Source organism: Hemiscyllium ocellatum, chromosome 26, assembly GCF_020745735.1.
Source record: "Hemiscyllium ocellatum isolate sHemOce1 chromosome 26, sHemOce1.pat.X.cur, whole genome shotgun sequence".
In the NCBI taxonomy this organism is placed as follows: Eukaryota; Metazoa; Chordata; class Chondrichthyes; order Orectolobiformes; family Hemiscylliidae; genus Hemiscyllium; species Hemiscyllium ocellatum.
Window position 1 is genome coordinate 55,233,610 of NC_083426.1, and position 72,089 is coordinate 55,305,698.

Below are 72,089 nucleotides of genomic sequence, written 5' to 3' on the forward strand. Positions count from 1 at the left end.
CACAATAGACTAGATTGAACAAAATACAGATGAACCGCTAATTCACCTGAAAGAAATGTCTGGATCCTTGGAAAGTGAGGAGGGAGGAAGTCAACGGGCTGGTGTTACAGCTTCTGCAATTGCATTGGAATATTCCATCGGGGTGTGAGGAGATCTTAGGTATGGAGGGAAAGTGGACCAGAAAGTCCCAGTGGGAATGGCCTCTGCGGAGTGTTGACAAGGAAGGGCAGGGGAAAATGAGTCCGTTTGTGGCATCACACAGGAGGTGACAGAAATGGCAGCTTATAATCCTTTGGATGGGAAGGCTGGTGGGGTGGTAAATGAGACAACTGGAAGCAAACTTGATACACTTTTCCAGTTCAGAACAAGACAGGGAACAGCACTGATGATGTCAATTATGTCCCAAAGAAAAGGTTGTGGGGAGGAACCCGGGTAGGATTGGAACAAGGAATGTTCCACATGACCCACAAAGACACAGGCATAACTGTGGATACCCATGGCCACCACTTTGACCTGAATAAAGTACAAGGAGTTGAAGGAGAAGTTGTTCAGAGTAAGGACAATCTTGGCCATGGAGAGGCGGGTGGTGATGAATGGGGATCGTTCAGGCCTTTTGTCCAGGAAGAAGTAGAGAGGCCTGACACCGTGCTGATTGTATGTCCATGGTGAAGAGGAGGCTGGAGCCCATGAACTGGAAATTCACAAACTGAAGTAAAGTGTCACAGTGCCCTCCCAACTCCACCAGTACTCTCACCCCACTGGCCACTCCTTATGTTCATCATCAATCCTTTCCTCTCCCCAAATGTCATCACATTTGTCAGTCTTAATGTGCATTATCACTTGCCCTGCTACCACACCACTGCTGCTATCCCATTGGCCAGTCTCCATGTTCATCACTGAAAGAACTGTGGATGCTGTCAAACAGAAACAAAAACAGAAGTTGCTGGTAAAGCTCAGCCAGTCTGGTAGCATCTGTGAAGGGAACTTGGAGTTAACATTTTGGGTCACTGGTCTGATTTTTCTTGACAGATGCTGCCAGACCTGCTGAGTCTTTCCAGCAATTTCTATATTTATGTCACGTCTATCATCCATCTGTTTGCTCACTCCTCAACCCTTCAACGCCATTAGCCAGTCACCATTTCCAACATCACTCTCCTCACCCTAACAAAACAAATTCCTCCCATCCGAGTGTCCAGTCTCTATCACTAACACCACACTCTCATCCCACCCTGTATCCCTCTCAATCTAATGGCCAATCACAATATCCATCAACATTTTGTTCCTCCATCAAAATCATCACTCCTATTCTATTGCCCAGCTCCATGTCTTTCACCTAGCTCCCCTCCAACCCTCCTAATACTTTCATCCCACTGAACAGAATAGAAGTTATTCATCACTCTAAGCAGCTTGGTCTGTTGGTAAGGCCCAGTATGGCCCATTTGAAAGACGATGGTTCTGAAATGTTTACTTCTTTATTTTTCTAATTTAGTCCTCAGTTTTGTACCTAGATACCTTGTATCTAATATGCTATGCCAATTTTCTTTTTTGTTTATCTAATTTATTCCTCAGATCGTGTACCTAGGTACCTTTGTACTTAAGATGCTTCCCTGCACTTACGTGAGTTCCTGTGACAAAAACACCCCCATTCCATTCCACTATCTTTGCCACTCCATTGGCCAGACCCTATATCAATCATTATTATTGCTCATACCCCATTATAACTCCATCCTATTGACCATTTCTATCACCCCTGAGCCAAAGATCACAGCCAACCAATTTCCCAGTCTCCATGTGTTTTATTCATTCGGCCTCTTTCTTGACCATCTATCCTGTCCCACTGACTGGTCTTCTCCTTGGCTGTCATCACTCTCTCCACCCATCACTACTATCTCATTTCCTAATTTCCATGTCCATCATCACTCTGTTATACCAACAAACTTAACACTAGGTTATAGTCCAACAGGTTTATTTCGAAGTAAAAGCTTTTGCAGTGCTGCTTCATCAGATTTTGGGTACCGACATAAAATCACTTCCATCCAATTGGCCTTTGCTCATGTCCACCATGACTATATCCACTCACCTTCATTCCAACCCCAATGGCCAGTCTCGAGGACAATGAATCATCAATCAGCCCACCACACCGATGCTCTTAATCAATTGGCTAATCTCTATGTCCACCATCACACCATCCTACAACACATATCCACCAGTGCTCTCATCCCATTGCTCAGTATCCATGTCTATTACTCAGTCCGCCAATCCCACCATTTGCCCCATTCCATTGACCTTGTCCATCATTACTCTCCTAGTCTCCTAACAATGACACATGTCCCAATGGGCAGTCTCATATATTCATCACCACGCTGCTCGCTCTTCACACCATCACTTCCTGTCTAACCATTATCCCCACCTCATTGTACAGTCTCCATTTTCACCACCCTCCATCTTGCTAACCGCACCATTACTCCCATCTCATGGACAGTCTCCATAGTCAGTTATCATGTCTATCAGGGCTTTGTTTTTCCTCTGTGCATTCACTCACTCACACAGTGTCTCAAACATGCAACTTTCACAGATACCTCACACTCGCGCACACTCTCAAACACACAGACACACTATCTCTCCCTCACACACAAACTTTCCGCCTCGCAACATACACTCTCTCCCCACCCTGAGACACACACACATGTGTGCCCTGTGGGGTGAATTTACATCTGTAGATTTGTATTTGCAGATACATTCCATTTTGCTCCAAAATCAAACAATTTGTGGACAGTCAGTCAATTAGGCATTTTATGAACTAGATGTAGGTTTGCTCGCTGAGCTAGAAGGTTCATTTCCAGATCTGCACAGTTACTGCCTTTGCTGTTTGAATTCACGTATCGCTGGACATCAGAGTGCATCTGGGAAAATTAACAAACAGTGAAATTCACAACTGATCTTGGAAGAACTGTTTTGGTGAGGTTCACAGCACAGAAACAGATAAGTGAATTGTTTTAAGTGTTTGGGTTCTTTCTTGATTATATGTTTTTTTTAGATATGTCTCGTGATTAAACTTTAAGTACAAGCCATAACTATTAATTTAACCTGGGGTAGTGTTTTGTAGAGGAATAAGAGGGTGTTATTTTGTGGGTCTGTAGATTGTGAAGGAGCAAAACTGGCTTTTAGAAGAATGATATGCGCTTCTTGTCAGATGTGGGAGTTTAAAGAGAGTTTGTGGGTTACTGTGGATTATATCTGCAATAAATGTTGTTGGTTGTGAATCCTGTCAGATCGAATGGATCAGTTGGACAGACAGTTACGAGCAATGAGGAATTTGCAACAGCAACAGTATGTGATGGATGGCAGTTATAGGAAGGGGGAAAAGTCGCAGATACAGTCACATAGGTGGGTTAACTCCAGGAAAGGTAAGAGAGGTTGGCAGCTCGTGCAGGAATCTCATGTGGTTATCCCCATTTCAATCAAGCATGCTGTTTTGGAAAATGTAGAGGGTGATGGATTCACAGGGGAACATAGCACGAACAGCAAAATTTGTTGTATTGAGACTGGCTCTAATGTAATGAAGGGTTCATCAGGTTCCAGGAGATCAATTGTGTTAGGGGACTCTCTTGTCCGAGGTACAGACAGACATTTCTGTCGCCAGCAGTGAAAAATCAGAACGGTGTGTTGCTTCCGTGGTGTCAGGATCAAGGATGTCTCAGTGAGGGTGCAGAATGTTCTCAAGGGGGAGAGAGGACAGCAAGAGGTCATTGTCCACATTGGAACCAACGACATAGGAAGGGAAAAGGTTGAGATTCTGAAGGGAGATTACAGAGAGTTAGACGGGAATTTAAAAAGGAGGTCCTTGAGAGTAGTAATATCTGGTTAACTCCTGGTGCTACAAGCTAGTGAGGGCAGGAATAGGAGGATAGAGCAGATGAATGTATGGCTCAGGAGGTGGTGTATGGGAGAAGCATTCACATTTTTGGATCATTGGAATCTCTTTTGGGGTAGAAGTGACCTGTATAAGAAGGATGGATTACACCAAAATTGGAAGGGGACTAATATACTGTCAGGGAGATTTGCTGGAGCTGATCTGGAGGATTTAAACTAATAAGGTGGGGGTGGGAGATAGGGAGGAAAGAGATCAATCTGAGACTGGTACAGTTGAGAACAGAAGTGAGTCAAACAATCAGGGCAGGCAGGGACATGGTAGGACAAATAAATTAAATGCATTTATTTCAATGCAAGGGGCCTAACAGGGAAAGCAGACAAACTCAGGGCATGGTTAGGAACATGGGACTGATATGATAGCAATGACAGAAACATGGCTTAGGGATGGGCAGGACTGGTAGCTTAATGTTCCAGGATACAAATGCTACAGGAAGGACAGAAAGGGAGGCAAGAAGGGAGGGGGAGTGGAGTTTTTGATAAGGGGTAGCATTACAGCTGTACTTAGGGAGGATATTCCTGGAAATACATCCAGGGAATTTATTTGGGTGGAACTGAGAAATAGGAAAGGGATGATCACCTTATTGGGATTGTATTATAGACCCCCTAATAGTCAGAGGGAAATTGAGAAACAAACTTGTAAGGAGATCTCAGCTACTTGTAAGAATAATAAAGTGGTTATGGTAGGGGATTTTAACTTTCCAAACATAGACTTGGACTGCCATAGTGTTAAGAGTTTAGATGGAGATGAATTTGTTAAGTGTGTACAAGAAAATTTTCTGATTCAGTATGTGGATGCAACAACTAGAGAAGGCGCAAGACTTGATCTGCTCTTCGGAAATAAGAAAGGGCAGTTGACTGAGGTGTCAGTGGCGGAGCACTTTGGGGCCAGCGACCAAAATTCTATTAGATTTAAAATAATGATGGAAAAGGATAGACCAGATCTAAAAATTGAAGTTCTAAATGGGAGAAAGGCCAATTTTGATGCTATTAAGCAAGAACTTTCAAAAGCCGATTGAGGGCAGATGTTCGCAGATAAACGGACGGCTGGAAAATTAGAAGCCTTCAGACATGAGATAACAAGAGTCCAGAGAAAGTATATTCCTGTAAGGGTGAAAGTAAAGGCTGGTAGGTACAGGGAATGCTGGATGACTAAAGAAAATGAGGATTTGGTTAAGAAAAAGAAGGAAGTATATGTAAGGTATAGACAGGATGGATTGAGTGAATCTTTAGAAGAGTATAAAGGTAGTAGGAATATACTCTAGAGGGAAATCAAGAGGGCAATAAGAAGAATTGAGATAGTTTTGGCTAATAGAATTAAGTAGAATCCAGAGGGTTTTTACAAATACAATAAGGACAAAGGGTAACTAGGATAGAATAGGGCCCCTCAAAAATCAACAAGGTGGCCTTTGTGTGGAGCCACAGAAAATGGGGGAGATACTAAATGAGTATTTTGCATCAGTATTTACTGTGGAAAAGGATATGAAAGATATAGAATGTAGGGAAACAGATGGTGACACCTTCAAAAATGTCCATATTACAGAGGAGGAAATACTGGATATCTTGAAACGCATGAAGATAGATAAATCCCCAGGACCTGATCATGCGTACCGTAGAACTCTGTGGGAAGCTAGAGAAGTGATTGCTGGGCCTCTTGCTGAGATATTTGTATCATTGGCGAGGTGCCGGAAGACTTGAGGTTGGCAAATGTGGTGCCACTGTTTAAGAAGAGTGGTGAGGACAAGCCAGGGAACTATAAACCAGTGAGCCTTATGTCAGTGGTGGGCAAGTTGTTGGAGGGAATCCTGAGGGGTAGGATGTACATGTATTTGGAAGGGCAAGTCTGATTGGGGATAGTCAACATGTCTTTGCGCGTAGGAAATCATGCCTCACAAACTTGATTGAGTTTTTTGAAAAAGTACAAAGAGGATTGATGAGGGCAGAATGGAAGATGTTGATCTATATGGACTTCAGTAAGGCGTTCGACAAGGTTCCCCATGGAAGACTGGTCAGCAAGGGTTAGATCTCTCAGAATACAGAGAACTAGCCATTTGGATACAGAACTGGCTCAAAGACAGTGGGTGGTGGTGGAGGATTGATTTTCAGACTGGAGGTCTGTGACCAGTGGAGTGCCACAAGGATTGGTGCTGGGTCCTCTACTTTTTGTCATTTATATAAATGATTTGGATGCGAGCATAAGGGGTATGGTTAATAAGTTTGCAGATGACACCAAAATTGGAGGTGTGGTGGACAGCAAAGAAGGTTACTTCAGATTATAACAGGATCTTGATCAAATGGGCCAATGGGCTGAAGAGTGGCAGATGGAGTTTAATTCAGATAAATTCGAGGTGCTGCATTTTGGGAAAGCAAATTTTAGCAGGACTTATACACTTTAAGGTCCTAGGGAGTGTAGCTGAACAAAGAGACCTTGGAGTACAAGTTCATAGCTCCTTGAAAGTGGAGTCGCAGGTAGATAGGATAGTCAAGAAGGTGTTTGGTATGCTTTCCTTTATTGGTCAGAGTATCAAGGATGTTGCCAGGGTTGGAGGATTTGGGCTATAAGGAGAGGCTGAACAGGGTGGGACTGTTTTCCCTGGAGTGTCGGAGGCTGAAAGGTGACTTTATAGAGGTTTAAAAAATTATGACGGGTATGGATAGGATAGATAGACAAAGTCTTTTCCCTGGGCTGGGGGAGTCCAGAACTAGAGGGCATAGGTTTAGGTTGAGAGGGGAAAGATAGAAAAGAGACCTAAGGGGCAACTTTTTCATACAGGGGGTGGTGCATGTATTGAATGAGCTGCCAGAGGATGTGTTGGAGGCTGGTACAATTGCAAAATTTAAAAGGCATTTGGATGAGTATATGAATAGGAAGGGTTTGGAGGGATATGGGCCGGGTGCTGGCAGGTGGTACTAGATTGGGTTGGGATATCTAGTCGTCATGGACGGGTTGGACTGAATGGTCTGTTTCCATGCTGCACATCTCTATGACTCTATGTTTCGTCACCCTACTAGGTATCATCTTCAGTGGGCCTCCAGGCAAAGCACTGCTGCTGATTCCTGCCTTCTATTAATATGTTTGGGCTTCTTTGAGTTGGTGATGTCATTTCCTGTTCTTTTTCTCAGGGTGTGGTAGATGGGGTCTAACTCAATGTGCTTGTTCTTAGAGTTTCAGGTGGAATGACATACTTCTAGGAATTCTCGTGCGTGTCTCTGTTTGGCTTGTCCTCGGATGGATGTGTTGTCCCAGTCAAAGTGGTGTCCTTCCTTATCTGTATGTGAGGATACTAGTGAAAGAGGGTCATGTCATTTTGTGGCTAGTTGATGTTCATGTATCCTGGTGGCTAGTTTTCTGCCTGTTTGTCCAATGTAGTGTTTGTTACAGTCCTTGCATGGTATTTTGTAAATTACATTTGTTTTGCTTGTTGTCTGTATAGGGTCTTTCAAGTTCATTAGCTGCTGTTTTAGTGAGTTGGTGGGTTTGTGGGTCAGATTTTATGAACTCCTACTTTGGAAATAAAATCTGTCTGATTCTGGGTTAAGACACAGATAGACACCAAACAAGACCTCATGCCTAAAATGTCTGACCTGAGGTGTCACCTCCTTTATATTGACAACAGCTTAAGTTTTCTCTGGGTTGTGACTTGACAGAAATTCTGGGATTTGCATATTAGTCAATTGAAATCTGCGCCCTCCATTGTGGAATTATGCTCAATTTTTGCTTGAGTAGTATGACCCTTTGATCTTTTCCTCGTGAATTCTGTGTCTAAAGTCTTCCTCTCTCACTAGCACCTGATGAAGGAGCAGCACTCCAAAAGCTAGTGTTTTCAAATAAATCCGTTGGACAATAACCTGGCATCATGTGATTTTTGACCTTGTTTGACCCAAGTTCAACACCAGCACCTCCACATCTTCAAGCACATTGGATTGATGACACTCCATGTCCTTCATTCACTCACACTCCCACAGGTTTCCATGTACATCAACAAAGACATCACCCACCACAACATCTATGCCATTGCATTGTCCAGTCGCCGTCTCCACCATCACTCTCACACAACCCAGCATGACGGCCACACAAATTCAGTCTCAGAGAGGGTTGACCGAAGACAACTCCAAGACAGAGAGACAGAGAAGGGGACAACGAGAGAAGGAGACAGAGAGAAACACAGTATTATAGAGAAAGAGATAGATCAACAAACAGAAAGAAAGTAAGAAAAAGAGACAGATGATGAAACAGCAGTTAGATAGATACACTATGAGACAGAGGAGCAGGAGGAACAAAACACAGTACACCCCAATTTCTCAGTTACAAATGTACCATTAACTATTGGATAGAAGCAAAATAATGCAGATGCTGGAAATCTAAATCAAATATAGAGTCTGTGGGAGAAACTCAGGAGGTTTGGCAGTGTCTGTGGTGAGAGAAACAGAGTTAATGTTTAGAGTCTGACATGAGTCTTCTTCAGAACAATTCACAATTGGGTTGTTCCGCAGTCACAACCACCTCTCGAGGAAGAGAAAAAGAGAGAAAGTGAAATAGAGAGATGAGGGCAGAGACATAAAGGGAAGGGACAGAGAGAGAGAGAGAGAAAGAGATGGTCAGAGAGAGGGACAGAGAGAATGAGCAAAAGGCAGGGAAATGAAATGATTGAGGTCCAGACAGTAAAGGCAGAGTAAGGAAGATGGTCAGAGGCATAGATAGAGGGAAGGGTGGAGGGGATGGCTGAGAAGAGAACAATGGAGAGAGAGAGAGAGGGTTAGGATCATAAGACATAGGAGGAGAAGTCGGCCTTTCAGTTCATTGAGTCTGCAATGCCATTTCATGAGATCATGATGGTCCTGAACTCGGCACTCTTGCCTTCTGCCCATAACATCTTGATTCCCTTCCTGGTGAAAAATCTGTCTATCTCAACCTTGAATAAACTTAATGAGCCAGCCTCAACAACCCTCTGGATAAATAATTCAATAATTTTATGCACTACTGTCTAAGAAGTGTATACAATGGCAAACAGTATTGTTCAGAGACTGTTAATCCAGAAACTCAGTGAATGTTCCGGGGACCCAGGTTAAAATCCTGCCCCAGCATTTGAATTTGAGTTGGTTAAAAAATATTTGGAATTAAGAATCTGCTGATGACAATGGCCATGAAACCATTGCTAACTGTCAGAAAACCCTGTCTCATTTAGGGAAGGAAATCTGCCATCCTCACCTGGTCTGGCGTGTATGTGATTTCAGATCCACGGTAATGGGTTGACATTGAACTGCCCTCTCAAATAGCCTAGCGATCCATTCAGTTGTATCAATTGCTACAAAGTCCAATAAAGAAATGGACCACCCGGAATCGACCTCAGCACCAGAAAAGACAACATTGGAACAGTCCTTTGACACTGCAAAGTCCTCCACATTTGACATTTGGGGCTAATATCAAAATTGTAGAGCTCTCTCACAGACTAGTCAAGCAACAGCCTGACATAGATGTACTGATGAAAATGTGTTGCTGGTCAAAGCACAGCAGGTCAGGCAGCATCCAAGAAACAGGAAATTTGACGTTTCGGGCCAGAGCCCTTCATCAGGATGGAATCATACCTTAAAACAATGTCCCAGACACGACCATTGCCATCTCTGGATATGCCCTGTCCCACTGCCAGCACAGAACCAGCAGAGGTGGAGACACAGTGGTACACAATCAGGTGGGAGTTGGTTTGGGATTCATTAGCATTGAATCTGGACCCCAGGAAGCCCATTGACATAATTTCAAACATGGGCGAGTATACCTCCTGCTGGATGCCATGAGCCATCCTCCCTTGGCTGATGAATCTGTACTCCTTCTTGTTGAACAACGTTTGAAGGAACGATTGAAGGTGGCTAGGGTGCAAAATGTACTCTGGGAGGGGAATTGCGATGCACACAATGGCTCGGCAACATCATTACTGATAGAGCTAATCGGATCCTAAAAGACAAGGCTGCGATACAGAATCTGCAGTAGGTGCTGACGGAAACAACAAAGGGAAAAGCAGACTTCACCTTATCCATACTCTATGTCCTTGTTTGTTAAGATCTGTCCTGTACTGCTCACAAAACAAAGCTTTTCACTGTATTTGGGTACATGTGACTACAACAAATCAAATCAAAGGGCAGCATAGTGGCTCACTGTTTAGCACTGCTGCCTCACCTTGTGGTTTCACTGTTGCTTTTTTGCTGCCAAGTCTGCTTCCTGATTGCCCTTAGCTATTATTGTATCAGTTTTATCATGTCCTCTACACTTAATCACCGCCACTTGTGCAGGTTTCATTAGGGTCACTACTAATCTTCTCACCTCTTTTTCATGTTTAATTGGGGTTTTTGCTGCTGTTAAGAATCCTGCTCTGATCCATTGACTGAGTTCTACCTGTATGGCCCCTGCCACATATGCAGAGTCGGTGTAAATATTTACTCTTTTTCCTTCTGACCATTCTAACGCAGTTATCATTGCCTGTAGTTCAGCCAATTGGGCTGATTCTTTGCCTGTCACTTTTCCTATCAACACTTCTTCAAATCCCTCACTTGTCTGTCGCACCACTGCCTAGGCTGCTTTAAGTCCTTCAGTTGGATGTCTGTAACAGCAACCATCTATGAACAGCACTTCTTCTGGGTCTACTAATGGAATTGCCTGTAAATCTGGCCTAACTTTGGTGTCTCTCTGTGCCCTTTCCTCACACATATGTGGCTCTCCTTCTCCCATGTTATCAGCCATGTTAATTCCTTCATGTGTAAAAATTATATGTGGTGCACTCAGGATTTTCTCTAACTGATCTGCCGCAGTGGCGTCATTGTAAAGGCTGTTGAGTTCACATAGGTCCTGTACTATGTGTCGTCAGTACTGTTAGTGAATGTCCCATGACTCTATGTGCTACCTTTTGGAGAATCTTTGCTACCCCTGCTGCATGACTTGTACATGGCGGGTGTCTGTCCTCTATTGGGTCAAGGGTAACACTTACATACATCAGCACCTGCAGAATGAGGTGCAGTGAGTGTGTGCCTTGGTACACATGACAATAAATTCAATTCAATTCAGTTCATTCACAACTTCTCAGACAACTGAAGCAATCCACAATCAAATGCAACAAGAGCTGGAAAATATCCAGACTTCGGCTGAAAAATGGTAAGTGACATTCGTGCCACACAAATACCAGGCAATGGTAATAAGAGACAATCTAACTACCACCCTTTGATATTTAATGGTGTTACTATCACTGAATTCCCCACTACCTACATCAACAGAAATTCAACTGGACTCACCACATAAACACAGTGGCTACAAGAGCAGGTTAGAGGTTAAGAATATCATAGTGAATATCACTTAATACAGAGAAGTGTGTGATGATACATTTGCAGGAGTTAAATGAGGCCAGCGAATGGGTGATAAACACACTCACTTGCACCTCGCTCCCCAGAGCCTGATCCTGCAATCTCTCCTTTCTTCTGGGTCCCTTTCTGTTTGTGATATTCATAAATCGAATCTGTGCTGATGTATCTTCACTTGTCCTACTTTCCTGCATTGGGCCTATTGCCTTGAACTACTCTCCCAAGCATTCCAGACTCACACCACTTTCTGGGTGAAAAGGCTTTTCCTCCAAGCCCCTCCATTATTCCAGCCCTTCACTTTAAAGTTATGTTTCCTGTTGTTATTGCCCCCTTGAAGAAGGGGCACAGCCACTTTCTATTCACCCTGTCAGCGCATCTTATAATCTTGTACACCTCTATCAGGTTCTCCCTCAACCTCAATTGCTCGAAAAAAACAACCTGAGCTTGTCCAGCCTCTCTTCATAGTTGAAGTACTCCAGGTCAGGCAACATCCTGGTGATTCTCCTCTGCAACCCCTCCAGTGCAATCACATCCTTCTCATTGTTTGGGGACCAGGACTGTCCACAGTATTCCAGCTGTAGCCTAACAAAAATCCTGTACAGCTCTAACATAACCTCCCTACTATTATTATCAATGGCACGACTGATAAAGGCAAGTGTCCCATCTTAACAACTCCATTAACCTGCCCTCCACCTTCAGAGATCTGAAAACCAGCTGCCGATTAATCCTCTGTTCCTTTGGGCTTCCCAGTGTCTTGCCATCCATTGAATATTTCCTTGTCTTGTTCCTTTTTCCAAAATGCATAAGCTCACATGTATCAGGATTCATTTTCATCCACAGATTCCTCGCCCCCACCCCCAAGAACCTACAGCACTTTTTAAAATGTTTAAGTCAAATCCACAGCTTCAGGCAGGGGATCTGTGCGAGGCAACAATTGCACATGCAGCACAGCTTCCAGTCACTGTGGCTGTGTAAGTGCAGTGAGTATTGCGGTTCCCATTCTCTCTCTCAGCACAGCTGCCATGTTCCTTGCAGTGTGTTCCAGCTTCTGTTTGCAGTCTCTGTGTCGGTTCCCTGAGCTCTGGCTGCATTCCTGCTAGGTATCTCCGTGGATATATATGCGGGAGCCCTTTGTACTGAGTGTCGACTGGAGGAAGAGCAAGGGGGTTGGAAATAAACAGAAAATGCTCGAGGATTGAAGGTGAGGGTGTCGCCCCTCTGTAACTAATGGGATGGCAGCAGCGTTTTATTTTGTTGTTGGTTTTCTGTCGTGAGAAAATTTCAGCTCTAAACAGGGGAGCTGTTATTGTGCAGTGAAAGCACGGATTTCAATGGAGACTGGGGACAGGCACACACGGACAGCTGGAGAGTGTCCCTGCTTATAATTCGGATTTTTATACAAATTGAGATTGTTTTTAACTGCGGGCGGGCGTTCACATTCTCTGGTCGTGTTCGGTTTTCAAGACAATTGCAGTTTGGCGCCTTTTGTAAGGAGACAATGATTCAGACCGTCTCCCTCATACATACAGGGTAACTGAAGACTTAATGGGGTCAGCAAGGCCGGTTTGAGAGAGGGGAGTAAGGTTGAGAGATTCAGAACAGGAAAGGTGAAGTGGGAGGTGGATGAAGACAATGGAGGGAGGGGATCGGATTGTAGAGATAGCAAAACAGACGCCGCCAAAAAAGAGATTCTGCGGCAGAGATGGAGGTGGGGGAGATTGAAAGGACGGCATTTGCAAACATCACTGTGTGTTGCTCTCCTGCCACACAGACGGTCAGAGTTCATTCACAGAAACACAGAAGGAGAGGAATCACAGCAGGAATACCCCTTCTACACTGCTCCTTCATTCATCATGGGCTGATCATCCAAGTCCCCGCTTCCAACTCTATCCCACATCCTTCAACCCCGCTCGCCCTAAGAACTGCATCTAACTCCTTATAGAATCATACACCACAGACGAGGCCCTTCAGACCATTGATTCTGTGCCAACCTTTTGACACATATCCTATTTCCAGTACTTGGCCCAAAGCCTGGAATGTTATGACATTTTCAAGTGCACATCCAAGTACTTTTTAATGAGATCATTCAATGTTTCAGCTTCATTCACTTTCTGTGGCAGAGAATTCCACAGGTTCCCCACCCTCTGGGTGAAGACATTTCTCCTCACTCAACCCTAACCCACATCCTTATACTGTGGCCTCCTGGTTCATGACTCCCCCTTTGGAAACATCCTTGCTGCAATAACCCTTACTTATCCTGTTTGAATTCCAAAGGTTTCCATGAGATTCCCCCACATTCATATAAACGCCTATGAATTTAATCCTCAATGCTGCTTGGCCTGCTGTGTTTTTCCAGCACCCCATTTTTCAACTCTGGTACTCCAGCATTTGCAGTCTTCACTTTCTCCCAAATGGTGCAGTCATACGTCAGTCTTCTGTTCCTAGGGATCAGTCTAGGGAACCTTTGCTATACTCTCTCCATCGTCAGAACATCAGATAAGGAGAGCAAAACTACACACACAATATTGCAGGTGAAATCTTAGTAAGGTCCTGTACAATTGCAGCAAGACATCCCTGCTCCTGTTCTCGAATCCTCTCACAATGAAGGCCAACGTGCCATTTGCCTTTTTCACAATCTGCTGCTCCTGCAATACTTACTTTCAGCAACTGGTGTACGGGGGACACCCAGATCTTATTGCACCTTCCCCCTTTCCCAATCAATCAACTGTTCGGATAGCAATATGTCTTTCTATTTTTGCTGCCAAACTGGATAACCTCATGTTCCTTACAGGAAATCCCTACAGTGTGAAAACAGGCTAATTGGCCCAACAAGTCCATAGAGTAACCCACCCAGACCCTTACCCTATTTCTCAACTTTACCCCTGATTAATGCCCCTAATCTATGCATCCATGAACACTACAGGCAGTTTAAGATAGCCAATTCACCTGGCCAGCACACCTTTGGATTATGGGAGGAAACTGGAGAACCTGGAGGAAACCCACGCAGACATGGAGAGAATGTGCAAACTCCACACAGACAATCGCCAAAGGCTGGAATCGAACCGGAGTTCCTGGCACTGGGAAGCAACAGTGCTAACCACTGAGCCACTGTGTTCACCCACATTATACTACATCTGCCATGCATTTGATGAGCTCAGTTGGATGAATGGTTGGTTTGTACCATGGAATGATGCCACCAGTGTGGGTTCAATCCACTGGCTGAGGTTACCACACTTGCCCACCATGTTGACTGAGGTATAGTGACCCTCACCTTAAACTACCTGAGAATGAAACAGCCCCCGAATGGACAAAATCAATTTTATATTTAATTGTCACTGTAGTGCTAGCTGAAATTATAGTCCTTTGGGACCAGCTGTAGTGTAACATAGTTGTAACAATGGGACTGGCTGTCATTGCAGCACAGACAGTAACAGTGGGACTGTCTGTCATTGCAGCACAAACAGTAACAGTGGGACTGTCTGTCATTGCAGCACAGACTGTAACAGTGAAACTGTCTGTCATTGCAGCACAGACTGTAACATTGGAACTGTCCTTCATTGCAGCACAGACTGTAATCGTGGGATTGGCTGTTATTGTACCATGGACTGTAACAGTGGGAACTGTCTGTGATTGTAGCACAGACTGTAACAGTAGGACCGGCTGTTATTCTAGCTCAGACTGTAATAGTGGGACTGGCTGTTATTGTAGTTATCTGGCTGTTATTGTAGTTATTACAGTTATCCGACTGTAACAGTGGGAACTCTCTGTCATTGCAACACAGAGTGTAACAGTGGGACTGTCTGTTATTGCAGCACAGACTGTAACATTGGACTGTCTGTCATTGCAGCACAGACTGTAATAGTGGGACTGTCTGTTACTGTAGCACAGACTGAAACAGTGGGACAGTCGGTGATTGCAGCACAGACTGTAACAGTGGGACTGTCTGTCATTGCAGCACAGACTGTAACAGTGGGACCGGCTGTTATTGTAGTTCAGACTGTAATGGTGGGATTGTCTGTCATTGCAGCACAGACTGTAATATTGGGACCGACTGTTATTGTAGCATGGACTGTAACAGTGGGAACTGTCTGTCATTGCAGCACAGACTGTAACAGTGGGAACTGTCCGTCATTGCAGCACAGACTGTAACAGTGGGACTGTCTGTCATTGTAGCACAGACTTAACAGTGGGACTGTCTGTTATTGTAGTACAGACTGTAATGGTGGGACTGTCTGTCATTGCAGCACAGACTGTGACAGTAGGAACTATCTGTCATTGTAGTGCAGACTGTAACAGTGGGACTGTCTTGTCATTGCAGCACAGACTGTAACAGTGGGACAGTCTGTCATTGCAGCACAGACTGTAACAGTGGGACAGTCTGTCATTGCAGCACAGACTGTAACAGTGGGACAGTCTGTCATTGCAGCACAGACTGTAACAGTGGGACTGTCTGTCATTGCAGCACAGACTGTGACATAGGAACCGTCTGTCATTGCAGCACCGGCTGTTATAGTGGAACTATCTGTCATTGCAGCACAGACTGTAACAGTGGGACTGTCTGTCATTGCAGCACAGACTGTGACATAGGAACCGTCTGTCATTGCAGCACCGGCTGTTATAGTGGAACTATCTGTCATTGCAGCACAGACTGTAACAGTGAGACTGTCACTGTAGCACAGACTGTGACAGTAGGAGCTATCTGTCATTGTAGTGCAGACTGTAACAGTGGGAACTGTCTGTCATTGCAGCACAGACTGTAACTGTGGGACTGGTTGTCATTGCAGCACAGTGGGACTGTCTGTTATTGTAGCACTAAGTGTAACAGTGGGACTGTCTGTCATTGCAGTGGAGGCTCTAACAGTGGGACTGACTGGTATTTTAGCATGGACTGTAACAGTAGGAACTGTCTGTCATTGTTACATGGACTGTAACAGTAGGAACTGTCTGTCATTGCAGTGCTGAGTGTAACAGTAGGAACTATCTGTCGTTGCAGTGCAGTCTGTAACAGTGGGACTGGCTGTCATTGCAGCACAGATTGTAACAGTGGGACCAGTTGTTGTTGTAGCACAGACTATGTCTGTGGATTAATGTGGAGCGATTATTTAAGAAAGCGATAAGGAAAAGCTGTAGATTGGTGAGCCTGACATCTGTAGTGGGCAAGTTGTCTGACGACATTCTAAGGTACAGAATTTTACATGCATTTGGAAAGGCAGGAACTCATGAGCAATAGTCAACATGTCTTTGTGCATAGGAAATTGTGTCTCACCAGCTTGATTGAGTATTTTGATGGAGGCAGAGCGGTGGATGATAGCTACATGAACTTCAGCAAGATGTTTGACAAAGTTCCGCATGTTAGATTGGTTAACAAGATTACAAAATTGGCTTGAAGATAAGAAACTGGGTGGTGGTGGAGTGTCGTTTTTCAGGCTAGAGGCCTGTGACCAGTAGTGCGCTGCAAGGATGGTGTTCGGTCCACTGTTTTTTATCATTTATATGAACAAATTGGATGTGAATACAGGAGGCATAGTTAGTAAGTTTGCAGATGACACCAAAATTGGTGGCGTAGTGGACAGTGAAGAAGAGTACAGCAGGAATTTGATGAGATGGGCCGATAGGCCGAAGATGGAGTTCAATCTAGATAAATGTGAGGTGATACATTTTAATAGGGCAAATCAGAGCAAGACGTACACACTTAATAATAAGGTGCTGGTGACCGTTGTTGGACATAGAGACCTTGGGATGCAGGTTCGTAGTTCTTTGGAATTGGAATTGCAGCTGGACAGGGTAATGAAGAAGGCATTTGGTATCCTTGTTTTTATTTGTCAGTGCATTAGGTATAGGATTTGGGAGGTCATATTGCAGCTCTCCAGGACATTCGTTAAGCCACTTTTGGAATACTGCATTCAATTCTGGTGTCCCTGCTACAGGAAAGATGTTGTGAAACTTGAAAAGGTTCAGGAAGAAAGTATAAGGATGTTACCAGGGTTTGAGAGGATTACAGTTATTGGGAGAAGCTGAATAGGGCGGGACTATTTTCCCTGGAGTATTAGATGTTGAGGGGTGACCTTAAAGAGGTTTATAAGATCATGCTGGGCATGGATAGGTTGATTAGTCAAGGTCTTTTCCTATGGTAGGGGAGTCCAAATCTAGAAGCATAGGTTTAAAGTGAGAGGGGAAAGATTTAAAAGGGGCCTAAGAGGCAACTTTTTCATGCAGAGGGTGGTGTGTGTATGGACTGAACTCTCAGAACTCTCAGAATGATGAAGGCTGGTACAATTACAATTGCAACATTTAAAAGGCATTTGGATGGGTATATAAATCGGAAGGGTGTGGAGGGATATGGGCCAAATGCTGGCAACTGGGACTAGATGAATTGAGGATATCTGCTTGGCATGGGCAAGTTGGATCTAAGGGTCTGTTTCCATGCTGTACACCTCTATGACTCTATGATTGGCTGTGGGACTGGGAACTGTCATGATTGCACAGACTATAACTATGGAACTGGCTCTAATTGTAGTATAGATTGTCCCAGTTGCCAGCATTTGGCCTATATCCCTCCACACCCTTTCGATTTGTCCCTCCTCCCTACCTTTTATCTTAGCCTGCTTGGCACACTTCCCTCATTCCTGAAGAAGGGCTCATGCCCGAAACATCGATTCTCCTGCTCCTTGGATGCTGCCTGACCTGCGCTTTTCCAGCAACACATTTTCAGCTCTGATCTCCAGCATCTGCAGTCCTCACTTTCTCCTGTCACTGTGGGATTGTCTATCACTGTAACCCTGGTTCCAGTATAATACTGCTAGTAAATATAACATTGTCAGTAACTGTAATGCTGCTAGCAACATTGGATGACACTTGTGTGATTGTCACTGTAACATTGGCTGTCACTGTAACATCAGTGTTAATTGTTGACCATGCACTGGATCATGGATCATGCTTGCACAGTTTCCAGAGTGTGTGTTGATCAGCAATATGTTGGCATTCTCTTCCAGGTCAGGAGGAGCCTGTGGTACCAAACATGTCTCGAGTGGAGAGTGACGTGCGACGGAGCGACTCAATCATCCCATGTTTCATCTGTATTGAGGTCAGTTTGATTAAGAAAAAAAGCCACATTGAGCTCTGGGTCCATTTTAATCAATTAGAGAAGCCCCTTGCACTTGACGCCTTTGAAGCGACTCTGGATCGGTTGGTTTAGAAGAATGAGGAGGGAGACTCAGAGAAACTGAACGCATTTTAACAGGGACGTAGAACATAGAGCAGTTCAGCACAGGAACAGGCCCTTCGGCCCACGTGTGCCGAACATGACACCAAATTAAATTTATCCCTTCTGCCTGCCCTTGGTCCATATTCCTGCATTCCCCGCTTACCTAAAGTTCCCTTAAACCTCCCAATCATATCTGCCTCCACTCCCACCCCTGGCAGCATATTCCACAGTCCTACCACTCTCCAGGTCAGGAGGAGCCTGTGGGAAAAAGATTCATTCAGACAACCCTATCTATCCACCTCATAATTTTATTGACTTCTATCAAGTCTCCCCTCAGCCTCCACCACTCCAGTGAAAATGACCCAGTTTTTCTAGCCTCTTGTTATAATTCAGAAGGAGAGGCTAATCCAGACAGCATCCTGGTAAAAGTCTTCTGCACTCTCTGAAGCCTCTACATCCTTCCTGTAATGTGGCAACCAGGATTAAATGCAGTACTCTAAATTTGGCTTCATAGAAGTCCTTTAAAGTTGCAAATTGACATCCTGACTCTTTTACTTAATTCCTCAAGCAATAAAAGCAACATGCCATATGGTTTCTTTCCCACCCTATCTACTTGTGTGGTCATTTTCATGGAGCTATGGACTTGAACCCCAAAATCCCTCTGTAAATCAATGCTTTCAGGGTCCTGCCATTAACTGTATACTTTTCCTTCACATTTGACCTCCCAAAGTGCAGTACCTCGCACGTGCCCGGATTAATTTCCATCTGACATTTATCCGCCCATATCTGCAACTGATCAATATCCCGTTAATGCTTTGACAACCTTCTATACTATCCATAATTCCACCGATCTCCACTGGACGAGACAGGGTAAAAACAGGAAGGACATTCCTAATTACCGGTGGGAGTTTTCACTCAGGAAGAGGAGATTATTGTCGAGGAAAAGAATAAGATATGAGATATTAGACTAGAAAGAATCGAGGTTAGTAAGGAAGAGGTGTTATCAATTCTAGAAGGAGTGTAAGTAGGCAAGTCCCCTGGGCTGATGGGATTTATCCACAAATTCTCTGGGAAGGTAGAGAGGTGTTGGAGCCTTTGACTCTGATCTTTGAGTCGCCATTGTCTGTAGGTTTGGTACCAGAGGACTGGAGGATTGCAAATGTTGTGCCCTTGTTCAAGAAAGGCAGTAGAGATGACCCAGGTAATTGTAGACCAGTGAGCCTTACATCTGTAGCAGGAAAGGTGTTGGAAAGGATTATAAGAGATAGGATTTATAATCATCTAGCAAGCAACAATTTGATTGCAGATTGTCAATATGGTTTTGTCAAGAGCAGGTCATGTCTCACAAACCTCACTGAGTTTTTTGAGAAGGTGACCAAGCATGTGGATGAGGGGAGGGCAGTTGATGTCGTGTACATGGACTTCAGCAAAGCCTTTGATAAGGTCCCACATGGTAGGCTGTTGGAGAAAATGCAGAGGTATGGGATTGAGGGTGATTTAGCAGTTTGGATTAGAACTGGCTTTCTGTAAGAAGGCAGCGAGTGGTGGTTGATGGAAAATATTCAGCCTGGAGTTTGGTTACTAGTGGTGTGCCAAAAGGATCTGTTTTGGGACCACTGCTGTTTGTCATTTTTATAAATAACTTAGACGCAGAAATAGGTGGATGGGTTAGTAAGTTGCAGATGACACTATAGTCGGTGGAGTAGTGGATAGTTTGGAAGAATGTTACAGGTTGCAGGGTGACTTGAATAAACTGCAGAATTGGGCTGAGAGGTGGCAAATGGAGTTCAATGCAGCTAAATGTGAGGTCATGCACTTTGGGAAGAAAAACAGGAAGGCAGAGTACTGGGTCAATGGAAAGATTCTTGGTAGTGTGGATGTGCAGAGGGATCTCACAATCCATGTACATAGATCCCTGAACATTGCCGTCCAGGTTGATAGTGAAGTTAAGAAAGCATACAGTGTGTTAGGTTTCATTGGTAGAGGGATTCAGTTCTGGAGCCATAATGTCATGCTGCGACTGTACAAAGTGCTAGTGCGGCTGCACTTGGAATATTGTGTACAGTTCTGGTCACCCCATTACAGGGAGGACGTGGAAGCATTGGAAAAAGTACAGAGCAGATTTACCAGGATGTTGCCTGGTCTTATGAGGGAAGGTCTTATGAGGAAAGGCTGAGAGACTTGGGTCTGTTCTCATTGGAAAGAAGAAGGCTTAGAGGGGATTTAATAGAGACATACAAGATGATCAGAGGATTAGATAGGGTAGACAATGAACGTTTTTTTCCTAGGATGATGATGTTAGCTTGTACAAGGGGGCATAGATTTAAGACAGATGTCAGAGGCAGGTTCTTTACTCAGAGTGTGGTAAGGGTGTGGAATGCCCGACCTGCCAATGTAGTTACCTCAGCCACGTGAGGGAGATTTAAACAATCCTTGGATAAGCACATGGATGATGATGGGATAGTGTAGGGTGATGGGCTTAGATTAGTTCACAGGTCGGCGCAACATCAAGGGCCGAAGGGCCTATTCTGTGCTGTATTGTTCTATGTTCTATGAGTCTAGACCATTCGGTCATTGTCTAAGAATACAGGGTAGGAATGAGATGAGGAGAAATGTCTTGCCCCAGAGAGCGGGGAATCTGTGGAAGTCACTGTCACAGAGCATGGTCATGTCAGAAATATTGAATGTTTTCAAGAAGAAGTTGAATATAGTTCTTAGGGCTATGGATATCAAAGGGTATGGGGGAGAAAGCAGGAACAGGGGACTGAGTTGTGTGATCTGCTACAATTTGAATGAATGATAGAGCAGCTTGAAGGGCCAAACGGTCTAATGCGCTGTTATGTCTCACAAATTTGATTGAGTTTTTTTAAGAAGTAACAAAGATGATTGATGAGGGAGAGCGGTAGACGTGATCGATATGGACTTCAGTAAGGCGTCCAGACAAGATTCCCCATGGGAGACTGGTTAGCAAGGTTAGATCTCACGGAATACAGGGAGAACTCAACATATGGATACAGAACTGGCTCGAAGGTAGTAGACAGAGGGTGGTGGTGGAGGGTTGTTTTTCAGACTGGAGGCCTATGACCTATGGAGTGCCACAAGGATCGGGTTGCTGGGACCACTACTTTTTGTCATTTATATAAATGATTTGGATGTGAATATAGGAGTCATAGTTAGTAAGTTTGGAGATAACACCAAAATTGGAGGTGTAGTGGACAACGAAGACAGTTACCTCAGAGACAACAAGATCTTGATCAGATGGACCAATTGGCTGAGGAGTAGCAGATGGAGTTTAATTTAGATAAATGCAAGGTGCTGCATTTCGAAAAAGCAAATCATAGCAGGACTTTTACACTTAATCTGAAAGGTTCTAGGGAGTGTTGCTGAACAAAGAGACCTTGGAGTACAGATTCATAGTTCCTTGAAAGTAGAGTTGCAGGTAGATAGGATAGTGAAGAAAGTGCTTTCTTTTACTGGTCAGAGTATTGAGTACAGGAGTTGGGAGGTCATTGATTAGGCCACTTTTGGATTAGTGAGTGCAATCCTATAGAAGAATGTTGTGAAACTTGAAAGGGTTCAGAAAAGATTTACAAAGATGTTGCCAGTATTGGAGGATCTGAGCTACAGGGAGAGGCTGAACAGGATGGGGCTGTTTTTCCTGGAGCGTCGGAGGCTGAGTGGTGACCTTATAGAGGTTTACAAAATTATGAGGGCATTGATAGGATAAATAGGCAAAGTCTTTTCCCTGGGGAGTCCCAAACTAGAGGGCATAGGTTTAGGGTGAGAGGGGAAAGATATAAAAGGGACCTCAGGGAAATGTTTTCATGCAGAGGGTGGTTAGTGTATGGAATGGGCTGCCAGAGGAAGTGGTGGAGGCTGGTACAATTGCAACATTTGCCAGCATCTGGATGGGTATATGAATAGGAAGGGTTGAGAGGGATATGGGCTGGCTGCTGGCAAATGGGACGAGATTGAGTTGGGATATCTGGTCAGCATGGATGAGTTGGACGGAAAGGTCTGTTTCTGTGCTGTACATCTCTCTGACTCTATGACTCTATGATCCTTCCTTTCTGCCAATAAAATCTTTCCTGAGGTAAGGAAATTGGAACTGTACAAATGTGATTGATTTCTGCGAGATCTCCCCCCTCAATCTTTTAAACTCTAGTGCATATAATCCTAATTGATCCAGTCTATCTTCAAATGTCAGTCCTTCCCTCCCAGGAATGAGTCTGGGAAACCTTTGTTGTATTCCCACCATTGCTAGAACATCTCTCTTCAGATAAGGAGATCAAAACTGCACATACAGTACTCCAGGCTGAGGTCTCACCCTGTGAAAGTGCAGAAAGACATCCCACTCCTGTACTTTAATGCTTTCGCGATGAAAGCCAACATCCCATTTGCATTCATCACTGCCTGATGCTCCTGCAATGCTGACTTTCAATGACTGCACTTTCTACACTCTCCAATAACTTTCAGACTGTTCTTTTCTTTGCAGTTGATGATTATGGTCGGGACAGTCTTGCTTACCTACTACCTGGAATTCACAGATACCTTCTCGGTCCATCATCAAGGCTTCTTCTGTTTTGACAACAGCTTCACGAAACCATATCCAGGGCCAGAGGAAACCAGCCTGCTACCCCCAGTCCTGCTCCAGTCCCTGGCCTCTGCTGTCCCCATGACAACAGTAAGGGTGACTTTCTTCAGTTACAGCTTCTGGCATCCTCCTCTCTACTGACCTAGCCAAGCACCACCTGGTCCTGGGAGGGGGATGGAGGTTCACACTTCCTGGTCTTTGATCATGGTCGAAATGACTGACCTGGTTCTCAGAGGGAGGGAGTCACATCTGCTGCTTCTAAGAGGAAGGGAATGACAAATCTTATTCCTCAGAGAAGGGAGTCACTGATCCCGATCCTGGAGGAAGGGAATCACATATTCTGCTTCTCAGAGGAAGGAGTCACAAATTCTGGACCTTGAAGGGAAGGCGGTCACAGATGTTGAACATCAGAGGGAGGGAGTCACTATCATGTTCCTGGAGGGAGTGTTTCACTAATCCTGGTCCTTGCAGAGAGGGGCTTACACATCCTGGTCCTAAACCATAGCAGGAATCACTATCCTAGTCCTCAGAGTGAGGGACTCACTATCTTTGTCCTCAGAGGGAGAGAGTCATGATCTGAATCCTCAGAGGGAGGAAGACATTCATCCTAGTCCTTGGAGGGAAGGAGTCACTAATCTTCTTGGAGGGAAGGAGTTACATATTCTGTTTCTCAGAGGGCGGAAGTCACAGTTTCTAGCCCTCAGAGGGTAGGACTCATCAATCCTGGCCCTCAGAGGAGGCAGTCACTAATCCTGTTGTCAGGAGGGTGTCGCATATTCTGCTTCTTGTATAGAGAGTGATTACAGTTCCTGGTCCTTGAGGAGAGAGGGAGTTCCTCCCTGAGACTAATGTTAATCTCATTTTCGAGTCTGCTGTGTGTCTCTGTGTGTGAGTTTGTGTGTGTGAGTGTTGGTGTGTGTCTGGGTGTATGTGTCTATGGGTGTGTGGGTGTGTTTATCTGTCTGTGTGTATATATGGGAGATGTGTAAGTGCAGACCTCAGTGATATTGGCCTGCACGCTAATTGATCAGATTTTACCATGATGGATTCTGTCTCAAAACATTGCCCAGAGTTCAGAAAGTGCTGAAAGAGTGCTCAACAGATGGGCAAATGCTTCAAAAGTTGCTTTGCTGATTTGGAAGTAAATCTCAGTGTCCTTTGTTTTTCTTCCTTCCCAGATTGTTTTCGGTGAGTTAGCGGCGTTTGTCTTTCGGGCAGATTTAGTCCGTGAGGAGAGAACGATCGTGACTGCAGACTGCTGTTCCCTCAATCCGCTACTTCGCAGAGTCATCAGATTTTTGGGTCTGTCCGATTTCTTCATTCTCACCTATTAGCAGTTCGGGAGAAACGCAGGTCCAGACATGGGCATCTTCTGGTTTTTCATCTGCCCTTTCTCAGTACACGAGTGATGGTGCTGAAGTCACGCACCTATTCACACTCTGTGCAACTTTATTCTGAACTGGCCCAGACTCTCACAGGCCTGAGATTGGGACTGGCATTGGGGCTGACACTGGGCAGCACTGGGGCTGGAACTGGTACGAGGAGTGGGATAGAGGCTAGGCCTGGGAGTGGGGCTGGTGCTGGGATTCAGACTGGGACTGGGACTGAGGCTGGTATTGGGAGAGGGGCTTGGACTGGGATTGGAACTGGATCTGGAATTCGGAGTGGGGCTAGAACGGGGGTTGGGACTAGGATTAGGACTGGGACTGGTGTTGGGACTGGGACTGAGATTGAGAATGGGTCTCAGACTGGGTTTGGGACTGGGACTGGGTCTGGGTTGGGATTGGGATTGTGACTCGGCTGGGGCTGGGACTAGGCTTGGGACTGGGATTGTGAGTGGGGCTGGGAATGGACTGGGATTGAAAATGGGGCTGGGACTGGGTTTGGGGCTGATTCTAGGATTGGGGCCTGGACTAGGACAGAGCTTGTAGCTGGGATTGGATCAGGGGTTGAGGCTGGGCCTGTCACTGGTGTAGGGGGTGGGGCTGGAACTGTAGATGGCACCGGTGACAGTGGAGCTTCACAGGGGTCAATGTGGGATCCACACCTATTCATGTTATACCTTAATGAACTTGACGAAGGAACTGAGGACTTATTGTTGCTGAATTTGCAGATGACAGGTGGAAGAACAGGTCATGTTGAGGAAAGGGAAGGCTGCAGAAGGACTTGAACAGCCTAGGAGAGTGGGCAGAGAAGTAGTGGATGGAACACAATGTGGAAAAGTTATGTATTTTGGTCAGAAGAAAAAACGCATAGATTATTTTCTAAATGGGGAAGGACTTTCAAAGCATAATAGGACTTTGGAGTCCTAGTTCAGGATTCTCTTGAGGTTAACATGCAGGTTCAGTTCGCAGTTAGGAAGGCAAATGCAATGTTAACATTCCTTTCGAGAGTTAGAAAGCAAGTGCAGCGATATCAGCCGTGGTGAGTGGCAGAGCAGACTCTACACTCTGAGGCTGCAGGAGACTCTGGTCTGACTTCATTTGGAATATTGTGAGCAGTTTTGGGTCCCGTATCTAATGAAGGGTATGCTGGCATTGGAGGGAGTCCAGAAGGTTAGGGGCTGGAATCCGGTCTAGGGGTGAGCATAGGAATGCGTCTGAGCCTGGGGTGAACTTGACAGGCAGGGTCTGGTACTGGGACTCAGGCTAGGACTAGGGTGACACTGGGGATGGGGACTGGGCATGGAGATGGTACTGAGACCAGGACTGTGGATGGAGACGGTACCAGGACTTGGACTAGGACTGGGATTGGAGATGGGACAGGATCTGGGTCTAGCACAGGGAACAGAGAGGGTCAAGGTCTGATACTGGGACAACGACAGGGGCTGGAGTTGTGATTGACATTGGGATTGAGAATGGAATTGGGTCTGGAACTGGGACTGACACTAGGATTGAGACTGGACCTGGAGCTGGGACTGACACTGGATTTAGGATTGGGGCTGGGTTTTAGCTGGGACTGACACTGGGATTGGGATTTGGCCTGGGGTTTGAGGTTGGAATTGGGCTCAGATGGCGTCCTAGTCTAGGGCAGGGGCTGAGACTGGGTCAGGGGCAGGGAACAGAGAAGGGCTGGGTCCAGAGCAGGAGTGGAGACAGGGACTGAGCCTGAGTTGAGCAAGGGACACAGACTCACTAACTCACATGCAATTACAGTATCCCAAATGCACACACAATCCCACACATACACACCACATTCACCCCCGCCAACACTCACACATTCTTCCACCACCACACACCTACTCACAAGATCCCACGCTATCCCACACACATTCACACTATCTCATGCGCATACTCGCACACTCCCACATTATTCCACCCACACTCATATGATCCCACACTCACACTTACTCACACTATCCCAGGTACACACTAACTCACACTACCCCAAACACACACTCTCACCATCCCAGACACACCATCCCACACCATCTCACTCACAGAGACACACACACACTATATTTCTCTTGTATACACATACTCTGACTGGGCTGGGTCTCAGACTGTGCCTGGAGCTGGGGCTAGAACTGGATTGAGGTAGGGTAAATGCTGGATCGGGGGCTGGTGTTGGGGCACAGGCAGGGATAGAATCTCAGAATTGAGATGGGATTTGGACTAGAACTGCATCTGGGATTAGAATTCAGTCTGGCAATGGGAAGAGGTCTGGGGTAGGGAATGAAGAGGGGCAGAGGCTAGTTCAATGGCTGGAGCTGGGATTGAAGCTGGGATCAGGATCGGCACTGGCACTGGGACTGGGCTGGGGGCAAAGGGATGTGACTGTGGTTCAGTCTGGGACAGGTGCAGGACCTGGAGTTGGGACTGGGTCTGGGACTCAGCCTAGGCTGGAGATGGAGCTAGGACTGGGGTTGAAAATGGAACTGGGACAGGGACTCGGTTTGTGAGTGAGGATAGTTGGAGGGCTGGGATTGAGGCTGGGATTGGATTGAAGATGGGGCTGAGGATAGAGTTGAAGTTCGAACACAGATTCACTTACACGCATGATCTCCTACTATCACACTCACACACTCATTCACTGTCCCACACACACTTATTCAGTCAACATGCGCTCACTCTAACCCTCCCAATACACACAAACATGCACACTTGTACTCAAACTTGCACTCACACAATCTCACACACACTCAATCTTACTATCCCATTTGGACATTCATTGACACATCCCACATACACACTCACTCACGCTACTCCACACACACTCACTCACACACTCATTCATTCCATCTCGCACGCGCTGACATTGGAATGCTATCCTCCCTCATGCACACACACATACTTACATATTCACATACACACTCACGCTATCCCACACTGATACACACAGAGTCACTTACACTATCCTACACACACTCTTTCACACTATCCTGCACACACTCACACTCCCCTTTGCTCACAAAGGCAGACTTTCTCCCCTACACAAACTCATGCACTTACACTCACACACTCAGTCACATGGTCACTCCCACTTTCTTCTGTCAGAGGGGAGTGAATCTGTAGAATTCTTTACCACTGAAGGCTGTTGAGGCTCAGACCTCAATTATGTGTATTCAAGGCTAACATAGACTTTTAATCATGAAAGGAATCTAGGTATTATGGCTTAAAAACGGGAAAGTGGAGTTGAGGATGATCAGATCAGCCACGATCTCATTGAGCTGACCCAATGGACTATCTCTACTGTCAGGTCATACAGCATTTCAGGCCTGTTCCTGGTCGTGTTATCTGAAAAAGAATTGACTTAGGGGAAGACTTTCAAATGAGGGAATGTTGCCCCATGGTAGCTCAGTGATTAGCACTGCTGCATGATAGTGCCAGGGACCCAGTTTTGATTCCACCCTCAGACGACTGTCTGTTACATGCACAGGGTTCTTCCTGTATTCAACCGAGCGGCAGCTAGGACTGATGCATCTGCAAAATGACCCCATACTCAGGAAAGTTTCATTGGGAGGACATTGAGAGTAGAAACCGGAGTAGGCCATTCAAACCATCCAGCATGTCCGTCCATTCCATGTGACCATAGCTGAGCTGCCTCATCTCTTTTGTGCTAATTCTCAACTCCACAATATTTCAAAACTCTATTCCCCTTTTTGAAATACTTCCATCGATCTAGTCGTCACACCTCTGTGGTAGGGAATTCCAGACATTTACTAGCCTCTGGGAGAAGAAATCTCTTTGTATCTCAGTTTTAAGTCAGTGCTCCCCTTGTTATGAAATTGCTACAGCGTTGAAGCAGACCATTCAGCCCACTGAGTCCACATGAACTTCCAAACAGCATCCTACCTGGACCTTACGCTATCCCTGTCACTCTGCATTTCCCATGGTCAATCCACCTAGCCTGCACATCCCTGGATACTATGGGCAATTTAACATGGCCAATCCATCTAACCTGCACATCTTTGGACAGTAAGAGGAAACCAGAGCACCTGGATGAAACTTGTTGTTCATCCGGAGTTGGATATAGTTCTTGGGGCAAAAGGAATCAAGGGGGTAGTTGGAGGGAGGTGAATTGGGAGCAGAGCACTGAATTGGATGATGAGATCAAATGGGCAGGGCAGGTGTAAAGCAATGAATGGCCTCCACCTAGCTTGCTGTCTCTCTAACCATGACGTTTGGGTTGGGGTCGGGGGAGCACGGAAAAGTGAATGGTGAAATGGGGAGCCAGCACTGAAGCACAGAGGCTGGGAAGTGAGCTGTCTCACGCTGTGCCTTATTCTCCTCACAGGTGTCTATACATTTGGCTTGTGTGCCACGGACATCTTCGTGAATGCTGGGCAAGTAGTGACGGGCAGCCCTGCACCACACTTCATGACAGTGTGCCAGCCAAACTATACTGCCCTGGGCTGCCAGCTCTCCACTCAATTCGTCAACTCAGAGAATGCCTGCACGGGGAGCCCGGGCGTCGTGTCTAGTGCCAGGCGTGCCTTTCCTTGCAAGGACTCCGCCCTCACAATGTATGCAGCGGTGTACACCGTGGTAAGACCCTTTGGCAGCACCAGTCACTGAAATATTCTGATCCCTTTCTCTTTTCTCTAGCCGAGTCTGCCTAGGCACCATCTAAATATTTCTTTTCACGTTCTGATTGTTTCCATCTCTAACCAGTTGCTGTGTGATGGTACTACACCTTTTAGAGGGAATTGCTCTCTGGTGTTCCCCTTGCAGAGTGGTGTAGCCACAGCAGTGTTAGAATGTCTGCTTCAGAAACAGTGAATACACAGCTTCAAGCTCTCTGAGTGTGTTTCTTTGACAGGTGGAGTCAGATTCACACAGGCCCTTGAGTTTCAGGTTTTGCTTTCAGTTATTGGAGTTGAAGCTCATAGGTACAGCTCTCTCTCTGCTTCACCAAGAAGCTTGAGTTTTCTCTCTCAGTTGCTCGATCTATCGCTTTCAGTGTTCCTTTCCCCAGCACTGGAAGGGAGATAGCCCATGAGGAAAATACATTTTGCTAAATTGCCTTTGCCAAGCATGATGTTATATTAGATCAATCAATAAGTAGTAATTAAATAATATATTCTTTTATTAAACATTTCAACAGAGTTAAATTAGGTCAATTCTTCTTTTTATGTTTATTTCACTATGTTGTAAGACTAAAGTATACTTTGCTTTAAGCCTTTAGGTGGACTTATGGAATCACATCTGGAGGAGCAAAATATTGCAGATGGTGGAATATGAACTGAAAACAAAACTTTCCGAAGATCACAGCAGGTCAGGCAGCATCGATGGAGAGAAAACAAGCTAATGTTGCTTTACTTAGACTCAAAATGTTAGCTTGCCTTCTCTCCATGTACGCTGCCTGACCTACTGTGATTTTCAGTAGTTTTTGTTTTCAGAATCACGTCTGGAACACAGCACCTTACACTTGCATTTAAATAAAGGTTAGAGTCTGTGTTACCTCCATGAAATACTTTGAGGGAGTTTGGTTGATCCAAAACAACAGGCAGTGAGTTCCAGATTCCTTCCAGTTGCTCTGGGGCGAAAACATTTTGACCTACATCCCCTCTAAACCTCCTGTCCCTTAAATTAAATCTGTGTTCCCTTCATCACTGATCCCTCTGTCAAGAGGAAACGTTTCTGCCTGTCTGCACTATCTACGCGCCCACCCCCAGCTACGTCCTGGTCAAATATCCAATATTTCCAGGAGCTAAATTGCATCCAGTGTCATGTTGGATTAAGAAAATTAAAGTCCATTCACTGCCTCAATGGTGTTCAGGCCCAAACAAGTGTGAAACACTAATGTGAAGAAATTGAAAGGCAAACTCAAATTGTAATGGAGAGAGGACCCAAAACGTGTGTGGCAGTGAGGGATCTGGGTGTTCTTTTGCAAGAAATGCTAAATGTGAAAATGGTGAAAATCCAAACTTTCAACTCCAGATAGTTTTGAAGGCTAGATCCATGAAAGTATCGGAAGAGGAGGGAGATGGATTCTTGAATGATCAAAGCTGAGGGCTGGCACGGAAGAAGAGTCGAGGTCTGGGATGGATCAGCTGTGGATCTTCTTGAATGCAAGGTGGACTGAATGACTTACTCCCACACTCCTGGTTCTGCTGATCAGAGCATGTTCTGATCCAAAATCCCTGACTACACCGAACAGGCACCGTGCAAAGAGTGCTCAAGATTGTACCACACACTGAAGGAGAAAAGATGGGGCTCCAGGAAATTCAGGGCTAGGTAACAAACTCTGGCCAACACTGTTAAGAAGTTGCCCCTCAGTCCCCTTTAAATCTTTCCTCTCTTGTCTTAAACCTATGCCCTCTACTTTTGGACTTCCCAACCCTGGGGAAAAGACCTTTGGTGTACATCTTAGCTATGCCCCACGTAAATTTAGAAACCTCAATAAGGATACCCCTCAGCCTTCTACACTCCAGGCAAAGGGCTCATAGCCTATCCAGCCTCTTGTTACAATTCAAACCTTCCAGTCTTGGTAATGTCGCTTAAATTGTTTTTGTGCCACATTTCTCCTCATTTCAGTGCTACCCTTTAGCCTGTGATCCTCCTAGTTCTGGACTCCCCCCAAGGACTTTGGGAATGTCCTTCCTGCATCTATCATGTCTAATCCTGGTGGAATTTTGTAGGCTTCTATGAGATTACTCTCCCAAATCATTCTTCGGAACCATTCCACTCTCTCTTCCACCATTAGGATCTGCTTGGGAAACCTTTGAGGAATTCTCTGCCACAGAAAGTAGTTGAAAGCCAAAACATTGACTCTTTTCAGGAAGGAGGTAAGATATTTTTCATGGGTCTAAAAGATTCAAAGAGTATGCAGTGGAGGAATGGGCGAAAATGGTACTGAGTGCAAAGGTAGACCTGAGAGGCCTGTCTAAATTACATTGATATGTCTCAATGTCCCTTTCTCTCAACCTTAACGTGAATCATTCATGCTTGTTTTCCTAGATGTACGTCACAATTATGTTCCAAGCCAAGGGTACACGTCTGACTAAGCCCGTGCTCTGCCTCACACTCCTGTGCCTGACCTTTTTAACTGGAGTGGTGCGTGTGTCGGAGTTTCGGAACCACTGGTCCGACGTCCTGGTTGGGTTCCTCACTGGTGGGGCAGTGGCATTGTTTCTGGTGAGTGGCAAGGAGCCTGATTCCAGTCAGGATGTGTCTCGGAAGATCCAGGGTGCAAAGCCAAAGTTGATGGGCCACTGACCTGAGAGATGTTGATTTAATTTGATTTATTATTGTCATATGCACCGAGATACAGTGAAAAGTATTATTTTGCCTGCTATCCAGCCAAATAGTGGGCAGCACGGTGGCACAGTGGTTAGTACTGCTGCCTCACAGGCGACTGACTGTGTGGAGTTTGCACGTTCTCCCGATGTCTGCGTGGGTTTCCTCCGGGTGCTCCGGTTTCCTCCCACAGTCCAAAGATGTGCAGGTCAGGTGAATTGGCCATGCTAAATTGCCCGTAGTGTTAGGTAAGGGGTAAATGTAGGGGTATGGGTGGGTTGCGCTTCGGCGGGTCAGTGTGGACTTGTTGGGCCGAAGGGCCTGTTTCCACACTGTAAGTAATCTAATGTAATCAAATCAATTATGAGGGGCATGGATAGGTAAGTAGGCAAAGTCTTTTCCCTGGGGTTGGGGAGTCCAGAACTAGAGGGCATAGGTTTAGGGTGAGAAGGGAAAGATATAAAAGAGACCTATAGAGCAACTTTTTCACACAGAGGGTGGTACATGTATGGAATGAGCTGCCAGAAGAAGTGGTGGAGGCTGGTACAATTGCATTTAAGAGGCATTTGCATGAATAGGAAGGGTTTGGAGGGATATGGGCTGGGTGCTGGCAGTTGGGGCTAGATTGGGTTGGGATATCTGGTCGGCATGTACGGGTTGGACCAAAGGGTCTGTTTCCATGCTGTACATCTCTGACTCTAAATAATACCTTACATAAGTACATCAGGTAACACAACAGGTTGCAGAATATCACATTACAGCTATAGAAAAGGTGCAGTGAGATCAACTCAAATATACGAGAGGTCTGTTCATAAGTCTGATAACAATAGGGAAAAAGCTGTTCTTGCATCTCTTGGTATGTGTTTTCAAACTTTTATATCTTCTGCCCAATGGAAGAAGTTGTAAGAGTGTATACTGGGCTGGGAGGGTCTTTGATTATATTGGTTGCTTTCCTGAGGCAGTGGGAAGTGTATACAGAGTCAATGGAAGGAAGGTTAGTTTGTGTGATGGTCGGGACTGCATTCATAACTCTCTGTAACTTCTTGCGGTCATAGGCAGACCAGTTGACAAACAAAGCTGTGATGCATCTGGGTAGGATGCTATCTGTGGTGCATCTATAATAATTGGTAAGAGTCATTGTGGACATGCCGAATTTCCATTGGATGCTGAGGAGGCAAAGGCATTGATGTGCTTTCTTAACCATAGTATTGAGGCGAATGTACCAGGACAGATTGTTGATGATATTTACTCCTAGGAACCTGAAGCTCTTCATATCAGCACTATTGATACTCACAGGGGCGTGTCCTCCATTCCATTTCCTGAAGTTGATGATCAGCTCCTTCGATTAACTGACATTGAGGAAGAGATTATTGTCTTAACACCACTAAGTTGTGAATCTCTTTTCTGTATTCTGTCTTGTTGTTTGAGATCTGACCCACTCGATTTACTCATGATCAGACTCTGGAAATTCCTCGTGAGCCAGAGACAACATCTTCTAAGCCATTCCAGTTGCACAACGAATCACAGAGTTGTCACAGCACAGAAAGAGGCCCATCGTGTCTGCCCCCTCCTTCCCTTCCCCAGTACCCAATTTCTTGCCATCTCCCCAGATCCTTGCACACCATTTGTGGGCGGCACGGTGGCACAGTGGTTAGCACTGCTGCCTCACAGCGCCTGGAGACCCGGGTTCAGTTCCCGACTCAGGCGACTGACTGTGTGGAGTTTGCACGTTCTCCCCGTGTCTGCGTGGGTTTCCTCCGGGTGCTCCGGTTTCCTCCCACAGTCCAAAGATGTGCGGGTCAGGTGAATTGGCCAATTTAAATTGCCCATAGTGGTAAGGGGTAAGGGATAATGTAGGGGTATGGGTGGGTTGCGCTTCGGTGGGTCGGTGTGGACTTGTTGGGCCGAAGGGCCTGTTTCCACACTGTAAGTAATCTAATCTAATCTAATCTAATTTCTATCCCAATACCCATCCGATGTCCCTCTCTAATGCCTCAATTGAACCATATTTCCAGGATGTGCATTCCACACCTATACCACTCGCTGGGTGAAAATATTTTTCTCACATCATCCTTGCTTCTTTTGCACATCATTGTTAAAGTATCCCCTCTCATTCTTGTTCCTTTTAAAAACAGGAACAGCTTCTCCTTATCAAATCTATTCAGCCTGCTCCTGATTTTGAAAACCTCTGTCAGATCTCCCTCTTGGCCTTCCTCTCTCCAAGGAAAACAGTCCCAGCTTCTTCAATCTGTCCTCAGAACTGAAATTCCCATTCCTGAACCATTCTTGTAAATTGCTTCTACACTCTCTCCAAAGTGTTCACATCTTTCCTGTTACGTGGCATTCATAACTGTACATAATACTCCGGCTGAGGTCGAACTGGGGGTGAGGTGGGTCCCAAGGAGATAGTGAAGAAAGAGATCATCTGAGACTGGTACAGTTGGGAAAAGGAACAAATCAAACAGTCAGGGCCGGCACACAAGGTAGGACTGATAAACTAAACTGCATTAATTTCAATGCAAGGGGGCTAACAGGGAAGGCAGTTGAACTCAGGGCTTGGTTAGGAACATTGGACTGGGATATCATAGCAATTACAGAAATATAGCTCAGGAATGGACAGGAGTGGCAGCTTAATATTCCAGGATACAAATGCTATGGGAGAGATAGAAAAGGGGGCAAGAGAGGAGGGAGAGTGGTGTTTTTGATAAGGGATAGCATTACAGCTGTGCTGAGGGAGGATATTCCTGGAAATACATCCAGGGAAGTTATTTGGAACTGAGAATTAAGAAAGGGCTGATCGCCTGATTGTATTATTGAGTCCCCATTAGTCAGCAGGAAATTGCAAAACTAATTTGTAAGGAGATATCAATTATCTGTAATGATAATAGGTTGGAGGAAATTTAAATTTTACAAACATAGACTCAGACTGTTAAGGGATAATGTTAAGGGATTAGATGGAGAGCAATTTATTAAGTGTGTCCAAGAAAAGTTTCTGATTCAGTATGTGGATGTGCCTATTAGAGAAGGTGCAAAACTTGATCTACTCTTGGGGAATAAGGCAGGGCAGGTGACTGAGGTGTCAGTGGGGGAGCACTTTGGGGCCAGTGACCATAATTCCATTTGTTTTAAAATAGTGATGGAAAAGGATAGACCCAGATCGAAAATTGAAGTTCTAAATTGGAGTAAGGCTAATTTTGATGGTATTAGGCAATAACTTTCAAAAGTTGATTAGGGGCAGATGTTCGCAGGAAAAGGGATGGCTGGAAAATGGGAAGCCTTCAAAAGTGAGATAATGAGAATCCAGAGACAGTATATTCCTGTTAGGGTGAAAGGAAAAGTTGGTAGGTATAGGGAATTCTGGATGACTAGAGAAATTAAGGGTTTGGTTAAGAAAAAGAAGGAAATATATGTCAGATATAGACAGCAGAGATGGACTGAATCATTATAAGAGTATAAAGGCAGTAGGAGTATACTTAAGAGAGAAATCAGAAGGGCACAAAGGGGACATGAGATAGCTTTGGCAGATAGGATTAAGGACAATCCAAAGGGTTTTTACAAATACATTAAGGACAAAAGGATAACTAGGGAGAGAACAGGGCCCCTCAAAGATCAGCAAGGCGGCCTACTTGTGGAACCGCAGGAAATGGGCAGATTCTAAACAAGTATTTTGCATCAGTGTTTACTATGGGAAATACATGGAAGATTTCGAATGTGGGGAAATAGATGAAAAATGTCCATATTACAGAGGAGGAAGCGCTGGATGTCTTAAAATGCTTAAAGGTGGATAAATCCCTGATAAGGTGTGCCCTAGAACTTTGTGGGAAGCTAGGGAAGTGATTGCTGGGCGTCTTACTGAGATATTTGTATCATTGATAGTCACAGGCGAGGTGCCAGAAGACTGGAGGTTGGCAAACATGGTGCCACTGTTTAAGAAGGGTGGTAAGGAAAAGCCAGGGAACTATAGACCAGTGAGCCTAACATAGGTGGTGGGCAAGTTGTTGGAAAGGCGAGGACTGTTTAGGGATAGTCAACATGGGAAATCATGTCTCACAAACTTGATTGAGTCTTTTGAAGAAGTAACAGATAGGATTATGAGGACAGAACAGGGTGAACGTGATCTATATGGATTTTAGTAAGGTGTTCGACGAGATTTCTTATGGTTGCCTGGTTAGCAAGGTTAGATCTCATGGTGTACAGGGAGAGTTAGCCATTTGGATACAGAACTAGCTTGAAGGTAGAAGACAGAGGGTGGTAGTGGAGGGTTGCTTTCAGACTGGAGCCCTGTGACCAGTGGAGTGCCACAAGGACTGGTGCTCGGTCCATTGCTTTTCATCATTTATATAAATGATTTGGATGTGAACTTAGGAGGTATAGTTAATAAGCTTGCAGATGACACCAAAATTGGAGATGTAGTGGACAGTGAAGAAGGTTACCTCAGTGTGCAACAGGATCTTGACCAGATGGGACAAAGGGCTGAGGAGTGGCAGATGGAGTTTTAAATGAATGTGAGGTGCTGCATTTTGGAGAAGCAAATCAAAGCAGGACTTATACACTTGATCTAAAAGATCCTGGGGATTGTTGCTGAACAAAGAGAGCCTACAGTGCAGGTCCATAGTTCCTTGAAAGTGGAGCTGCAGGTAGTTAAGATAGTGAAGGAAGTATTTGGTATTCTTTCTTTTATTGGGCAGAACCTTGAGTGTAGGAGTTGGGAGGTCATGTTGCGGCTGTACAGGACGTTGGTTAGGCTACTTTTGGAATATTGTGTGCAATTCTGGTCTCCCTCCTATTGGAAGGATGTTGTGAAACTTGAAAGGGTGCAGAAAAGATTGTAAATAGAACCCCTAAAGTGTGGGAACAGGCCCTTTGGCTCAACAAGTCCACACTGACCTTCCAAAGAGTAATCCAAACCCATTTACCCCAGATCCCTGAAAACTGGGCAATTTTGCATGGCCAGTTCACCTAAACTGCACACCTTTGGATTGAGGGAAGAAACTGGAGCACCTGGATGAAACCCACATAGACACGGGGCGAACGTGCAAACTCTGCACAGACTGTCCTCAGGGCCGGGGTTGAACCCGGTTCCAGGCGCCATGAGGCAGCAGTGCTAACCAGGGCTGTTTTCCCTGGAGTTGCAGGCTGAGGGTGACCTTGTAGAGGCTTATAAAATCATGAGGGGCATGGATATCATAAATAGACAAGTTCTTTTCCCTGGGGGAGGGGAGAACTAGACTAGGGTGAGGGGGCAAAATTTAAAAGGGACCTAAGGACAACTTTTTTATGCAGAGGGTGGTGCTTGTATGGAATGAGCTGCCTGAAGAAGTGGACAATGCTGGTACAATTACAACATTTAAAAGGCATCTGTATGGTTATATGCATCCAAAGGGATATGGGCCAAGTGCTGGCAAATGGGACTAGATTAGATTAGGATATCTGGTCAGTATGGACCGAAGGGTTTGTTCTGTGCTGTTCATCTCTATGACTCTATGTACAAGTTTGACATCACCTCCTGCTTGTACTGTGTGTCATAGTTTCATAGTAACATTAGCAGAAGTAGGCCATTTGGCTTACTCCGCCATTCATTATGATCATGGCTGATTGATCCATCGTCTCAACTCCTCCAACCTGCATTATCCCCATAATCCTTAATTCCCCTACTATGCAAACATCCATCCAACTGTGTCCTGAATATATTTCATGAAGCTGCCTCTACTGCTTCCCTGGGCAGAGAATTCCATAGATTCATTACTTTCTGGGAAAAGCAGTTCCTCCTCATCTCTGTCCTAAATCTACTCCCCTTAATCTTGAGGCAATGTCCCCTCGTCCTAGTCTCACCCACCAGCAGAAACAACTTGCCTGCCTCTATCTTATCTATCCTTTTCATAATTGTGTATGTTTCTATAAGATCCCTTCTCATTCTTCTAAATTCTAGCGAGTACAGTCCCACGCGGCACAACCTCACCGCATAGGGTAACTCCCTCATCTCCGGAATTAACCTGGTGACCCTCCTCCTCACCACCTCCAAAGCCAATATATCCTTCCTCTAGTAAGGAGACCAGAACTGCACACAATACTCCAGGTGTAGCCTCACCAACACTTTGTACAATTGCAGCAGAACCTCCCTGCTCTTAAATTCAATCTAGCAATGAAAGTTAATATTCCATTTTTAGATTAGATTAGATTAGACTTACAGTGTGGAAACAGGCCCTTCGGCCCAACAAGTCCACACCGACCCGCCGAAGCGCAACCCACCCCTTACTTAACGCTACGGGCAATTTAGCTTGGCCAATTCACCTGACCCGCACATCTTTGTGACTGTGGGAGGAAACCGGAGCACCCGGAGGAAACCCACGCAGACACGGGGAGAACGTGCTAACTCCACACAGTCAGTCGCCTGAGTCGGGAATTGAACCCGGATCTACAGGCGCTGTGAGGCAGCAGTGCTAACCACTGTGCCACCGTGCCGCCCATAAATTTGTCTTCCTGTTATACCTGCAAATCAAGTTTTAGCAATTCATGGATGCACACTCCTAAATCCCTCTGCATAACAGCATGCTGCAATCTTTCACCATTTAATAATACCTGACCTACTAATTTTACTTCCAAAGTGGATAACCTCCCATTTACCAACTCTGTGCTCCATCTGCCAGACCCTTACCCATTCAGTTAACCTATCTAAATCTCTCTGCAGACCCTCCACATCCTCTGCACAGTTTGCCTTTCTCCTCAATTTAGTGTCATCAGCAAACTTGGATACATTACACTCGGTCTCTTCTTCCAAAGCATTGATATACATCATGAACAGTTGTGGGCCCAACACCGACCCCTGCAGCACCCCACTCACCATTGATCTTCAACCAGAGAAACACCCTTTTATCCCAATTCCCTGCTTTCTATTAGTTAACCAGTCCTCTATCCATGCTGTTACATTCCTCACAACTCCATGCATTCTTATCTTATGGTTGAGTCTTTTATGAGGTAGTTGATCAAACACCTTCTAGAAATCCAAGTATACAACATCCGCCTTTGTCCACCTCACTTTTTACATCCTCAAAGAACTCCAGTAAGTTTGTCAAACAAAACCTTCCCTTCCTGAATCCGTGCTGTGTCTGCCTGATGGAATACTTTCAATCTAGATATCTCACTGTTTCGTCTTTACTGATAGCCTGCAGCATTTTCCTGACTACACACATTAAGCTAACTGGCTATAGTTACCTGCCTTTTGCCAACACACATTTTTAAACCGCGGCATGAAATTCACCGTCTTCCAGTCCACTGAAACCTACCCAGAATCCAATGAATTTTGTTACATTACCACTAATGCATCTACTATAATATCTGCCATCAGGACTTATCCACCTTTAGGCCCTCAAGTTTGCTCAACACTACGTCTTTAGTGGTGACAATTGAATTGAGGTCCTCACCTCCATAGAACGTAGAACAATACAGCGCAGAACAGGCCCTTCGGCCCAGATGTTGTGCTGAACATTTGTCCTAGCTTAAGCACCTATCCATGTACCTATTCAATTGCCACTTAAAGGTCACCAATGATTCTGACTCTGCCACTCCCACAGGCAGCGCATTCCATGCCCCCACCACTCTCTGGGTAAAGAACCTACCCCTGACATCCCCCTCTATACCTTCCACCCTTCACCTTAAATTTATATCCCCTTGTAACATTCTGTTGTACCTGGGGAAAAAGTCTCTGACTGTCTACTCTATCTATTCCCCTGATCATCTTATAAACGTCTATCAAGTCACCCCTCATCCTTCGCCGTTCCAATGAGAAAAGGCCTAGCACTCTCAACCTATCCTCATACGACTATTCTCCATTCCAGGCAACATTCTGGTAAATCTCCTCTGCACCCTCTTCCACATCTTTCCTAAAGTGAGGCGACCAGAACTGCACACAGTACTCCAAATATGGCCTTACCAAGGTCCTGTACAGCTGCAACATCACCTCACAACTCTTGAATTCAATCCTTCTGCTAATGAACGCTAACACACCATAGGCCTTCTTACAAACTCTATCCACCTGAGTGGCAACTTTCAAATAGCTATGAACATAGACCCCAAGATCCCTCTGCTCCTCCACCTTACTAAGAACCCTACCATTAACCCTGTATTCCGCATTCTTATTTGTCCTTCCAAAATGGACAACCTCACACTTGAATTCCATCTGCCACTCCTCAGCCCAGCTCTGCATCATATCTAAGTCCCTTTGCAGCTGACAACAGCCCTCCTCACAATCCACAACTCCACCAATCTTCGTATCATCTGCAAATTTACTGACCCACCCTTCGACTCCCTCTTCCAAGTCATTAATAAAAATTACAAACAACAGAGGACCCAGAACTGATCCCTGCGGAACTCCACTTGTAACTGGGCTCCAGGCTGAATATTTACCATCTACCACCACTCTCTGACTTCAACTGGTTAGCCAGTTCTCTATCCAACTGGCCAAATTTCCCACTATCCCATGCCTCCTGACTTTCCGCATAAGCCTACCATGGGGAACCTTATCAAATGCCTTACTAAAATCCACTGCTCTACCCTCATCCACATGCTTGGTCACCTCCTCAAAGAATTCAAAAGACTTGTAAGGCAATACCTACCCCTCACAAATCCGTGCTGGCTGTCCCTAATCAAGCAGTGTCTTTCCAGAAACTCATAAATCCTATCCCTCAGTACCCTTTCCATTTCTTTGCCTACCACCGAAGTAAGACTAACTGGCCTGTAATTCCCGGGGTTATCCCTATACCCTTTTTTGAACAGGGGCACAACATTCGCCACTCTCCAGTCCCCTGGTACCACCCCTGTTGACAGTGAAGATGAAAAGATCATTGCCAACGGCTCTGCAATTTCCTCTCTTGCTTCCCACATAATCCTGGGATATATCCCGTCAGGCCCGGGGGACTTGTCTATCCTCAAGTTTTTCAAGACACATCTTCCTTCCTAACATGTATCTCCTCTAGCTTACCAGTCCATTTCATACTCCAATGTATTTACAAATGTATCCTTTGCATCAATTGTATCCTTTACATCATTCTTTGGCATTTCAGAAACATCTTCCATTGTGAAGACTGCCATAAAATAGTTATTCAAGGCCTCAGCCATTTTGGCATTACCCAATATTAATTCCCTTTTCTCATCTTGTGAGGGGCCTTCAGCCACTTTAGCCACCCTTTTCCGTTTTATGTATTTATAAAAATCTTTCCTGCCTGTTTTTATATTCTGTGCTATTTTGCTTTCATAATCTATTTTTCCTTTCTTTATTACTTGCTTCGTGGTTCTTTGTTGCTTTTTAAAGTTTTCTCAATCTTTCTGTTACCCACTACTCTTGGCTACTTTATAAGCCTGAGCTTTTAATTGGATGCCTTCCTATATTTCCTTGGTTATCCAAGGCTTGCTCTTCCAACCCTTGCTATCCTTGTTTTTGAACAGCACATACTTTCCTTGAGCACTATGAAAAATCTCTTTGAAAGTCCACCACTGATCCACCATCTAACTTATGTTCCCAGTCTAATTTAGCCAACTCCTTCCTCATCCCATTATAGTGTCCCTTGTTTCAGCATTATACTCTGGATTTAGATGAAACTGTTTCACCCTCCATTTGTATCCAAAATTCGATCATACTGTGATCACTCTTTCCGAGAGGATCCTTAACTACGAGATCATTAATTTTACCTGTCTTACTACACAGGACCAGGTCTAAGATTGCAGGTTCCCTTGTAGGTTCAGTAACATGAAGAAAGTTATCACAGATGAGTTATATGAATTCCTCTTCAAGACTGCCTCTACTGACTTGATTCAACCAATCAACGTGCATGTTAAAGTCCCCCATGATGACTACAGTTCCATTCTTACATGCATCATATATTTTTTGATCGATTGCCTGTTCCACTGTAGCATTATTACTGTGTGGCCTATAGACCACTCCCACCAATGACCTTTTCCCTTTACTGTTCTGATCCCACCAAAATGGATTTAACAATTTGCTCTTTAGATCCTACATCATTTCTGTCTATTGCCATAATCTCATCCTTAACTAAGTGACCACACATCCCTTACCTTCTTTCCTATCCTTCCTAATTACCTGATATCTTTGGATATTTCATTCCCAGTCATCTCCACCCTGCAACCACATTTCTGTCATGGCAACTACATCATACCCCATTGGACTGATTTGTGCAACAGGTTCATTGACTTTGTTTCGAATACTATGGACAATCAGATAAAGTGCCCTTATACCCATTGTCCCTTTAGAATCTAGCAATCTCCCTGTCTTTTACATATGATTCTGTCACCCAATTTTTCTTTTTTCATTTCTGACACTTGCTGTGGTCTCTACATTGCTTCATTCTGCCTGGACTCCCATCCTCTTGCTGTTTTAGTCCACCTTTCCTCACAATCTCTCTGCTCATTGCATCTACCATTACACCAATTGCTGCATCTTCTCACCAAACACTCTGGTTCCCACCCCCCTGCCAATCCAGTTTAAAGCTTCCCCAACAGCTCTAGCAAACCTGTCTGCAAGGATATTGGTCCTCACCGAGTTAATTAAGCCAAGGCCACTGTCTGCTTTATTCATTGCTCTCTTTACTCATCCTGCCACCTTCAATAATCTTTGCACATAAATACCCTCTGCTGCTGCACTCCCTTTTGTATTCTACCCCCAATTTTATATCAACATTCAATATATTCAAGGCTGAGATAGCCAGACTTTTTTTTAATCAGGAAGGGAATTACGGGTTGTGGGGGAATACAAATCAGGAAAGTAGAGCTGAGAGGAATCAGATCAACTGTGATCTCATTAAATGGCTGGTAGACTTGATGGACTGAATGGACTACCTCTTACCTCCTCATTCAACAGAGTCGTCAGCCTGTGGAAATCTCAAATACAAAAAGCCAGGTCACTCAGCACATTCAAGAGATCAATAAGGATATAAATGTTAAATGTTAAATACTTCGGGGTATGAGGGGTAAAGCAAGAATATTGCATTGAATTCGAAGGCATGATCCAGATTAAAGGACAGAGCAGACAAGAAGGCCTGCCAGTTTCTGTCCAGCAATAAGTTGTTACCCTCTTCAGCAGGGTGCAGAATGAAAAGGGAAACAGTCCCACTCAGTGTGATAAGGATTGTTCGCTGTTGAATGTGTAAAGACATTAGAAGTTTGAAAATTGATACCAGTAATTTTCCAATGACAGTAGGTATTGTAAGTTGTTTTGTTTTCTGCACAACAAGAGGGCCCTTCAGTCTGCTTTCTTTCTTTCTTTCTTTCTTTCTTCTTTTGTTGAAAGAACCCAATAATGTCCTTTGAGTCATAGGGTCAGAGCATTGTTGGGCCCTTTCAAGAGAAAAAGTAGACTCAAGGGCCCTCTTGTGGTGCAGAAAAGAAACAGAACTTATAGTTCCTACTGTTACTGGGAAATTGCTGGTACCAATTTTCAAACTTCTAACATCTTTGAACATTCAACAACGAACAATCTGGACCACATTCAGTGGGATTCTGTCTCTTTTGTCTCAGAACTGTAAGATCTAATACTATTCTGATAACCTCGTGCAGGTGTGCTGTGTTCTGCATAACTTTAAGAGTCTGAAATTGTCCCGGGAGAATCCACGTGGCATGCAGGAACCGGTCTGTGTGAAGCTTGCGCTCCCTTGTGTGGAGAGTCCACTCGAAAAGTTAAGTGTCATTCAGGTAAGAGGTCAAGCAAGACCCAAAAGACCAAAGACGGGCAACGGGAACAGTCGAATTTGCCCGATCTCATTCTGAGGATGTGAAAGGAAAACATGGGCAGGGATTTCGCGCTCAAATCTTCTGGAAAAGAGAGCCGGCCTATGACAACAATCAAATATTATTTATTGTCAATTAGACAGTAATTGGATTGACTGCCGTCAAGTATCAACAACTTCGGCACACAATCACTGTTTTAGTTACACTATCCAGGTTCATCATGTTATGAGATGACTCACTTGTAAATGCATGGCAATATGATGTTGAATGATCTTGAGTTATAGGAGAAAGTGTGGACTGCAAATGCTGGAGATCAGAGCTGAAAATGTGTTGCTGGAAAAGCGCAGCAGGTCAGGCAGCATCCAAGGAGCAGGAGAATTGATGTTTCGGGCATGAGCCCTTCTTCAGGAATGAGGAGAGTGTGCCAAGCAGGCTAAGATAAAAGGTATGGGGGAAGGAATTGGGGGAGGGGCATTGAAAATGCGATAGGTGGAAGGAGGTTAAGGTGAGGGTGATAGGCCGGAGTGGGGGTGGGGACGGAGAGGTCAGGAAGAAGATTGCAGGTTAGGAAGGTGGGGCTGAGTTCAAAGATTGGGACTGAGACAAGGTGGGGGGAGGGGAAATGAGGAAACTGGAGAAATCTGAGTTCATCCCTTGTGGTTGGAGGGTTCCTAGGCGGAAGATGAGGCGCTCTTCCTCCGGCCATTGTGTTGCTATGGTCTGGTGATGGAGGAGTCCAAGGACCTGCATGTCCTTGGTGGAGTGGGAGGGGGAGTTGAAGTGTTGAGCCACGGGGTGGTTGGGTTGGTTGGTCCGGGTGTCCCAGAGGTGTTCTCTGAAACGTTACGCAAGTAGGCGGCCTGTCTCCCCAATATAGAGGAGGCCAGTTCGGGTGCAGCGGATGCAGTAAATGATGTGTGTGGGGACCTTGCAGCCTCCGCAATCGCTGCCCAGACAACCGCCTCCACACTCGCCAGGAAGACCATCGCCGACAGATTTGCGGTCTCCGTGGGGTCCACGGCTAAACCCCACCACCAAGGATATATTTCCCTCCCCTCCCCTATCAGCATTCCGAAAAGACCACTCCCACCGTGACTCCCTCGTCAGGTCCACACCCCCCACCAACCCAACCTCCACCCCCGGCACCTTCCCCTGCAACCGCAAGAAACGCAAAACTTGCACCCATACTTTCCCCCTTACTTCCCTCCAAGGCCCCAAGGGATCTTCCATATCTGCCACAAATTCACCTGCATCTCCACTCATCATTTACTGCATCCGATGCACCCGAAGTGGCCTCCTCTATATTGGGGAGACAGGCCGCCTACTTGCGTAACGTTTCAGAGAACACCTCTGGGACACCTGGACCAACCAACCCAACCACCCCGTGGCTCAACACTTCAACTCCCCCTCCCTCTCCACCAAGGACATGCAGGTCCTTGGACTCCTCCATCGCCAGACCATAGCTACACGACAGCTGGAGGAAGAGCGCCTCATCTTCCGTCTAGGAACCCTCCAACCACAAGGAGTGAACTAAGATTTCTCCAGTTTCCTCATTTCCCCACCCCCCACCTTGTCTCAGTCCCAGCCCTCGTACTCAGTCCCACCTTCCTAACCTGCAATCTTCTTCCTGACCTCTCCACCCCCACCCCACTCCGGCCTATCACCCTCACCTTAACCTCCTTCCACCTATCGCATTTCCAACGCCCCTCCCCCAAGTCCCTCCTTCCTACCTTTTATCTTAGCCTGCTTGACACACTCTCCTCATTCCTGAAGAAGGGCTCATGGCCGAAACGTCGATTCTCCTGCTCCTTGGATGCTGCCTGACCTGCTGCGCTGATCCTGAGTTATACACTTGGTGAGCAAAAACAGGAAGGTGATTATTATCCAAACAGCAATTAGTTGGGAAAGGTGGGGGGATGTATGATGAGACCTGGGTGTCCCTCATACATCAGTTGCTGAAAGTCAACATTGAGGAGCAGCAGGTGGTGATGAAGGCCAATGGGATGTTGGCCTTCATTGTGAGAGGATTTGAGTACACAAGCAGGGATATCTCACTGCAATTGGACATAGTGAGACCATTCCCTGGAATACTGTGTGCATTCTTGGTCTCCTTATCTGAGTTAGGATGTTCTGGCAATGGAGGGAGTGCAACAAAGATTTACCAGACTGGTTCCTGGGATGGCAGGACTGATGTTTAGAAGCGTGAGTGGGTTATCTCATAAATATTTTTGAAATTTCAACAGGATGAGGCAGGGTAGATGCAGAAGGGATGTTCCCAATGACTGGGGCGGGATTGGGGGTTGAAGGCAGCACTAGGGTGTCACAGTCGAAAGGAGATGGGTTAGAACTGAGATGAGGAGAAATGTCTTCACCCAAAAAATAGGGAGCCTGGAGAAATTCTGTTATAGAAAGTGGTCGAGGCTGAAACCTCGACTGTTACTAAACTCCTATTGAATGTTTTGAAGAAGGAGTTTTTTTTAGAAATTCATTCATGGCCTGTGGCTAGGCTGGGTAGCCCATCAGACAATTAAGAGTTAACAACATTGTTGTGTGTCTGGAGTCACATGTAGGCCAGGCCAGGTTAAGGGTAGCTTTCATTCCCTAAAAGGCATTAGTGTACCAAATAGGTGAGCTTTTCCAACAATTGATTCAGTGTCATCATCAGACTCTTAATTCTAGATTTTTATTGAATTCAATTTCTGCCATTTACCATGGCCGGATTCCAACCTGGGTCCCAAGAGCACTAGCTAGGTCTCTGGATTGCTAGGCTAGTGATAATACCACTAGGCCATTGAATTGACATCTTGGACCTGAGGCAATCAAAGAGTATGGGAAGAAAGTAGGAACAGTTGGACAATCAGCCACGATCATATCGGGTGGGGGAGCAGGCCCAAAAGGCTAAATGGCTTACTCCTGCTTCTCTTTTCTATATTCCTAGACCAAAGAAAAAGTTGACCAAGAGACAATTAGACAGGGACACAAATAGAAACACTGTGGATCTGATCACCTGTTGCTCTTTTGTTCTGGTTTCCAATTAAACCAGGAGAGCTGATCTAATTGATGGGGAAGTGATGACTTTGTAGTATTATCACTAGACTATTAATCCAAAAACTCAACCAATGTTCCAAGAATCTGGGTTTGAATCCTGCCTTGGCAGATGGTGGAATTTGAGCTGAAAATGTGTTGCTGGTTAAAGCGCATCAGGTCAGGCAGCATCCAAGGAACAGGAAATTCGACGTTTCAGGCATAAGCCCTTCACCCGAAACGTCGAATTTCCTGTTCCTTGGATGCTGCCTGACCTGCTGCGCTTTAACCAGCAACACATTTTCAGCTCTGATCTCCAGCATCTGCAGGCCTCACTTTTTACTCGAAGATGGTGGAATTTGAATTGAAGCAATTTGAATTCATTAAAAATTGAGAATTAAGGGTCTAATGATGAGTGTGAAACCATTGTCAATTGTTGGTGAAAAACCCATCTGGATTCCTTCAGAAAGGAAACTGTCATCCTTACCTGGTCTGGCCTACATGTGACTCCATACCCATTGCAATGTGATTGACTCTTAGCTGACCGTTGGATGATTAGGGATGGGCAATAAAATGCTGGTCTACCAGAGACGCTTATGTCCCATGAACAAAAGGCGAAATGTTGTGAACTTCAGTCTTTTTTTATAATGGAGCTCCTCTCTCTCTTTTTTCAGAATTGCTCAGCTGCATTCTCAGAAGGTACGTGACCGGACTTCCAGCTTCTTCCCATCCACGCCGGATGTCCTGATTGCCACTCAGTCCGTGATGAGCGAAGTCTGAGCCGCAGCCCTATCGGCAGGGCTGCGTGCAGAGCGTTTTGCATGGTTTCTCTTCGCACAGCAGCAGTCTCATCATTTTAGAATGGAGTCTTGTGATTGTCAACTTCTTAGGATTGTTTGCCTGGAATTTTGTCTGTTTTTCTGGTTGGTTTTCAATCTCCCCATCTTTGGAAATTCAGTGTTGGAAAGTCATCCCTAGGGTAGTTGCTAACCCCAGTACAAACACAGCTAGTGCACGTATTCATGTGTCAGACATCACTGGAGTTGAGTTGAAAACCTATAGACGCTTATAAAATCATTAGGGGCATGGATAGGGTGAATAGCCAAGGTTTTTTTTCCCAGTTTAGGGGAATCCAAAACTGGAGACTATAGGTTTAAGATGAGAGGGGAAAGATTTAAAAGGGTCCCGAGGAGCGCCATTTTCATACAGAGGTGGTGCATGTAAGGAGTGAGCTGCTAGAGAGGTGGTGACAGCGGATACAATTATAACATTTAAAAGGCATCTGGATGAAAAGGTAGGGTTTAGAAGGATATGGACCGAATACCAGCAAATGGGACTGGATTGGCTTTGGATATTTAGTTGGCATTGACTGAATAATCTGCTTCTGTAATGTACATAGAACATAGAAAAATACAGCACAGTACAGGCCCTTCGGCCCTCGATGTTGCGCCGATCCAAGCCCACCTAACCTACACTAGCCCACTTTAAACTCTATGACTTTGTAAATGCAGCTAGTTTATTGGTGCGAGGCAGGAATTGAATGACTCTTTGCTTCTGGGATTGTTTTGTTCCCTTGAGCAGTTTTATTGCCTTTAGAGAGGTGACAACCTGGTGATATTATCTCTAGATTAGTCATCTGGAGACCCAAGTCATGTTCTGGGGACCCAGGTTTGATTCCTTCCATGGCAGGTGGTAGAAATTGAATTCAATAAAACAAATCAAGAATTAAAAGTTGAATAATGACCATGAATTGATTGTCAGGATTAAAAGCCCATCTGGTTCAATCATATTCTTTAGGGAAGGAAACTGCCATCCTTACCTGGTCCAGCTACACATGACTCCGGACCCACAAAAATAATATTGAAGATGGGCAATGAACGCTGCCCTATCTAGTAATGCCCACATTCTGTAAATGAATTTTTAAAAAAACATGACTCCGAGTGGCACTACTTCCATCAAAATGGACTGCAGCTTCTGGATTCAGAAATAGCGTAACACAAAGGTAACAGAATGCAAGGTTCTGAGGGGAAAGTGTATGATGTGGGGCAACATGGGATCAGAGTGAGACTCAGTGTTTGACCTCAGCCACTTTCTGTGGTGGAGAATTCCATAGGCTCCCCACTGTCCTGGTGAACATATTTCTCTGCATCTCAGTCCTATCCCATTTCATTATTCTTGTCTCTCCCGGTCATTGGAACATTCTCCCTGTGTTTATCCTGTTTCATCTAGTTAAAATTTGATAGATTTCTCTGAGATTAGATTAGATTCCCTACAGCGTGGAAACAGCCCAACCAATCCACACCGACCCTCCAAAGAGTAACCCACCCAGACCCATTTCCCTCCGACTAATGCACCTAATGCTATGGGCTATTTAGTATGGCCAATTCACTTGACCTGCACATCTTTGGATTGTGGAAGGAAACTAGAGCACCCAGAGGAAACCCACGCAGACACAGGTAGAATGTACAAACTCCCCACAGACAGTTGCCTGAGACGGGAATTGAACCTGGGATCCTGGTGCTGTGAGCCAGTACTGCTAACCACTGAGCCACCGAGCCATCTCTGAGATGTCCCCCACATTCATTTAAACTCCAGTGAATATAATCTTAACCAATCCAGTCTGTCATCAAAAGTCATTCCTGCCATCCTAGGGATCATCAGGAGTGGAAAAGTCAACGCTTCAGGTGTAACCCTTCTTCAGGATCCCAGGGAACAGCCTGGGAAACCTACATTGCACTCCCTTCATCACCAGAACAACCTTCCTCAGATAATTATCAAATCAGCCTTGGATCTTATTCAATGATGGAGCAGACCCAATGGTCTCAATGGCCCACTTCTGCTGCAATGGTCTCCGATGGGGACTGCATATTAGAGACCGTCACATGAAATACAGAGCTTAGAATATTGGTCCACTGTTGTTATTTTTTACTGTTTAGATATTAGCTTTTGCAAATGAATCCTTTGCAGAGGCTCCATAGTGACAGTGATAGTTCACAGCCTCATCAGAAAATATACATTCAAGGGTGACAATTTCCAACCTGGCTTTTCATGTGCTCTGTGGTTTTAGATGTCTTTTTGTAATCAATAAAGCTGCCAGGAATTTTGGAGAAGGGCAAAATCATTTGCCCTGAAAGTCAGGCTGATTGAACTGAATTAGCAAATCAGGGTGTTTATACCATTGTGAACTGTTGTGTCAAATGTACAAAACAATTTGACACAGCAGGATGGGGATTGTGGAAAAATGTCATTCAGAAGTGATTGTCAGCTCCAAATTCATCCAGGTTTGGGTGTGGTAAATTTTGTTCCACCGATAAATTTGAATTAAATGTGATTAAACCATTTTTTTTGGAAACTGGTCTTGGTGTGTGGATGGATCATATTTCGGAAGAGTTTTATAGGGTTGACATTTGCACAGTGGTTGTTTTGGATAGTATTTCACACATCGATGTCTGTTCTGTGCTGAACACTCTATGACTCTATTATGGCTGATCTGATTTAAACCTCAGTCTACATATCTGCATATTCCCAATCATCTCTCATCACTGTCATCATCAAGAATCTATCCACTTCTGCCTTAAAATATTGAAAGGCTCTGCATCAGCTTCCTTTTGAGAATGGAGTTCCAAAGACTCACAGGCATCCAAGAAAAAAAACCTGTTTCTTCACCTCTACTTTAAATGTGTGCATCATCACTTTTTATACTGTCTCCCCTAATTCTAGATTCCTTTACAAGTGGAAACATCATTTCCATATCCATCCAGTCACATATCCTCAGGATCTTATTTGTTTCAATTCAGGTGTCTCTGACTCTTCCAAACTCTGAAGGATACAGACCCAACCCTGTCAAACCTTTTCTCAAGTAAACCTTTTCTGAACTGCTTCCAGTGGCAGTAACATATTTCCATACGTTCGGGGCACAGTACTGTAGCCAGTACTCCAGATGCAGTCACACTGCTGCGCTGTATAACTGATGCATGGCCTCCTTACGCTTGGCTTTTACATGCAAAAAACTTTGTTTGTGAAGTCTCTCATCTGTTAAAGCGACCGTGTTTGTTTCACTTCTTTCATATGTAAATCACAAAATGTTTTTTAAAAGTTTAGAAGTTCACTTGAGAATGTAACTTTTTAAATAGGTTTTGTGATTTACATATGAAAGAAGTGAAACTAACATGGTCATTCTATCAGATGAGAGACTTAATATGGAATATGGGTAAAGTAGTGTTACTTCTGCAATCATAATTACTCATGCAAGGTAAATGAACTCACACCAGTGTATAATTGTCTCAGCCAAGAGCTGAGTCAACAAGAATGAAAACTATGTGAAGGAAATACATATTTGTTTTTGTATGAGCTAAAATGTGCGTGCAAGAATGAAATGTGCCTGCAAACAATGGTAGATGTTACAGACAAATAGATAAGGTGCTGTGAGGGGAGGGGGTGAAGCTAGATACACCTGTACAAACAGGAGTTATAAGCATCTGTTTCCCGCTTCTGCAAAAACAAGAACAAACCACAATCAAGAAGTCATGAGATCATAAGGTCATAACAAGTAAGGGAGGATATACCTAACAATGGACCACAGCAGGATGTGGTCGAATGGCCTTGTGAGGCCAGAAAATAAGCATTTTGACACAGACAAGGCCAGTTAAGGCAAGAGATAAACAAGAGTAATGGGCGCCAGTCTTAGAGAGGTGGGAGATGTAAACAAGGGAGGAGCAATGGGATGAAAGAATAGGAACTAAATTGCATAAATGTTGTGTACTAGTTGAATTTAGGGTGTGTGTGTCCCTGCCTTGTGGACAGTGGACACCACATCCTCTTGCAAGAGTGAAATAAATGACACTACTGATTTAGATCTTGTCTCGGACTAAAATTATTGAAGTGAGTGAGCTTTGTTTCTCACACTTAGCAAACAATGAAGATATTTTTCAATGTATAATTTCAGTTACATCACACTAAACTTTTGCTATCAATTCTGTGTCTTACATTCGTGTACTCCACAACCACCTGATGAAGGAGCAGCCCTCTGAAAGCTAGTGCTTCCAATTAAACCTGTTGGACTATAACCTGGCGTTGTGTGATTTTTAACTCAGACACTGAAACAATCAACGGTGAAATGCAATCAGACCCAGATGATATCCAGGCTTGGACTGACAAGTGGCAAGTAACATTCAGGCCTTAGAAATGCCAGGTATTGACCATCTCCAAAAAGAGGCAATCTAACCACCACTTCTTGACACTCAATGGTGTTACCATCACTGAATCCCTCATGATCAATATCCTGGGGTTACCAGAAACTGAACTGGACTCACCACATTAACACAGTCGCTACAAGAGCAGGTCAGAGGCTGTAAATGTTACAGTGAGTAAGAGGTATTGATAGAATTAATGGTAGTTGTCTTTTCCCTAGGATAAGGGATTTAAGGACTGGGGACAATTTTGAAGTGAGAGGAAAGAGATTTCGAATGAACTTCCTGAGGAAGTGGTGAATGTGGGTATCATTACAATGTTTAATACATTTAGTTAAGTACATGAAGAGGAACATTTTGGAGGGATATGACAAGTGCAGGCTTAGTTTAGTTTGGGATTATGTTTGGCATGGACTGGTTGGACCGAAGGGTCTGTTTCCTTGCTGTGTGACTGTATGTGGCTCTATATAATCTCCTGTCTTCCCAGAGACAGTTCATTGCCTACCAGGTGCAAGTCAGGAGTGCGATGGCATGGTTTCCATTTGCCTGGATGGGTGCAGTTCTAACAACACTCAAGAAGCTTGTCACCATCCAGAACAAAGCAGCTCCTTGGTTGGCACTACATCCACAAGTATCCACTCCCTCTATCATCGACATTAAGTCGTAGCAAACAAAGAACAAAGAACTGCAGCTACTGAAAATCTGAAATAAAAGCAGAAATGTCTGGAGAAAGTCAACAGGTCTGGCAGCATCAAGAGAGAAAGCAGAGTCAATATTGTGGGTCCAGTGACTTCAGATATTAGCAATTATTATATTGTAAGATATAAAAGCAGAAGTAGGCCATTCAGCCCATCAAGCTTGCTTTCCCAACGTTTCCCTTCATTCCCTTCCTGATAAAAAGTCTGTCTTAGCCTTGAACAACCTTAATGACCCAGCATTGATAGCCTTCTGCAGTAAAGAATTCCTCAGATTCACTACCCTCAGAGAGAAGAAATTTCTCCTTGTCACTGTCTTCAATGGACAACTATTATTCCCCTTTGTTCTGAGACCCTCCCACAAGGGGAAACAACCTCTCCTCATCTATCTTGTGAATGCAGCCCAGTCCAAGATGAGAATCAGTCCATTGACTCTGTCTACGCTTCCTGCTGCCACTGAAAAGCAGCCAACATACAGACCTCCCCATCCTAGCTTTCCACTCTTCCACTCTCTTTCATCGGATAGAAGATGCAAAAGTTTGAAAACATGCCAACAGATTTAAGAACAGCTTCTTCCCCGCTGCTATCAGACATATGAATGGACCGCCCATACATTTGAGTTGATCTTTCTCGACATCTTCTCTGCAATTGTAACACAATATTCTGCATTCTGTTCTATTGCCCTGATAGGTCAGAGCAGATCGTTCCACATCTCGCAGAGATATTCCTGCATCTCCACACTACTATGTGGACCATGCCATCTACTATGTCCGTTGCCCCCGATGTTATCCCCTCTACATCTGGGAAATGCAGCCACGATTAGATTGAAGTTGGGTAGACGCAAAGGGCCAAATTGCCGACCAAATTTTTTTGTGAGTTAATAAGTTGTTTCAGAATTTCAGAAAAGCTACCAGATGTCTCTCATCACCTGTCCACATCGACCACTTTATGAGATGGATAGAAAAATGTTCCAATCATTTTAATGGTATAGCCCTGGGGAACGTTGTCAAACACAGAGACCTATGGATTCAGGTACACAGTTCCTTCAAAATAGAGCATCAGGTAGATAGGGTGCGGAGGAAGGTGTTTGGCATCGGTCAGAGCACTGAATGCAAGTTGGGAATGCAAGTCTTGTTTACAGCAGTACAAGACATTGGTAGGGCCACATTTGGAGTAATGCACACAATTCTGGTTGCCCTACTACAGGAAGGATGCTATTAAATTTGAAAAGATACAAAAATGTTCACAAGAATGTTACTGAGACTGGAAGGTTTGAGTTATAAGGAGAGGCTGGATAAGCTTTTTTCCTTGAAGTGTATGAAGTTTATAGATGTTTGTCAAGTCATGAGTGACACAGAGTCATAAAATCATACAGATGTACAGCACAAAAACAGATCCTTCGGTCGAACTTTTGCCGACCAGATATCCAAACCTAATCTAGATCCATTTGCTAGCTCTCAACCCATATCCCTCTAAACCTACTCATATATCCATCCAGATGCCTTTTAAATACTGCAATTGTACCAACCTCCACCACTTCCTCTGGTAGCTCAGTCCATGCACTCACCACCCTCTGTGTGAAATAGTTGTCCCTTAGGTCCCTTTTATATCTTTCCCGGCTCACGCTAAATCTATTCCCTCTAGTTCTGGACTCCCTCACCCCAGGGAAAAGACATTGTCTCTTTATCCTATCCATGCCCCTCATAATTTTGTAAACCTCCATAAGGTCACCCCTCAGCCTTCGAGGCTCTAGGGAAAGCTGCCCCAGCCTATTCAGCCCCTCCCTATAGTTCAAATCCTCCAACCCTGACAACATCCTTACAAATCTTTTCTGAAACCTTTCAAGTTTCACAACATTTTTCCGAAAGGATTGCACGCAATATTCCAAAATTCTGTACAGCCACAACATGATCTCCCATCTCCTGTACTCAATAGGTCAGGACATGCTGCGCTTTTCCAGCAACACATTTTTCAGCTCTGATCTCCAGCAATTGCAGTCCTCACTTTCTCCTGTACTCAATACTCTGACCAATAAAGGAAAGCATACCAAATGCTTTCTTCACTACTTGCGACTCTACTTTCAAGGAACATGAATCCGCACTCCAAGTGTCTTTGTTCAGCAATGCTCCCCAGGACCTTACATTAAGTGCATAAGTCCTGCCCTGATTTGCTTTCCCAAAATGCAGCACCTCACATCTATCTAAATTAAACTCCATCTACCACTCCCCAGCCCATTGGCCCATCTGTCCACTACATTGCCAGTTTTGGTGTCATCTGCAAACTAACTATACTTCCCACATTCTCATCCAAATCATTCTTAAAAATGATGAAAAGTAGAGGACCCAACAACGATCCTTGTGCCATTCCACTGGTCACAGGTCTCCAGTCTGAGAAGCAACCCTCCACCACCACCATCTGTCTTCTATCTTTGAGCCAATTCTGTATCCAAATGGCTATTTCTCCCTGTATTCTAAGAGATCGAAACTTGCTTACCGGTCTCCCATGTGGAACCTTGTCAAACGCCTTACTGAAGTCCATATAGATCACTGCTCTGCCCTCATCAATCTTCTTTGTTACTTCTTCAAAAAACTCAATCAAGTTCGTGAGACGTGATTTCCCATGCACAAAGCCATGTTGACGATCTCTAATCAGTCCTTGCCTTTCCAAATACATGTAAATCTTGCCCCTCAGGATTCTCTCCAACAACTTGCCCACCACCGACATCAGACAGTTTTTTACCCACTCAATTTCTACCCCTACATTGTAGATCCCTTACAATCCTCTTCACAATTTTTGACTTACGTGAAAAGGAAAATGTTTTATTTTTAAATATAAGACAGAACTGATTGGATGCTTGTTGGAAATTTAAATATTCATCTGTCATTCCCGGTCCCTTGTGGGGTGGGGTGGGGTGGGGGAACTGTGTGTGTGTATGTGTGTGCGTGTCTGTCTATGTATCTGTGTGTATCTGTGTGTGTGGGTCTGTGTGTGTGTCTGTGTGTGTGTGTGTGTGTGCATGTCTGTATGTGTGTCTGTGTGTATGTGTGCCTGTGTGTCTTGTCTGTGTATCTGTGCATGTGTCTGTGTGTCTGTGTGTGTGAGTCTGTGCTTGTATGTGTATCTGTGTGTGTGTATGTGTCTGTGTCTGTGTGTGTGTCAGTGTCTGTGTGTGTGTCTGTGTCTGTGTGTCTGTATGTGTGTGTGTGTGTCTGTTAGTGTGTGTGTGTCTGTCAGTGTGTGTGTGTCTGTGTCTCCTCTCTGTGAATGCTATAATTACATCTATTAACTTTTTGTGTTTGTTCATTTCGTTCATTTTCTCTCTAAACCCCTGCACAGCACGACTTCTCACTGCCCGAGTCACAGCCCCTGGCAATAATTCGCAACCCATCAGTTGTCCTAATATTTGGTGAGGCTATCACATCAGCTTTCGCTGACTTTTGTATCAAGACCAGGACAACAATGTTGAACCATTTAATCACTGCAAGTGTAAAGGAGTATTTGTCCCAGTGATACAGTGCCCTGATTGCACAGGTATACATACACAGAAATGTTGGAAATGTTGCAATTTTCAAACTACTTTAGGTAATCCCAGGATGTCAGATTAACACAGAACATTCACACAGCTGAGTCAGGCTCAAGACTCACCTCCCATCAACACTGAGAGGCTCTGATATCACACATTGATTTAAAAGAGGGGCAACTTTCTTACATAGAAAATATGTGTATATGGAATGAGCTGCCTAGAGGAAGTGGTGGAGGCAGATACAATTACAATATTTAAAAGGCATCTGGATGGCTATATGAACAGGAAGGGTTTAAAGGTTTATAGGCCAAATACTGGCAAATAGGACTAGGACTTGAACTTTCTATGATTTAAACTTTCTGTGATCTATAACAGATTGGGATGGCTTTCAACACAGATAAGTTGGACCAAAGGATCTGTTTCCATGCAATATGACTGTTTGACTCTTTGACTGTCAATGGGACTAGTTCAGATTAGAAAACTTGGTTGGCATTGTTGAGTTAAGCCAAATGGTCTGTTTCCATGTTATATACCTCTATGACTCTTAATGCTGACACAAAATTCCAAGGCCGATCACCAGTTTGCAGTCACTGGGATGGTATGGAGATTGGATCTGAGCCTAGTCCTACTGCATAAGTCTTCTTCAGGATACAGAAGCAAATGTATTGATGGTTTTCCAGAGTCTGAGTTGAGAACCTTCATTATCAGCAGATCTTCAGATCATTGTTGAGCACTAAGCAATGTAAGTGTCTCTTTGAGGTATTTGAGGAGAAAGGAGGTCAGGGTCCTTTCTCTATATTGTCCATGCCACCATTGTTCATTCTCCCTGCACGGAGGAACTGGGTTGTTAAAATCGACATGTGCAAACCCCATATCCTGGCAGCACTTCTCCTGACCTTCCTGGGAAGTTACAATGAACTTGAAGGAGGCAGCACTGACATGGTGGACCCCTTCAGAATCTGGACCAGCATGCTTTAAGTCATGGTAACCCTGAAAGTGGCTGCCAGTGGGAACATCACCAACCCTCCAGCTTTGCAATTGAAGGGAACCGCCAGGCAGCCTAGAGTGTGCCACCCATTGGGATGTCAGGGCACTTGGCAGTGGGCTGCAAAGTGACCCTCTGCAAGAACTGAAAACAGGAGGCCACCTGAATAAGGACTGCAAGGAATCCAAGAGCTGCAATATGTGTAGGGGAAGCAGGTTACCTCTACAAGGTGTGTCCAAGATGGGTAAGGATGAGGGGAATAATGCAACATACACTCAATTGGTTGGAAGTGACAACGTGAACCACAGACCCCATCATGGTCAAGAGCAAATGACTGATCATCCTGCAACTGATGACATCCAGGTGGCCATTCTGGTCAGGGACTTCAACTGCATCATCAACACAGATGGACAATCCAGAGGCCTGACAGCAAGCTGTACACCATCTTTAGATTCCAGATGGAAACAAAGTTGCCAAACTACACAACATCTTCAGTACCCCTGCAGATGGAGTGCAGTGTAGATACACTTGTTCACGGCCAGGCGGCTCTCTCTGCTCAAGGACTGATTTCCTTTTTGAGTCCCTCATATTCTTGGTCAGATCCATGGATGTCATACTGGTGTTCTTCTCTGACTACTGCCTCCTGCTGGTGTTCTTCTCTGACCACTGTCTCCTGTTGGTGTTCTTCTCTGACTACTGCCTCCTGCTGGTGTTCTTCTCTGACCACTGCCTCCTGCTGGTGTTCTTCTCTGACCACCGTCTCATGCTGGTGTTACTCTCTAACCACTGCCTCCTGCTGGTGTTACTCTCTGACCACTGCCTCCTGCTGGCCAACTGTCATATAGGATGATCAGCAGGCCAGCAAGGGAATGTTGAAGCTCAACATGAAACTGTTAATCTCAGAAAACATTGAGGAGCTCAAAACAGATGTTGCCTCAGGTTGGAGGACCATGAAACCCCCTCTTTGAGTCTCTGTCGAGCTCATGGTAAACAGTCAAAGGGAATATCAACAGGTTCTTCATTCTCAAAGGTGCTCAGAAGGCAGGAGAGAGATGAGGAAAACTGTCCAAATTCCAGAAAAACAAGCCTCATTGCTTGCTTCAGAGACCTCCAAGATAGACTTCTAGCCCAAGGTGGAGCAGGATGAGATGTGCTTACGTTTCTTCTTCTGGATGGTGCACAAGGAGACTTCTGTGTTCAGCAGCCTGAAGGAAGAAGGTAGCTCAGTAATGTCATCTCAGTCTGACAAGTTGAGGATCAATAAACCCTTTTACGCAAGCCCGTATTAAACAAAGCTGACAGACAACACAGCCTCCAAATTGTTCCTGTCCTCTATCATTGAGGTCTTAGACAACAGAATGTGGGAGATCTGGACCAGTCGTTATCTCTGGATGAGCTGACGAAGGCCCTCAAGCCCTTAGGAAAGAACAAAATTCCCAGAAGTGATGCCTTACTGGCTGAGTTGTATTCGGCTCTGTGGAACTTGATTGGCCAAGACCTGCTGGAGTTGTACAACCGTTTGTACCTGTCAGGTAGCATGTGTGAATCCACGAGGAAAGGTATCATCACCCTCATCTACAGGTGGAAGAGAGAGAGGGTGGAAATTAGAATTTGCTGACCAATTTCACAGCTGATTACAAAATCCTGTCTCATGTTATTGCCAAGCGATAACTCAGGTTTGCTGTGGGATTAGTGATTCACTGTGAGAATACCTATGCTGCTCTGGTCAGGATGAATACTGAGAGCCTTACACTCCTCAGATCACCTTGTGCAGCACAACGGGGTGGACTTATCCAGTCTGCCTCATAGGCTGGATCAAGAGAAGGCCTTTGACAAGGTATTGCACATGTACATGTGGGACGTACTGTCCAAAATGGGCTTTGGGGAGAAAATCTACAAAGAGACCTCCGGCAAGAGTGAGGCCTTAAAGGTGAGATAACTAGTGTTCAAGGTCTATATGTTCTTGTGAGGGTGAAGGGAAAGGTTGGCATGAAAAAGGAACCCTAGATGACAGAAGATATCCGGAATGAAGGCCTATTCCTGAAGCATTGAATCTCCTGCTCTTCGGATGCCGCTTGACCTGCTGTGCTTTTCCAGCAACACTCTTCTCGACTTTGAGTAGGAATAGTCAGCATGGCTTTGTGTATGGGTGATGATGCCTCACAAATTTGTTAAAGTTCTTTGATGAAGTGACATGGAAGGTTTATGAGAGCAGGACAGTATACATAGTCTATATGGATTTCAGAAAGGCCTTTGATAAGGTTCGAGCTGAAAATGTGTTGCTGAAAAAGCACAGCAGGTCAGGCAGCATCCAAAGAGCAAGAGAATCGACATTTCGGGCATGAGCCCTTCCCCAGCTCTGATTTTTCAGCTCTGATCTCCAGCATCAGCAGTCCTCACTTTCTCCTTCTTTGATAAGGTTCCACACGATAGGTTGCCCTGGAAGTTAGATTGCATGAGATCAGAGGGGAGCTGACAAATTGGATACACAATTGGCTTGATGGTAGGAAACAGAGGGTAATAGTGGAAGGATGCTTGTCAGATTGGAGGCCTGCGATTAGTGGAGTGCTTCAGGTGTCAGTGCTGGGCTCATTGCTGCTTGTTACCTACATCAATTATTTGGATGAGACTGTACAAGGCATGATTAGTAAATTTGCCGATGGCACTAAAATAAGCAGCATCGTGGACAGTGAGGAAGGTTACCAGAAATTGCAGCAGGATCTTGATCAGCTGGGGAAGTGGGCTGAGAAATGGCAAATGAAGTTTAATATAGATAAATGTGAGGTCTTGCATTTTGGAAAGTCAAATCAAGGTAGGACCTTAAGGGGTGTAGTGGAACAAAGGGACCTTCAAGTTCAGATGCATGGTTCTCTGAAAGTGGAGTCCCAGGTAGACAGGGCAGTGAAGAAGGTGTTTGGTACACTGGCCTTCATCAGTCAGGGCAGTAAGTATAGATTGGGAAGTTATGTTGCAGTTATACAGGGCGTCGGCAAGGCCACACTTGGAGTATTTTGGTCAGTTTTAGTCACCTTGGAAGGATGTTATTAAACTGGAAAGAGTACAGAAAGAAGTTACAAGGATATTGCCAGGACTCATGGGTCTGAGTTATAGGGAGACATTGGACAAGCCAGGACTTATTTCTTTAGAGCGTAAGAGACTGAGGGGGATCTTATAGAAGTATATAAGGTCATGAAAAGCATGGATGGGTTGAATGCACTCAGTTTTTTTCCCAAGGTTGGGGAATTGAGGACTAGAGGACATCAGTTTAAGGTTAGAGGGGAAAGAATAAAAGGGAACCTGAGGGGCAACCTTTTTACACAGAAGGTGGTACGCATATGGAATGAGCTGCCAATGGAAGTGGTTGAGGTAGGTACATTAACAACATTTAAAAGGCATTTGGACAAATACATAGATAGGAAAGGATTAAAAGGATATGTACCAAGTGCAGCGAAGTGGGGTTAGCGTGGATTGACATTTTTGTCAGCATGGACTAGTGTGTGCCGAGGGGTCTGTTTCCATGCTGTAGGACACTGTGACTCTATAACTGGATCTACACCAATATCTTTAATACAATCTCAATGATGGTGGGAATCAGCAAGCTTCATGATTAGATCCGGAGTCAGGCAAGGGTGCCTACTTTCTCCTGCCTTGTTTGTGTGTTGTATAGGGTGCTTTGCTGAGTCCGTCAGGAATGATGCGAATCTGAGGAGGGATGACTGTTCCAGTAGAGACTTGCATCAAGCTTCCCTATACATAGATGATGTTGCTGTCATCTGCTTGGATTCCCTGTCAGTGCACAGAGTCATGATCATTTCCATTCAGTTTGAACTGGCCCCGGGAGCCAAGATTAATTAAGGCAACAGTGAGACGATGTTATTTGAGAAGTGGTCCGGCTGATACTTTATCTGTTTCAACATTGGGAGAGCTTACCCAAAGATCCTGGGAATATGGTTCAGAGGGGTCAGGACATGTGCAAAAACGTAGGAGAAGCACATCACCAAGGTGAAGCAGAGACTGGTCTCTTGGAAGCACCACGCTGTCCCTATTGTGGATAAAAACCTGATCATCAGGTGTGAGGCATTCTCTCTGTTGTATGTGGTGCAGGTCTGGCCTGTTTCCTAAAACTGAGCCATTGCAGTCACCCAAGTCTTCTTCCATTTCATTTGGAGATCCAGAAAAATCTGGTTAAGCAGGGAGAAGAACGTATCCAACATTGACCTCATTTTGATCTGTGCGGCTGCACCAAGCTGTGCGTAAACTCTTGGTACACAACACTAAGTATCATTATGCATTGAGGAGCTTCCTGTCCCCAGTATTGCAAAGGGTCGCTCAGTGTTGCAGAATGCTCCAACAGTTGGACCGTTCCACATCATAGAACATAGAAGAACAAAGGACAGTACAGCCAAGTACAGCACTTCGGCCCTCGATATTATGCTGAACTTTTACCATACTCCAAAGCAAGCTAAGCCACATAACCCTTCCTGTTACTACCACACACCCTGCACTCTCTGTGTAAAGAACCAACCTCTGACATCGCCCCTCAGCTTTCCACCAATCACCTTAAAATTATGGTAATGTGGCAACCAGAATTGTATGCAGTATTCCAAATGTGGCCGAACCAAAGTCTTATACAACTGTAGCATGATCTGCCATGATCCCTCATCATCTTGTACACATCTATCAAGTCACTTCTCATGCTACCATGGGGAACCTTATCAAATACTTTACTGAAGCCCATGTAGATGTCATATACATGGAATTTAGTAAGGTGTTTATGAGGTTCCCCATGGAAGGTTGATGGAGAAGGTGAAGTTACGTGGGGTCCAGGATGTACTAGCTAGATGGAAAAAGAATTGGTTGGGCAACAGGAAACAAAGAGTAGTAATGGAAGGGAGTTCCTGAAAATGGATAACTGTGATGAGTGGTGTTTCACAGGGATCTGTGCTGGGACTGCTGTTATTTGTGATATATATAAATGATTAGGAGGAAGGTATGGGGGTCTGATTAGCAAGTTTGCAAATGACACTAAAATTGGTGGAATAGCAGATAGCGAAGGGGACAGTCAGGGAATGCAGCAGATTATATAGACAGATTGGAAGTTAGGCAGAGAAGTGGCAGATGGAGTGCAATCCAGGCAAATGCGAGGTGATGCATTTTGGGAAATCCAATTCAAGAGCAAACTATACAGTAAATGGACAAGTCATGGATAAAATTGATGTATAGAGAGATCTGGGTTTTCAGGTCCATTGTTCCATGAAGGTGGCAATGCTGGTCAATAGAGTGGTCAAGAAGGCATACGGCATGCTTTCCTTCATCAGATGGGATATTGAGTACAAGAATTGGTAGATCATGCTACAGACTTTGGTTCGGCCACATTTGGAATACTGCATACAATTCTGGTTGCCACATTACCAAAAGGATGGCGATGCTTTGGGGATGGTGCACAGGGCGTTCATCAGGATGTTGCTTGGTATGGAGGGAACTAGCTTTGAAGAGAGGTTGAGTACATTAGGATTATTTTCAGTAGAAAGAACAATGTTGAGGAGGAACCTGATTGAGGTCGACAAAATCATGAGAGATATAGATAGGGTGGATATCAAGAAGCTTTTTACCAAAGTTGGGACTCATTTACGAGGGATCATGAGTTCAAAGTGAGAGGGGAGAAAGTTTAAGAGAGATATGCACAGAAAGCTCTTTCCGCAGAGGGTGGTGGGAGTCTGGAACGTGTTGCCAGCAGAGATGATAGAGGTGGGCATGATAACATCATTTAAAATGTATCTAGACAGATACATGAATGGGCAGGGAGCAAAGACCCTTAGAAAAAAGGCAACGGGTTTAGATAGAGGATTTGGATCAGTGCAGGCTTGGAGGGCTGAAGGGCCTCTTCCTGTGCTGTAACTTTCTTTGTCCTTTGTTCCTCTTTACTCCAATGAGAAAAGCCCTATCTCCCTCAACCTCTCTTCATATGACATGCCCTTCAGTCCAGGCAGTATCCTGGTAAATCTCCTTTGCACCCTCTCTAAAGCTTCCACATCCTTCTTATAATGACACAACCAGAACTGAACACAGTAGTTTGAGTGTGGTCTACTGCGGCTGACTGTGTGGAGTTTGCACGTTCTCCCCGTGTCTGCGTGGGTTTCCTCCGGGTGCTACGGTTTCCTCCCACAGTCCAAAGATGTGCGGTGAATTGGCCATGCTAAATTGCCCGTAGTGTTAGGTAAGGGGTATATGTAGGGGTATGGGTGGGTTGCGCTTCGGCGGGTCGGTGTGGACTTGTTGGGCCGAAGGGCCTGTTTCCACACTGTAAGTAATCTAATCTAATCTAATCTAAGTAGGGCTCTTTAGAGCTGTAGCATAATCTTGTGGCTCTTAAACTCAATTCCCCCACTAATGAAAGCCAACATACCCGTATACCTTCTTAACAACCCATCAACTTGGGTGGCAACTTTGTGGGATCTATAGAACTGGATCCCAAGATTTCTCTGTTCATCTGCACTGGGAGGAGTCCTGCCTTTAACTCTGTATTCTGTATTCAAATTCAACATTCCAAAATGAATCACTTCACAATTTTCCAGGATGAGCTCCACCTGCCACTAGCAGCCCAGTTCTGCATCCTATCGATGTCCCGTTGCAACCTATAACAGCGCTGCACACTATCCACCACTCCAATAACCTTCGTGCCATTGGCAAAACTATTAATCCACCCTTCCATGTCTTCATTCAAGTCATTTATTAAAATCACAAAGAGCAGAGGTCCCAGAACAGATTCCTGTGGAATACCACTGGTCACTGAGTTTCAGGCTGAATACCTTCAATCTACTAATACCCTCTGTCTTCTATGGGTCAGCCAGTTCTGAATCCAGACAGCCAAATTTCAGGGTATCCCATGCCTTCTTACTTTTTAAGTAACATTATCAAAGTCCTTGCTAAAATCATACCATGGGGAACCTTATCAAATGCCTTGCTAAAATCTATGTATATCACATCCACTGCTCTACATTCATCAATGTTTTTTGTCACATTCTCTAAGCATTCATTAAGCTTTGTGAGGCATGGACGGCCCCTCACAAAACCATGCTGAGTATCTCTAATCAAAACTGCTTTTCCGAATAACAATAAAAAAATTCTGTCTCTCAGAATACTCAACAATAATTTGCCCACTATTGACGTAAGACTGACTGGTCTGTAATTCCCAATGTTATCCCTTTTCCCTTTCTTGAATAAGGGAATAACATTTATTACCTGAACCACCTGTTCTTCATGGAGAAAGTTGCAATGATAAGCACCTTCGACCACAAGTCCGCCAGGATGTGGTCAGCATGTAGTGTCCTGAAGAGAGAGAGTACGAGTGTGAGTGCAAGTGTGAGCTTGAGTGTGTATGTGTGTGTATGTGTATGTGTCTGTGTCTGTGTGTGTGTGTGTGTGCGTGCATGCATGTGTATATGTGTGTATATATGTGTAAGTATGTTTGTGTGAGTGTGTGTGCGTGTCTGTGGATGTGTATCTGTGTGTGTGAGAGTGTAAGTGTGTGTGTGAGGGGGGTAGGTGTGTGTAATTACATCTGTGAGTGTGTGTGTGAATGTGTGTGAGCATGTGTGTTTGTGTGTGTGTGTGTGTGAGTGTGCGCGGGGAGGGAGAGTGTGTGGGTAGTGGGAGAGTGCAGGAAGAGGCTGGTGGATTGGCTGTCATACATCCATTACTGAAATGTGGCTTTGCAAAGGAAGACTGGTGAAAAGTGTAACGGTTTTTGTCAAGGGTGCTCCCAAACAGCTGTATGATGCAGGACTCTGTTCCCCACGATGCACACTGAGACAACATTGAATGCTCCTGGAAGACCGTTAACTCAATGAAAGATACTTGTTGGTCTTCCAGAACAAAGAGTTGACCTCACCTGAGTGTCGTACACTGGCACATTCCAAAGTCAGGACTACATGTTAAAGGACACACTAACGTTTGGGTAGCAGCTGCTGAGGCTCAATGTGGAAATACCACCATCTGAAGTCTTTTTGCTGATGTTAAATGGGGGTTCCTTCAGTTATTACTCTCTCCTGGTGCCTGAAATGCATCTAAACAAAGTCTGGTAGAAGTAAGAGATACCCTTGATTTGTTAAGATAGAGACAACCTTCCACATATTTTTGTTTCCTTGATGTTATACTGTACAGAACCCAACTGCACTAACTATGTATATACAGAACATGGGACGGTACAGCACAGAACAGGCCTGTTGTTGTGCCAGCCTTTTATCCCATCCTAAGATCAAACTAACCTATATATCCTTCATTTTACAATCACCCAGGTGCTGATCCAAGAGTTGCTTAAATGTCCCTAATGTATCTGGCTCTACTACCACTGCTAGCAGTGCATTCCACACACCCACCACTTCCTGTGTAAAGAACCTACCTCTGACATCTCCCCTAAACCTTTCTCCAATCACCTTAAAATTATGCCCCCTTGTGATGGGCATTTCTGCCCTTTGAAAAAAGTCTCTGACTTTTACCTCTATGTGTGCCTCTCATCATCTTGTACACCTCTATCAAGTCACTCTCGTCCTTCTTCCCTCCAATGAGAAAAAAACCCTAGCTCCCTCAACCTATCTTCATAAGATATGCCCTCCAGTCCAGGCAGCATCCTGGTAAATCTCCTCTGCACCTAAAGCTTCCATATCCTTCTTATAATGAGGTGACCAGAGCTGAACATGGCATTCCAAGCGTGGTCAAAGCAGGTCTCTACAGAGCTGTAGCATAACCTCACAGCTCTTAAATTCGACCCCCTGCTATTGAAAGCTATACGCCTTCGTAACAACCCTGTCACAAACAGCAGAGGTCCCAGAACAGATTCCTGAGGAACGCAACTAGTCGTCAAGCTCCAGGCTGAATACCTTCCATCTACGACCACTCTCTGTCTTCTATGGACCAGCCAATTCTGCATCCAGACAGCCAAATTTTGCTGAATTTCATGCCTCCTTACTTTCTGAATAAGCCTACCATGGGAACCTTATCCTGATGAAGGGCTCTGGCCCGAAACGTCGAATTTCCTGTTCCTTGGATGCTGCCTGACCTGCTGTGCTTTAACAAGCAACACATTTTCAGCTCAGATCTCCAGCATCTGCAGACCTCACTTTTTACTTGAAGATTTTAACCTTCTCAAAGGCCTTGCTAAAATCCTACCATGGGGAAATGCATCAAAGATCTTGCTAAAATATAAATGTAAAAATATATAAAGTTTTTTCAATGAATAAAGTATATTTTTTAATTATCTGCTAACAGGTGTAATCACTTTCTCAGCTGGGTTTCATCAAGCTCTATTTGATTTTGGTTGAGTCCCTCATCCGTGCCTATTCAGAAAGGCTTACGAGATTGTCAAAGAAGTTCACGAGACAGCTGTCTGAATCTCTGAGTTGGAAAGATGCATTGAGATTCATTCCAATCCATGGTGACCATGTTAATGCAGTACTTTGTTCCAATAGTGCAAATTCGATGATCACTCGATAACACCTTGCAAAATGGTGCACAGTACTGCATTTAAAGGGACATGAGAGTACCTGACGGAAGGTGCTATTCAGTTTGCAGGTTTACAGTTTTGACAGAGAGAAGTTGAAATGTTACAGTACATTCAGCTACATGCACACATTTTTGAGTGAGGGAACCAACATAGACTTTAGTAAGGCATTTGATGAGGTTCCCCATGGTAAACTAATGGAGAAAGTGAAGTCACATGGTGTGCAGGGTGTTCAAGGTGGATAAAGAACTGATTGAGCAACAGGAGACAGAGAGTAGTAGTTAAAGGGAGTTTCTCAAAATAGAGACAGATGACCAGTGGTGTTCCACAGTGGTCAGTGTTGGGGTAAATGTTGTTTGTGATATAAATAAATGATCTGGAAGAGGGCAATAGTGGTCTGATCAGTAAGTTTGCAGGTGACACGAAGATTGGTGGAGTAGCAAAAAGCATAGGGGACTGTCAGAGAATGCAGGAGGATATAGGTAGACTGGAGAGTTGGGCAGATGGAGTTCAACCCAGGCAAATCCAGGCACCAGAGACCCGGATTCAATTCCCGCCTCAGGCAACTCTCTGTGTGGTGTTTGCACATTCTCCCTGTGTCTGCGTGGGTTTCTTCTGGGTGGTCCGGTTTCCTCTCACAGTCCAAAGATGTGCAGGTCAGGTGAGTTGCCCATGCTAAATTGCCCATAGTGCTAGGTGTATTAGTCAGAGGGAGGTGGGTCTGGGTGGGTTACTCTTCAGAGGGTCAGTGTGGTCTTATTGGGCTGAAGGCCTGTTTCCATACTGTATAGAATCTAATATAATGTGGGAGTACAGGTCCATTGTACCCTAATGGTAGCTGCATAGGTGGATAGAGTGGTCAAGAAGGCATATAGTATGCATGCCTTCATTGGACGGGTACTGAATATAAGAGCTGAAAGGTCATGTAAAAATTGTACACAACGTTGGTTTGGCCGCATTTAGAATACTGTGTATAGTTCTGGTCGCCACATTACCAAAAGGTTGTGGACGCTTTGGATGGGTGCAGAGAAGGTTTACGAGGATATTGCCTGGTATGGAAGATGCTAGCTATGAGGAGAGATTGAGTAGGTTAGGTTTGTTTTCATTACATAAAAGGAGATTGGGGAGGACCTGATTGAGGTTTACAAAATCATGAAGGGTATAGACAGGGTGGATAGAGATAAGCTTTTTCCAAGGGTGAAGAATTCAGTAAAGAGAGGTCACGCTTTCAAGGTGAGAGGTGAAAAGTTTAAGGTGGATACACGGGACAAATACTTTACACAGAGGGTGGTAGGTGCCTGGAACACGTTGCCAGTAGAGATAGTAGAGGCAGGCACGGTAGATTCATTTAAGGTGCGTCTGGACAGATGCATGAGTTGGTGTGGACCAGAGAGATACAGATGCTTAGGAAATGGGTGATAGGTTTAGACAGTGGATTTGGATTGGCTCAGGCTTGGAGGGCTGAAGGGCCTGTTCCTGGACTGTAAATTTACTGTTTCTTTGTTAATTCCAAGCTTCATCTTGCTGTTTGATGCTCTGCTTTGTGAGAAGTTTCAAAGGAAGATGAGGATGTGATGATCTTTTTTTGTCAGAATCATCTCTCATACACCCCAAACAGGAGGCACAGAGCAAGGAGCAGTCTCCTTCCACACTGTGACATGAATCTGGGAGGCAGTGTGTGCTCTGTGGAGGATGGTAAGAGGCTGCAGAGTGACTTAGACAGGCTGGCCGATTGGGCAAAAGTAAACAAATGCAATATCAATTTGGATAAATGTGAAGTTATCCAAGTTATTGACAAAGGCAGGAAGCTAGATTATGATCTGAATGGTGGCAGTTTAGGAAAAGTGAGGTGCAATGAGACCTGGGTGTCTTGGTGGAACAGTCACTGAAGGTTGGTATGCAGGGGCAGCAGGTGGGTAGGAAAACTAATGGCTTGCTGGCTTCATAGCAAGAGGATTTGAGTATCGCTATTAAGGGTGTCTTGTAGTTTTACAGGCCACACCATGAGGGCTGGGTGGAATTTTGGTCTCCTACTCTGAGGTACGACATTCTTGTTATTAAGGAAGTTCAGTGAAGGTTCACCAGACTGATTCCCAGGATGGCAGGACTGAGATATGAAAAAAGAGTTGATCAACTGGGCTTGTACTCGCTGGAATTCAGAATAATGAGGGGATTATCACTGAAACATAAGATCCTGATTGGAATGGACAGTCTACTGGGTAAGTCCAGAACCAGGTGTCACAGTCTCAGAATAAGGGGTAAGCGATTTAGGACTGAGATGAGAATGAATTTCTTCACACAGAGAGCTGTAAACCTATGGAATTCTCTCCCACAGAAAGCTAATGGGGCCAGATTGTTCCATATATTCAAGAGGGGGCTGGTCATGGCCTTTGCAGTTGAAGAGATCATAGTGACATGGCGAAAAAGCAAGAGTGGGATACTGAACTCGCATGAATGACCATGAACATATTGAATGGTATTGTAGGCTTGAGATGGCCTGATCCTGCACCTATTTTCTACGTTTCTGTGTTTCCAGCCCCACTGCATGTGTGGGAGTAGCTCCTTGAGAGGGTGTTACATCCTGGAGAAATTCAGTGCTGTCAGCTTGCTAATCTGAGGGAGGTTGTGCAATAGAGTCCTTCCTTCAGTTGTGGAGGAAGAATGTTCTTCATTAATGTTGTATTTTGTCTGGGTTATGTGTGACAGAGCAGGAGCTGTTGTTTATCGATCAGTGTCTGGGTGGTTTGTATGACCCTTCCACTCGGCTGTTTATGCATCCCGGTTGTTCATGATTTCAAGTAAAGGATCAATTTCACAACTAAACTTGCCCTTTGTTCATTTCTTTGTCCTTGGGGAGAGTCAGAATGGGCAGCAAGGGGTTGTTAGAGGGAGTCACTTACCCGGGGAGCTGTAAAACTGACCGCTAGTGCCTTCCCCAATCTCAGCTCAACTGATATTGCCTCTCAATGCCCCCATATACCCTGCTACACAGACTCGCTCTGTATGACTTGACCCAACTGTTACTCCCTCCAGAAATGACTGACTCCCTTCCCTCGCCAATCCAATTACTGCCCCACTCCTTCAAATCGGAGACAATGACCCACCGACCTACGAGCTGCCCTCCCTTCCCCTGACATAGCTACTTCCTGGCACAACTAACCCCTGACACGGCTACCTGTGATACCTCTGCCCCCTGACATGACTACCCCTGACACAGCCAGCCTCTGACACAGCTAAGCCCAAAACGACTGTCCCTTGACACGACTGCAACTTACAGCTACACCCAACCTGATTAACCCTTGACATGACTGTCAACAGGCATGGCTGCCCCAGCCATGACTTCCCTCTGACCTGACTGCCCCCAACATGACTGCCCCAGCACAATCCCACCCCCAACATGACTGCCCCAACACAACCCCTCCCCCAACATGACTGCCCCAACACAACCCCTCCCCTGACATGACTGCCTTCAACACAACCCCTCCCCTGACATGACTGCCCCAACACAACCCCTCCCGCAACATGACTGCCACAATGCAACCCCTCCTTGACATGACTGCCCCAAAACAGCCCCTGTCCCGACATGACTGCCCCAACACAACCCCTCCCCCGACATGACTGCCCCTACACAACCCCACTCCTGACATGACTGCCCCAACACAACCCCTCCCCCAACATCACTGTCTCCAACACAGCTCCTCCCCTGACATGACTGCCCCAACACAACCCCACCCCCGACATGACTGTCCCCAACACAGCCCCTCCCCCGACATCCTGGCCTCATCAGGACTGAAACACAAGAAGGCGAGCAATCGAAATGGGTGCAGCAACAATTTCTCCAGCATCGTAGCTTATGCTACTAGACCCAAGACCAGGAGCGATGCAGCTTTGCCTGTTAGCTGTCAATCTTCATCCACTGATGAAGTGGTGGTCGGCTTGGGTCAGGTGCCCAGACAAGGTGGTCAACTTGTGGTCATCTGGGTGTTACAGGAGTTTGTAATCACAATCACATTTTCCTGGCTTACTACTTCACAAGTAGGATTCTTACTCAGAGAAGGGTTGGGGCATTGGGGGAAGTAGTGGTAGTGTTTCTGGAGGGTATCAGGAAGTTGCTCTTTGGATGCACCAATTCCCTGGAAAATTCCTGTGTTACTACCTGCATTTCCCTTGGTGGATAGCTTTTACTGACAGATTTGCAAAGTCTGAACATCACATTGTTTGTTCATCGAGCTTAACTACCTCCTAGTGGCAAAGCACTGCAACATCCTGATGGAATATGAGCATGAAAGGCCGAGTAGTGGGGAAGAAGCTGGAGAGGGGGAACGAGAAATGGAAAAGGATGAGGATATTGAGGAAAGGAGCAGAAGAGAATAGATGGGGAGCAGCAAAACTGTCACAAAACGGAGGAGAGAAAAGAGAGTGGAGATGGGGATAGAAGAGGGTAGAGAGAGTCACAATGCGATGGATTAGCTGTAAATTAGAGATAGGGAATGGGAGTTGGAGGGCTGGTCATGGCTTTGGAGTGGAAAGTGGTTCAGGACACAGACAAAGTGAATTATAGAGGCAGGATTGGATGATGTGGCATTTGGAGACAGGAGCGAAGGAGGTGAGAGTGAGGTGGAGAAGACAATAGCTCTTCTGAGGCACGATTGATTGAGGAAGGGCAGAAGTGAAAGACTGAGGAGGGACTATGAAGAAAGGGATGAGTGGGAAGTGGGAAGTGAAATTAGGGATAAGACAGGTAACAGAAGAAGATAAGGAATTAGAGTACATCAGGCCATTCATCGCCTTGAGCCTGAGATATTTGATGAGATGTTGTCTGGTCTGTTTGTAGCTCAACCCACTTTCCTGACTGACTGTTCATAACACTCACTCCTTTGTCCATGACAGACCTATCTCAGCATCAAGTGTATGCAATAGTCCAATCCCCACTGCCCCCTGGGAAAAGAATTCCACTGACCCACAACTGCTTCAGAGAAGGACAAACCTCTTTGTTCCCTTGTTAAATTAGATTAGATTACTTACAATGTGGAAACAGGCCCTTCGGCCCAACAAGTCCATACTGACCTGCCGAAGCGCAACCCACCCATACCCCTACATTTGCCCCTTACCTAACACTATGGGCAATTTAGCATGGCCAATTCACCTGACCCGCACATCTTTGGACTGTGGGAGGAAACTGGAGGAAGCCCACGCAGACACGGGGAGAACGTGCAAACTCCACACAGTCACCTGAGATGGGAATTGAACCCAGGTCTCAGGCGTTGTGAGACAGCAGCACTGTGCCACCATGCTGCCCACAAAATGGATGAACCCACTTCGGAGCAGTGAGAGGCAGGGGCTGGGAGGAGGTGACATTGGTGCGAGGTGATTGTTGGGAAGGCCGGTAAGTATATTTAAACTTCTTACCTTCAGGCCAGCGAGAGAGGAGTGAGCAAAGGACTTCTGGGAAGGGTAAATAGAACAGTTTATATTTGCGTGGTTGATCATGTTTTTGGGATCCTTCGGTGGGGGGGAGGGAGAGCAGCCCCAAGTCATGGTCCACATTGGCACCAATGACATAGGTCAGAAGAGAGATGGGGACTTGAGGCAGAAATTCAGGGAGCTAGGATGGAAGCTTAGAGCTAGGACAAACAGAGTTGTTTTCTCTGGTTTGCTGCCCATGCCACATGCTAGTGAGGAATA

The 72,089-nt window shown here is 45.0% G+C and overlaps 1 protein-coding gene across 1 annotated transcript; it reads left to right on the top strand.

Annotated features, from left to right (window-relative positions):
• The first annotated feature begins 12,345 nt into the window (after positions 1 to 12,345).
• On the top strand, positions 12,346 to 48,118 carry plppr2a (phospholipid phosphatase related 2a). The gene is made up of 8 exons (XM_060845229.1): positions 12,346 to 12,475; positions 18,267 to 18,358; positions 22,974 to 23,162; positions 24,251 to 24,374; positions 28,809 to 29,059; positions 31,475 to 31,651; positions 43,319 to 43,437; positions 47,188 to 48,118. The coding sequence occupies exons 2-8, from the start codon at positions 18,293 to 18,295 to the stop codon at positions 47,291 to 47,293; spliced, it is 1,032 nt and encodes a 343-aa protein (XP_060701212.1). The 5' UTR covers positions 12,346 to 12,475; positions 18,267 to 18,292; the 3' UTR covers positions 47,294 to 48,118.
• The last annotated feature ends 23,971 nt before the right edge of the window (positions 48,119 to 72,089 follow it).

Coding starts and splice junctions, on each gene's coding strand:
- plppr2a (XM_060845229.1), top strand. CDS start 18,293: ATGTCTCGAGTGGAGAGTGACGTGCGACGGAGCGACTCAATCATCCCA. Junction 18,359..22,973: donor CATGTTTCATCTGTATTGAG/GTCAGTTTGATT, acceptor TTTTCTTTGCAG/TTGATGATTATGGTCGGGAC. Junction 23,163..24,250: donor CTGCTGTCCCCATGACAACA/GTAAGGGTGACT, acceptor CTTCCTTCCCAG/ATTGTTTTCGGTGAGTTAGC.